The sequence below is a fragment of the Phoca vitulina genome, unplaced genomic scaffold (assembly GCF_004348235.1).
Source record: "Phoca vitulina isolate PV1807 unplaced genomic scaffold, GSC_HSeal_1.0 scaffold3, whole genome shotgun sequence".
Classification (NCBI taxonomy): Eukaryota; Metazoa; Chordata; class Mammalia; order Carnivora; family Phocidae; genus Phoca; species Phoca vitulina.
In genome coordinates this window covers 49,608,568-49,680,656 of record NW_022589706.1, presented here as the reverse complement: position 1 = coordinate 49,680,656, position 72,089 = coordinate 49,608,568, and the positions used below count along the sequence as shown (strand labels likewise).

The 72,089-nt window shown below is 37.1% G+C and overlaps 2 protein-coding genes across 2 annotated transcripts in view; both read left to right on the top strand.

Annotated features, from left to right (window-relative positions):
• The window catches only part of LOC116629143 (transmembrane protease serine 11A-like), a 34,396-nt gene extending 29,862 nt beyond the window's left edge, over nt 1-4,534 (top strand). The window contains 3 exon segments of the mRNA XM_032399444.1: nt 840-1,099; nt 2,482-2,624; nt 4,373-4,534. Coding sequence (XP_032255335.1) covers nt 840-1,099; nt 2,482-2,624; nt 4,373-4,534 — 565 coding nt within the window.
• Nucleotides 4,535-22,403: 17,869 nt separating this feature from the next.
• Nucleotides 22,404-71,510, top strand: LOC116628026 (transmembrane protease serine 11D-like). Its single transcript, XM_032398068.1, has 10 exons — nt 22,404-22,688; nt 41,184-41,305; nt 43,200-43,318; nt 51,827-51,894; nt 56,964-57,121; nt 59,890-59,928; nt 63,297-63,474; nt 66,859-67,118; nt 68,235-68,377; nt 71,320-71,510. Exons 1-10 carry the CDS (start codon nt 22,681-22,683, stop codon nt 71,479-71,481), a joined length of 1,257 nt encoding a protein of 418 aa, XP_032253959.1. The 5' UTR covers nt 22,404-22,680; the 3' UTR covers nt 71,482-71,510.
• Nucleotides 71,511-72,089: the final 579 nt, after the last annotated feature.

The following is a 72,089-nucleotide window of genomic DNA, read 5'->3' as shown; positions in this document are numbered from 1 at the left end:
TCATCTTTCACAAGACTTCTGACAACTTTTACCTTGTTAATTCTTGCCCTCCAGGAATCTATTCTCCGGAAAGAACCTATGTGATTTTTTCAAATGTACGTGAGACTACATTACTCATGGCTTAAAATTATCCAAGGAATTCCCATATCACTTGAACAAAATCTAAACACTTTATTCATGACCTATAAGACACTCTAAAATCTGGTTCCTGCCTACCTCGTCAGCTTCATGCCCCACCGCTCTTCCCTTGTGTCTCAAACTGTAGTAAGACCTTGGGAAGTTGGTCTGGAAACTTGTCTACCTGTCTTCTCACAGCTGGCTCCTCATCAATCATGTCTCAGTCTAAACACCATATTCTCAAAAGAGAATTATCTACCTACCCACCCATCCCATACTCTATTCAATTGCTCTATTTTATTTTATTCATAACCATTATTACTGCTTGGATTTATTTATCTGTTAATTTGTTTTGCTCTTTTTCCTTCACTGGAATTGAATACAGCCAGCAGCAGGCACTTTTTCTGTCTGGTTCATAACTTTAACCCCAACACTTCAAATAAGACTCACCATATATAATTTCAATAAATATTTGTTGGAGAGATAAATGAATGATAGTTTATATGCTTTACAGTTCTAGAATTCAATAATTCTTTTTTGGATTTCAGCTCTAAGATACTGTTTGTACACAGTTTATCTTTCAAAATAGCAATAGACTATATTTAAAGGTCAAAGGAAACTATCATTACAGCCAAATATTTTTAAGATGGAGTTTTTTATTAGCCTTTATGCAATTATTATAGTGCAGTTTATATATTCTGTTCATTTCTAACCTTTTCCAGTAATGCAAATCCACATCAATGGACTGTTAGCTTTGGGACAACAATCAACCCTCCACTAATGAAAAGAAATGTCAGAAGAATTATTGTCCATGAAAGATAGCACTCCCCAGCAAGAGAAAACGACATTGCCGTCGTGCAGTTCTCTCCCATGGTCACCTTTACTGATGACATCCGCCGGGTTTGTCTGCCAGAAGCCTCTACATCCTTCCAACCAAATTCCACTGTCTATATCACAGGATTTGGAGCACTCTTCCATGGTGGTAGGTATTTCAAAAAGGACCACAGAGCACTATGTCCAATTTAGGACAGTGTGATTTAATCTCCATCAATATTATCCTGCCAGCCATTTCCACACAGCTTGGTTGGATTAGTTAGAGCTCTTATTGTGTAAGTGACAGAAACTCAACTCTTACTGAAGCAAAAATAATAATAAAATGGCAAATTTGGCCCTTGTAATTTAGAAGTCAAGAAAGATGAGAAGAGTCTGGTTTCAGACATAGCTGGATTCAGGAGTATGGAGTATGATGTCATTTGATTCTGAATCTCTGAATCTTCCCATTTCTGGCTCTGTTTTCCCTGAGGTTGCCTTCATATGGAGGGATTCTATCTCCACATAGTGTCAAAGGTGACCAACAACATCAGGGTTTACATCATCTTCCCCTAGTAGCTGCAGAGGGAAGAACCTGTCCTCTTTGCCAGAATCTACGTTAATCCCTGAAAAGGTCTTTTTTGGTCCTGTTTGTGTCCAGGGGTACTTGGATTGACTGGCGAACTCAAACCCTCATTCCTGTGTCTATACCGAGAAAGGCAGGTGTGTGATAGACAGGCTGGTCAGAATCACATGGAATAAGGGAGAGGCAGTTCCAAAAGGTTGGGCTTCAAGGAAGACATGAGAGAAGCAATGTTCCCTCAGCAACACTAGAGTCTTATGTGCTCTTCTCTATGCAATGCCAGGTGTTCATCAGGTGTGCTGTCATCCTCATGCCCACCTTCACTCCGAGACTCCCTCCCTCTATGCCCCATCTTTGTGAGCCTCCCTTGACTCTTTTCATCTCCTCCTCCCCTTGGTTTGCTCCACTACTCATTTTCACCTTCCTCAGTCACCTTACAAGTTTTCCTATTGCTCCGCTACAATGTCCAGTTGCAGCAAAATCTGCTTCAGAACTACAGAGGTTAACTTAAAAGGGATCAAGAATAAGAATAGTGTGTAGAGATAGTCTCTGATAACAAAGCTTCCATGGCCCTCTCTAAAATGATTTAACTTGATATATTAACTTAAACTTCTAATAAATAAAAATGATTTTGTTTTTGAATATTTTTGGGCATACTTAGATACACTCTGGATCATAAAATCTGGTGTAGGTACATACATATAACAACAGCAAGAGAGTTTACTTAACTCTGGGAAATGTTTTTCTTCCTAGTATAGGTATTTATAAAATGTGATAAGGATAATAATTATCATTTAAATGTGCCAGATTTTAAAGGGGAATTTATTCTCTAGAAACTGCTTACATTAACCTCATTCTGTATTGACAATTTTAGTATGAAATAGATTAGATCGGGAAAAAAAATTCCACTCACTTCATTCTAGCTAAGGATGTTGATTGTAAACACTAAAATGACTTTGTTTTCCCTGAAGGGGAATCCCAAAATAATCTTCAAGAAGCCAAACTGAAAATCATAAGTAATGATGTGTGCAAGCAACCACATGTATATGGCCATGATATAAAATCTGGAATGTTTTGTGCTGGATATCTGGAAGGAATATATGATGCCTGCAGGGTAGGTGGAGAGGGATTATTTTAATATCATTAACCCAAAACATTTTTATCTCTTTCAAGAAATATTCTATGTTCTTTATGTTAGTACTAATACAGATATCTTGTCAGTTCAATAATTTCTAAATGCAGATTTCACAACACAAACATTTTTAGGTGTTTCATTAAGCAAAATGTTATAAACAGAGTTTCTTTGATGCTATCAAACAAACCAACAAATTAAATTTTCTTAATACCAGAAGTCCAAAGTTTCATAAAGCAGAGTCCCTTTTCTTAAAGTGCTCTCATCTAGAAAGTAAATAATCATGAGCAATGAACTATGATGAGATTTTTAAATGATATAAGGGATAACAAATATTTTTAGCATGAAGGGAACATTTTTGCAGCAAGTATCAGAGAGATCATACTGAAGGATATGAGACCTGAGGATAAATGGCTCTTACCCAGTTATAGAATAAGAGAACAGTATTATTTTTCTATATATAGAAAGAGCATAGCAAAAATTATGAAGGTGTGAAATTATAATTCATATTTGAGGGAATCCCAAGTAATCTGTTGGGTCTCAGCCTAAGGAGGAGGAGAGGCCGTTACACTAGGTGAGAAGGTGGATCAGGCCATGTTGGGACTACCTGGTGCCCTTCCCAGTGCCTTCCTCTGCTGTCCAATAGCTATCCTGCAGGTATGTTTTCTGATGAAGGTAGAAAGTGTATTTCTTCCTGGACGTTCTTGCTTTATAACATGAGATTCTTGAAAACTCCAAGAAGGTGACTACATGGTGAAATATCAAAATTGTTTTGATATTGGGTGACAGAAAACTCTGCCCAGTCTCACAAATTACACACGTAAACTTCTGTCAGAAAAGAGCAGGGAGTTTTGTAGCCTATAGGCTGGGCAAGAGCGGAATCTGGTACATATCCAGCGTCAGTTGCTGAGAATGTGGAAGGAGGCAGCTAGAATTCAGAGAATGTACAGAGAGGTCCAAGCCATGATGGACAAGGGGAAAGTAGTGACAGGAGTCCATTTGCAGACAGCACATGGGAATCTAGGCAAATGGTGAGATTAGTGATATGCCTCAGGAAGGAGGTGGTCATAAAGAGATTTCACTGAATTGGGGAACAGAGGTAAGATTCCTGCTCCATGACTGTGCAAGTGAGTGGTAAGACAAAGGTCTAGCCATAGAAAAATTGGGGAGAATATCGAGAAAGTGACTCAGGGACAGGGTCCAAGACAGGAATACAGTGATTATAACTGAGGCTCATGGTGAGGGGTTTAGTCTGTCCAATAAAACCGAGGTCCAAGCACCCTGCTTGGAGTCAGAAAAAAATCAACACCAGCTAGACTTTCTGTTTGTGTACTTGAAATTTGCCAGTAGACCTTAGTCATTCTTCACACACACACACACACACACACACACACACACACACACACACACAGAGTAACTGTTTGAGGTGATAGATGTGTTAATTAACTGATTGTTGTAATCATTTCACGAAGTATATGTATGTTAAATATCATGTTTGTACACTTTAAATATACACAATTTTATTTGTCAATTATATGTCTATAAAGCTGAAAAAATTAAAATGTGGAAATTGAAATTTAAAGCTCTTATAACTTTTGAAATCTATGTTTCAATTAATTATTCTATAATTGGTAATCAATACATATGCTATAGAATAAAATATGTGGTTCATCAGAATATTTTAAGTAATAAGCTTTATATTTAGCTAATTTTCTTTCTTTTATTTTCAGGGTGATTCTGGGGGACCTTTAGTTGTAAAGGATCTTAAAGACACCTGGTATCTCATTGGAATTGTGAGCTGGGGAGATAACTGTGGTCAAAAGAACAAACCTGGAGTCTACACAAATGTGGTTTATTACCGAAAGTGGATCACTTCAAAAACAGGCCTCTAATTCACTGTAAAAGTTAAATATTGATATCAGTAAGGAGGCAATACATGTATGAGAATTTAAATATTCAGTGGATGTAGTACAATAAAGTGAGATTAAATGACATTATTTATTTTAGAATCACTTCTATCAAGCAATAACCCACAGCCAATTTAAAAGGAATTTAAATCCTTATAAATTTGTAAAGTAGTGGGTCAATTTAACCTGGCAGGAAGAATACAGCCAAGACACTCAGTTCTTTACATCATGCAAGTTGGAGTATAAAAGAGGTGTAATGCAAATTTTGAAAATAATCCATGATCTTTAGAATGTCTTTGTCAAGAAGATCCCCTTAAGTGAGAAAGTTTTTAATCTCTTAAAGAGTTCAGGAAAACCTTATAGAATTCCTTATCGTTTCTCCTGAGCTCACCAATACTTTTTTTTTTAATTTTTCCTTATTATTCCAAGTTTTCCAAAGAGATTTTTCACCATAATACATTTTCTACTTATAAACCCTTTGGAAGGATCCTTGAAAAAAAAGTTATATCTAGGAAACAAACTATGGTGATAAATCAAGCCAGAGATCTTCTAACCTTTCTCTGTTGTGAAATCTCCCTAATTTTTTGGTGATTTTTTTAAACACAGACACATAGAGAAAGAGAAATACTGATTTATATATCCAGAGAAATCCTGATTAATAAATGAATATACATAATAATTAGCTAATCAAAAATGTATCCTTGTTTACAAAAACTGGGGGAAGGTGATGGTAACTTCATGAGTCATTACAAAACAATGGCACAAAAATTTGACATTTCATAGATGCATTTACATGTTTGAACCACCAGGAGGTGGCTCTGTACCTTTCTATAAGGTTAAATGCCTTGAAAAAAATTGAGAATTTGCTAATATGTTGAATAATCAATGAGCTTTGTCTTTCTACATAGAAAGAAACATTCATACCTTTGAATTGCTGCAGCTAATTATCTCTTAAGGCTTGTGGCATTAGCCTAACTATTGCAACCATGAAACACTAGTTTAAAAAAATTTTAATAAATATAAATTTTAAGGACCTACCATACAGAACACATGAACAAAGTGATCTGAAAAACCAAATGTACCCCCAAAGTAAAGTGTCTCCTGAAGATATTAGGAGAGTCAGGCTTGTGTATTCCATGATACAATTAAAGGAAGGCTTTGTAGAAACAGTTACTCCGTGACAATGTCAGCTAAACATCAGGCTTATGGGCAGGTCCAAGTATAAGCCAAACCACTGAAAAAATTGAGTTACTTTATAACAATGTCTCCCTATGCGCTATTGATAAGCCATGAAAATAATCCTACAATAATCTAAAAGACACTAACAATTTATTTACACTCACAAAAAAATATCCATAACCTGGACCCACAGAATTTTAAAGCTTAGGAAAGACTGCAAGTCATGCAGGCCAACACACCTATGGTTCAGCTAGCTGAAGCCAGGAAATGTAAATGACTTGGTGAACCTATAGGTAGTTTGTATCCCCAGTGGGCCTAGAACCCAGGTACCAATTTCACATGCCCTTTCCCTCACAAAGTCCCTTTCTGATCACCTATATTTATTAAATAATCAGATCTATAAGAATTCCAGTGACTTCTATTGAATCTATTTTAAATTAGAAAACAAGATCTTAAGAATTTTCAGTGATGTGATTCACTTGGGCAGCTGGCTGCCAATTCTCTGAACTCATTTTAAGATAAAGTTGCTTCTTCACATATAAAAATATACATAGGCTTATAAATTAGTTGATATTATGGTAGTAAGATGTAATTCTGACTTTTAATGTTAAGATTCAAGAAATGATCCTAGAGTTATAAACTTTGTATTGCTAAACTGTTCCATGCACCATTTCATTCTTGTTCACATATAAGCAAGTACTGATATATCATTTTAAATCTAATAATAAAGTTGATGATCAGAGCATTCTACAAATAATATCACTGAATCTGTGTTAGGCCAAATCTTAGCATGAATCTTACAACTGCTGTTAGGGATTGCATTTCTTTTAAATAACTATTTTGGGTCATTTTGGTTATTGTGATAACCAAAAATATCTCCACATGTTGACAAATGTCCCCTGTTGAGAACTATTGCTCTGAAAGCATTTGATCATTTTTAGAAATGCAAGAGATGGGAAATGCAAGCCAACTGGGTGGCTCAGTTGGTTAAGCATCCTACTCTTGGTCTGCTTAAGATTCTCTCTCTCTCTCCCTTCCCCCATTCTCTCTCTCTCCCTCTCTCTAAAATAAATGAATAAATAAAATCTCAAAAAAAAGATAAGCAAGAGATATCTCAAAATTATGACACTGAGTATTCAAAAATTATGGTCTCCTGATCAAACTGAACATTCACTATCATGTTTCTAAAAGAAGTAGCAGAATAAGACAGTGGCTATTTCAAATACAGACTGATCTCCTTGTACACAATGTGCTTGAAGGATTTCTCTCATACCCTTGCCTAAACTAGGTAGAGTATATTCATGGAGTGCCATTAACCATAACCTTGAAGGTAGGCTTTTATAAATACATCCTCTAGTAGAGTTTCTCTATCTTGACCACAATCACAGTAGAAAATATATTTCACAACACAGCTCCATAAAAACATAACAAAATACATATATGTTAAAATATTAAAAACTGAACCAGAAGTTTCATCAAACAATACTTATCTTACTCAGTGCAATAAAATCCAATATTTTCTATTCTATTCTATTTCAGTTTTTTATAATGCTTGCCCCACCAAGTAAATTAATTTCAAAACCTAGTGGGCCATGACCTGCAGTGCCTATCGAACATTCTAGAATAATAACCCACAATTATGAACACCATATTGTTATTATCTCACCTAGTCCTACTGCTCTCTCCACCTTCAGCCTCTCCCCACTCTATCCATTTAGCAAACTGCAGCTCAGTTATGACGCTATTCAATAATATTGTTCCCACGCACTCAAATCTTCACTGGTTTCCCCTTTGCCCAACAAATAGTCTAAATCCATGTCTCCATAGCTTTTAAGTCCCTGTACAATCTGCCAACAACCAACAGACTTTTTGTTTTGCTTGTGCTCAGTGCTCCTGTAACACTGAATGTTACGCTTCATTCCCTGAATACATTCTCCCCGCTGGTCATGCAATATTCTCTTCACTCTACAAGATCTAGTCCAAATTCACCTCTACCAAGAATACTTTTATTGTCCCAGATAAATTACCTCTCCATTCAAAACCTTTTTGAATTTCTTTGTTCCTCCTCTAAAGCATTTCTCATATTTTGCATTGTAGTTTTAAAGTACATGTATTATCTCTAAAATATACTTTAAGTTCCATAAGGCTAAACACTGCTTTACTCATTTTTGTATTGCACACAGTATTATAATATTCTGTATATATTATGTTTAGTGAAAGAATAAATTCACAGAGGCAAATTATGATTCCTATGAATCATAATGAATCTTCCTTCATAGGAAGGTAAGACACCTCAGTTCTCAGTTATTAACTGTTTCTCCCATGTCACGTTCCTTTCCAACCTGTGCTCATCCTCCTTTGCATATTCCTGAATGTTTCTAAAGACCTCCTGCTCCCCACCTGAACCAGAAGTGATCAACATACAGTAAGGTATGCATGATAGTGGCCCTTCAGGAGACCCTCTAATTTTTTTTTTTTAAAGATTTTATTTATTTATTTGAGAGAGAGAGAATGAGAGAGAGAGCACATGAGAGTGGGGAGGGTCAGAGGGAGGAGCAGACTCCCTGCCGAGCAGGGAGCCCGATGCGGGACTCGATCCCGGGACTCCAGGATCATGACCTGAGCCGAAGGCAGTCGCTTAACCAACTGAGCCACCCAGGCGCCCGAGACCCTCTAATTTGAAAACTGTTCCCCATAATCCCTTAAATGAGCGCATCCCAAACACAGGGATATGTGGAAGTAAGGTTATAAATCTCCCTTTCCCTTTCATCATTTTTATTTGATCTGCTAGGACTGTCCTTTCTTCCTCTTTCTTTCATGGACCTCACAAATCTGAATACTTCCAAATGGCCATGTTAGATGATTCTACTGATTGAGGCCCTTTTCTGTTGAATTTGCCTAATAGGAGACAATGGAGATAAAACTAAAACATATGCAGTACATCTACTTTTTAAAAGTTCACAGAAATAAAGGAATTTGAATTTCAAAAAAGATCATATTTGACTTATTGATTTTAGTTATTTATATAAGACTGTCCTTTTCATTTCCATTAGTAATCAAGATTTAACTGATTAACTTTTTAAAACTGTTTTTGCTGTTTTCCAAGTTCGGGAGACTCCTTCCACACCAGAAGTCACTAAATGAAATTCAGGGCAAAAACCCAAAACAACAGTTCCTCAGATTACAATAATCTGTCCCTAGTCTTAAAATAGGTTTTATTGGTTTAGACATAGTAGATGATGTTATGTGGTATGCAGTCACTGAAAATCCCTGCATAACCTGTTGAATATTTTGCTTGGGCTATAATGATCACTTAGGGTAATATCGTGGTACAGAAAAAGCACTAGGTTGAGCACCTCCCTGACTGTTACATGGTCACTTCCTTCATAGAGTGGACTACATCCACACTCTGGGTCTCTCAGGGCCATCCCAGAAGGTTCTGGCATTCAGTTATGCACTATCATCCACTATCATCCGTAAGAATTCTCCTGCTATCCTTTGAAGGATCATCTGTGTTAGCTGGAACCTGACAGTTAGAGGACTTCAAAATTCTCAAAATCCTCTTCTACTTCAGCAAAAGCAACACACTCAAAGAAACGGCGGCAGTAACCATGGGTAGTAGAGGCCACGAAAGTCTAGACACATGGCTCCATGACACCAGTTCCCTTCAAAGGAATATTATGCTTAATGTTGAAGAAATAATATTTCTTCAAGGTATTTGATCCTTGTGGGAATGCTTTCCTGAAGAACTGGATATGAATGAAGACCCCTGAGAAAAGATAATTCCAGTTTCAGTGATAAAAGCCAGGGTTAGTTTACGGGAGGAGATGGGAGGAATCCCTGCCATTATCTATAGATACTACACAGTTACCTCTGGGGTTCCAGATAAACCTCCCTCCCATGGTAAAGTTTGTTTTACTTTGTTTGAGTGGCCAAGGCATTAAAATATGAAATGAATCACTGTGGAACCTTAACTGTTTGTTACTAACCTTGAAAATTCCCACATATTGATTCATCTTGCGGGGATCATGTCTAGACGGAGAAAGCATTCGAGGTTTCTCTCAGTGCTCTTCTTGAAACTATACTAAAGGTGGTAACAGTCTGGCTCCATCACGTATACATGGTGGGGGTCTAGCACAAGCCTGAGGCTGAGCCTCCAACTCTCAAAGCTCCTCCTGCTTTCCCGGCAGTCTGGATGGACATCGAGGAGCCTCTTCTAGGTCATGAGTCCAGCCCACAGCTGAACACAGCTCTGTCTCCTTTCTCCCACTATGTCTGAGGCAATGAATACTACCCCTGCTACAAAAGCACAAACATTACTCCTGGTTTTTCATGAAAACCACTCTAAAGGGGCACCTGGGTGGCTCAGTTGGTTAAGTGTCTGCCTTCAGCTCAGGTCATGATCTCAGGGTCCTGGAATCAAGCCCTGAGTTGTGCTCTCTGCTCAGCGGGGAGCCTGCTTCTCCATCTCCCTCTACTGCTCTTTCTGCTGCTCCCCCTGCTCATGCTCGCTCTCTCTCTATCTCAAATAAATAAATAAAATCTTTTTTTAAAAAAAAGGAAGAAGAAGGAAAGAAAAACCACTCTAAAAACAGCCTTGCCCTCACATTACCTTTCACTGGGCCATTTTTTTTTTAAAGATTTTATTTATTTATTTGAGAGAGAGAGACAGATAGTGACAGAGATAGCGAGAGAGAGCACAAGCGGGGAGGAGAGGGAGAAGCAGGCTTCAGCTGAGCAGGGAGCCCAACGTGGGGCTCGATCCCAGGACCCTGGGATCATGACCTGAGCCGAAGGCAGACGCTTAACCAACTGAGCCACCCATGCGCCCCTTCCCTGGGCCATTTTTAAAAAGAACTTAACATACTCTGATTACACCATCTCCTACGTCTCCTATTTGATCCAAAGACCATATTTCCTTCTCATTAGGTATCTCTGAAAAGATCAGATCAACAGATTAGAGCATAGGACAAAAAATACACAGACACAAAAACACAGACTGGATTCTAAGGTCAGCTGGATAGCTTCTCTCTGTTCCTTAACTACGGACTATTTCTAATCCCAGACAGCTATTATAGTATTAAAAGTATTAATCATGGTATTAAATGTTCAAAAGCCTTGGAAAACAAATCAGGATGAATCAGTGGAAATGCACCAGTATTACTGAAAACAAAAACAAAAACAAAAAGGGACTCAAGTATGTGATCTTCCAACAGTTAAGTGAGAATTGTTATCTTTGCGTCAGAAGGATTTATGCTGCACGTTCATGGTTCCAAATGGCCTCAAGCCCTGTTAAGTACCTCTCTACAGTCTTGTATTTCACAGTTCGGTGGAAGAGTGAGACATCAATACAAAATCTGGCCATTGATACTCATTTGAATCAACTGGACAATCGAATAGAGGTTCAAATACTCTTTTAAGGTATTTGTAAAAGATTACACTATCAAATCACACATTTGCTGAATGGTGGATAGTGTAACACAGAAGTAAACAATACGAAGTTCAGTGGAATGTATTTGAATCCCAGTCTCACAACCTACCAGCTGAGTGACAATGGGTTTGTTATTTGTATTTCATGAAGTTTACATACTTTTATATGTCATCTTGACTGGGCCATGGTACTTAGTTAGATGTGTGGTCAAACATTATTTTGGACGTTTCTGTGAGGTTGTTTTGGATGATGTTAACATTTTTTCCAGGTTTAAGATATAACTGACACATAAAATTATATATATTTAAACTATAGAACATGATAATTCAATAATACACATACATTGTGAAATGATTAGCACATTAAGTTGATTAACACATCCATCACCTCACAGTTATTATTATTATTTTTTTTGTAGTAAGGACACTTAAGATTTGCTCTCTTAAGAGAATTTCAAGTATACAATACAGTGTTATTAACCGTAGTCACCACCGTGTATATTAGGTTGTCAGGGGCTTAATGGGGAGATGTTGGTTAAATGGTGCAAACTTTCAGTTATAAGATGAATAAGTTCCAGGATCTATGGTACAGCATGGTGACAACAGTTAGTAAAACTGGATTGTATACTTGAAAGTTGCTTTAAGAGTAGAGCTTTAATATTCTCATGACAACAGCAACAATAATAAAATGGTAATTGAGGTGAAGGACAACATTTTGCAATATATATGTGCATCACATCATCACATTACACACGTTAAACTGACACAATATTATGTGTCAATTATATCTCAGTTAAGCTAGAGGAAAACCAGTAGATTACCTTGAATTCAGCCCTAAATACCTATAAAAATAAATGGGAAAATTAACCTATTCAAAATAACAATCACAAATCCAACAAAACACAATCAAGAAATTTCCTTGTTTGACAATACCCAGGGCTAAGGCAGAAAAAAATCCAAGTTCAATGAAAGGTCTATGTGACTAAAGATCTACTAGGACATGTTAGGTATATTATAAATAAAACTAAAAAACAGAGTTTTCAAATCCCAACCGCAAAGTGAAGATCATGAGGGAAAACACTTTAAATTACCAGAGTTTGATTTGTAATCTATATAGACGATCTTATGTAGCTTTTTCTAGAAAAGACAGACCCAGGGATTTATCTATTTGAATAAAGTTAATAATTCCTGAGAATGAGATTGGTATACTTCTTAATGTTCTATCAAGATTTCAATTAACCAAGAGAATGTCAACAGTATAGAATTCTCTGAAAAGCCTTCAGCATGTTCCATAGAGTCAAGGGCACAGTTAAGACAGCATAGAAAAGAACTGTTTCCTGAAACATTAGCAGTCCAGACATTTTTAGTAAAAAAATGTTTATATGTTTTTCATTCCTTCCGCAGTTGTTTCCTGTCCAAGTCTCCTAGTTCTTGAATCAATTTCAGTAATTTTCTTTTTTTTATAAATCTATTTTCTGAGCACTAAATATTTTTTATTATAGTTTCAAATTATCTTTTCTTATCTCTTCTACATCTGTTGTTATTATTGTTCTCAACTTTTTGATTGTTTTAGGTTTGTGTAATTTTTTTTATCAATACAAAGTACCCTCTTTACCCTGTTAATGTTGTTGCTTTGGACCCCCACCCTTACCTTGTCTGCATGTTCGCTTGCTTTTCTTCTTCTTCTCTTTCTTCTTGATTTAGTTGTGTATCTGATAATGTATAGGTTTCTGACAACTGGATTTTCCTTTTTTTTAAGATTTTATTTATTTATTTATTTGTCAGAGAGAGAGAGAGGGATGGCACACAAGCAGGGGGAGCGGCAGGCAGGGAGAGAAGCAGGCTCCCCACAGAGCAGGGAGCCCGATGTGGGGCTCGATCCCAGGATCCCGGGATCATGACCCGAGCCGAAGGCAGACGCTTAACTGAGCCACTGGATTTTCCTTTTGAAACCATTAGAACTTCGCTTTTTACTACATCTTTTGAAACCGTTCATATATATTGGCATAATTTTTATGTTTTTTATAACCTCTGTCGCCTTTATTTCTGCCGTGTTTTTCTTATCTTGCCTGGCTAATTTCTTAATTATCTACATTGTATTCCCCAAATAACATGCCCATCCCCAGAGTAATAAAGACCTTACGAAATATTTCTATGTACTTCCCTCCCTTGGGGGAAGCTTTTGTATTCATAATGGTCTAGTAACCATTTTAAACATATATAAATTGTTTTCTTTAAAGCATCTAAAAACAAAAATGAAAAAAAAAGTTTTTATGCCAATACTTAATGTAATGTCATCTTCCATAACATTTCCTCTCTTCCCTTCTCTCCAGTGAAGTCCCTCCTTTGCTAGAGGCCTGGTTTGTACTCTTGCAGGACGTCATGGTGGTCCCCAACAGGGTATTCAGAAGAATACTCACCATGGGAATCCATACCCATAACTTAATAGGTTCTAAGGTCCTTAAATTACAACACTGCACAGCTATAGTTATATTTTTCAAAAGTAACTACTTTAAAAATACTACTATATATTTAAGTCAGTATGTGATGAGGCATTGTCTCTGACTTTAAGGGTACAATTAAATTCCTTCCATTTTTTCATCATCTTTGCTATCTTTCATATAATTAATGACATTAGAAAAAAAAACTTCTAAATAATACTTTCTTAACACTGAACAAGAACTATGTCCAAATGCTTGTGGGATTTTTATACTGTCTTTGATATAATTTTAATATAAATTTTAAATACCAATGCATGGTGTTATGATACTCAAGAATCCTTCTAAAATGAAAAGACAGATACAAAAGATATGACAGTGGAAAAAGTAAGTCTACCCACATCACACCTCAAATACACTTAGTCATAACCTGAAGAGAACATATTTCATAGCAAAAAACCTGTGACTTCTCTGCGTTTTTTTCCCTACATGTCAAAAAAGTGAAAGTAAATAGCAGGTGGTATTTTTAGACATTCTCATCTCACTTCTGAATCCACAGGACAATATACAGTACTTTTAGTGACTTGAACAATCACAATGAAATCAGTTATTAAAGAAGTATCTCCAGGGAAAACAAAAACAAAAGCTCTACTCTTGATTATAAGGAATTTACCCAGTTAGAATGTTCCCAACACCCCAAAAGTGCTGCTGGGTAAGGCCCTCTGGGTAGGCAAGACAAACCCGTATCCAGAATAGATGTCTAGTCCTATAAGGAAGAAATGGCTGGTACTTTCAGGATGTCAGGGGTCCAATGCAGTAAATATGCTATCAGGTAGCCAGTTGGTCTCCTTAAAGAACAGTGCCATCTTGTGGAATCAGTGCGTCTTTGTTGATGATAGGTTGGACATACTAAGGAGACTAGACTGGTGCTGGTAAGTGGGAACACAAGCTGTTGGACCCACATGGTCTCCATCTCTCCCACTGTGGCCATCTCATTTATGCACCCATCATGCCAACACTTAGTGATATTGTGCTAGAGTGACCAACTATGCCAGTGTACCTAAGATTGAGTTTCCAGAATGCTAGACTTTGAGTTTTAAAGCCTGACAGTTCCAGACAAAATGGAACAAGTTGATCCCCTACCAGCACATTCCTGATGGCCTTGGTGAATGGCGTATTATCTGGGCTCTCCCATGACACCTAATTTTCTGATGAGTCTTTATATATATATATATATATATATATCCATTCCACCATGCCTACTTCTCTGAGCCTTTTGATCCCTTGGCCTCTACTGTCTCCCACCAAAATTCTGGAATTTCAACCTTGTTTAACATGGGCCATTGTTTTTTTCAGACTTCTAGGAGCAACTCCAGCAGCAAATTGACACCATTCCCTGAGTACCTTGGCAGGTGTTATGTCCTATATACTGGGAGACTGCCCCAAGTCAATCAGCCCCTCCTTATCCAGCCTTAAGTTCCAGACCCCTTGATCAAGCACCCTTTAATCCAATCAAACAGAAAGTGCTCCCATAGCCCCTGCCGGCACCTGCTGCTAATTTTTGCAGCTCCTTTGTAATATAGATTCTTTCCTCTCTCTTTAGGCCTGACACATTCCCAGATGGTTATGCTGTGACTTACCCTTGGTAAGAGGACTGGCAGCCAGGAGAGGAAATGCATGCAGCTCCTGAAGAGGACAGCTATCACCTCATAGGCAAGAGGCCTCTGCAGTGTCTCTGCAGAATGCTAACTCTCAAAGGACACAGGAGACCTACTTTTGCAGATTCAGAAGGCTCAAAACAAGTCTACAGAGTCAAAATCTTCAGGGACTTCTAGCCAGATTATCTACATTCCATGTATCAGGTTCCAGGTCTTCTCAAGTAGGGTTCTGACTTTGGAATAAAAGACCTGTCTCTGTTGAGCATTCAACAATCATGGGAGTTGAGCCACTCTATCCAATCCTGTGCTTGGTATTCAGTTTTCCTGATCACCTACTGCATGAGATGAGGGCTTCTAAATAATTGACCAAAGAGAACCTCTGGATCTCATACTAGGCTTTTAATTATGTTAATTTCCCTCAACTTTTCATTATCATTATTACTGCATTATGGAGCATACACACACCCTAGCAGCAACCATGCAATTCCACTGTCCTTAGGTCTGCCACCCCCCCACACACAGACACACATTTCACACATGAATCAGGGCACTGGCCTGTGCATTCACCTCTACTATCATGCTGGCCTAGCTCACTAGGGGTGAGAGTTTTAATATCATACCACCATGTGTGCTAGAGGCTGTTGACATGCCACCTACCACCAAGTCCTCATTACCAGCTGGGAGGTGAGTGATCCAGTCCCCAAATTTCATCTTAATGTCTGTTTTCTTGGAGCTCTCTCAGTACTATTACAAGTTGGATTTTCTGGATAAGGAATACTGAGACAAAGTAAAAGCATAAAGGTTTATTGAGAAGTAACACCTGTTAAAGGAAAAGGGAGGAAGTGGGATTGGGCCAGGGCGTTAGCAGACAGCAATACCTATCTGACAAAATCTCTGCCTATCAACTGGGAACTCTGGAGTAAATATTATCTGTTAGAGAAATCCATATTATGTGGCAATAGCTGTACTCTTATATTACCACCTTACTCAGTCATTGGCTGAGACCACCAAAAGAAGAAAATGCCCTTGGCTTTAAAACTGAGGCAAACCTTGACAAAGGTAGCAGCTAGAGGCTGTCAGGTTGTATTAAGCATATCTTTTTATTCCGATGCTTTAATATCTGGGACTTTGCTAACCCTAGAGGGACCGCTGCTCGCAGGGCTAGCTAATACCCAGAGACAGCAAATAACTCCACCCGTGAGTGAATCCTTCATAGACAAACCAGCCAAGCCAGGGCTCATATCCCAAATACCTCCTTTTTTAAGCTCTTACACTCTGAGCCATTACTGCCATGCCATAGAAAAATGCGCCCACTATTATACTGCATGTACCCAGGGCTGTGTACCAGACAACTTAGGGACAGTTCCTATACCACAGAGCCCACTGAAATTATTCAAACTCTCCATCCTATAGCTGCTTACCCTGTCTCACTTGCTTCTTCCTATAGAAATCACAACCAAGGCTTTCGTCCATAGTTCCTCATTTTTCTCTCTGCCTCCTGACTAACTCTGGTGCTTCCCCATGTGGCCCTGCCTAGTGTGGCATGCTCCTTCCTCTTGGGAACAGTAAATAACAATCTTTTCAATGGCCATCATCTCCTGAGCTGCTGGCCTTACCATATTTAAGCAAACATAAAATCTATATTTTAAAACACAGTACTCACATACTTTGCAGCTGAGCACTCTGTCTTGAAAAATGATCTGAAGGATATCTCCATGTGTCCTACAAGAACAATTTTTTAAAAGCTCAAACATAGCTATGATACTTCTCATCCACATGAATGAATACTTAACCACATACCAGGCAAGGATGACAGGCTCTGAAAACATAGCAGTCCTTTCCCCCATAGGCCTATGGTCTACTGTGGAATAATTTCAGAAAGTGTGCTGAGTTCTGAAATGAGTATAAAAGAAGAAGCAAACAGATGTGGGTCACACTGAAGAGGAACCAAACTATCCTAGGAATTAAGAAGCTCTGGTAGAGAAAGAAGCATATAAGCATACCTTAAAGATTAATCAGATTTGGGAATTTAAAAGAAATTTATTGAAAAAGGTAGAAAAAGATGATACAAGCTGAGGGAACAGACCCAGAGGAGACAGAGAGGGCAGTATATTCAAGCATCTAAAGTAAACTCAATGGATAGAATATAGTGTAGGAAATGAGGTAGGAAGGAGAGGAGGGTAAAAAGGTAGACAAGGTCCAGATGCTGTGGAGCTTTGCCACCCATGTTAAGGAGAATGAACTGTATCTTAAGTGCAAAAAAGCTACTGAAGAGTTTTTATAAGAATGGTGACATAACTCAATTTGCAAATGGTCATTCTTGTAGGTATGAAGAATGTACTAGAGTGGGAAAAGACTAGAGGCAGGAAGCTAATCAGAAGAGTGGCAGTAATCCAGCTCAGGGATTATAGTGGCCTGGAGTCATGTGGGGCAATGGGGCTGAAGACAGAAAAGAAACAGGTTCAATAAATACTTATGCACATAAGACTGAGAAAAGAGATGGAGTCAAGAATGATACCCAGATTTCTAGTGTAAGAAACTGAGTGAATGGGAGGAGACTTGTAGAGACGGGGAATACCGGAGAAGCAGGTTTCAGATGAGGAAGGATGAAGATGTGAATACAAAGCACAAATGAAAAGATTAGCCTCCCAAAGGAAGACAAAAACCTCTTCCACTATAATAGGAAGGATATAGGCAGATGCGTAAGATATATAGATATGATAACAAGTAGTTGAAGGAGTGGCCATCTGAAACCGTCTATATTTTTCTCCAACAGTAGAACTATAAGTCATCTGTTAAAAGCAAGGGCAGGGAATAAAAAATAGAAAATAAACATTTGGGGAAGAGTAGAGAAGATCTGAAATGGTTTTTATAAAGACTAAACTAGAAACTGACCAGAGAAACCTAGTTATGTTGCTGGGCAGTAATGAAGAACCAGGTAAGGCCAACGGTCATCAATTGATAATTCGATCAATCTGAAAATAGATACTACTCTAACAGCTGCATGTATTCATACTGTTACCTTGTTATTAACCAAATAAGAAATCACTTAAGAGCCTTTTGTGGATATACTGGATAATTTTAATTGGGTTTATCAGCCAGAACCTTCAGTTTATAAGATCACTTACATTGTGTATTAACATGTATTATATTAATTTGCCCTGATTGCTTTTCTGAATGTAGAGAAAAAATGCAAGAATCAAATTTGTGTATATGTGCAGGAAATTACCCTCCATAGGAGAAAATGATTCTATGCAGCCCAAGGGAGATCAATGTGGAGACCTTAGGAGAGAGGTAAATGATACATACTTCTTCCTTTAACAAGATAAAAAGGAACCCATGACCAAGATGTGTCTTTAATCTCTTACTATTATTAGAAACTGGTTTAAAAAATGTACATGAGGAATGCACAAAAAAAAAATCACTGGCTGCCAACATGAAAGCCATCACAGGTTGTAGTAAGCTTTGGATTACTTAAACCATGTTTGAACAAACTCTTTAGGAATAAGATTGGTTTGGAGAAGCAAGATCACATGCGTGAATCTAGGTGGGTGGGGATTTTAGAAACACCCAGGGCAATTTTCGAACTACATGCCCTCCATGTCTCAAGCAATTGTGACCCCTACACACATACATATACATACTCCCCTGAACATCGGAGGTGAGGGAATGACTACATTACATGTTGAACATGCCAGGTGCTTTACATTTGTTCATTCCTTTGATTTGATTTGACTGAATATAATGTTTACAACTCTATGAGAATGGTACTTTAACTCCATTTGTACACATAAGAAAACTGAGGCTCATAAACAACTTTTCTGAACCCTGCTGGGTAGGAAGCAGAAGAACTTCAATTTGACTCTAGGTGTATTCTAACTCCAGAGTGTACTGTTTCCACTACAACGTGCCTTCTGAATAGACAAAAGCCTTTGAAACATGGTGGGACATACTTATTCCCTAATTTCTAACTACCTACAAGTGGTAATATGTAAAATTAAACTTGGCCACACAAACAAAATCCAATTATTACCTGATTTTAAAATTGACATTTGGGTGCCTGGGTGGCCCAGTCATTAAGCGTCTGCCTTCGGCTCAGGTCATGGTCCCAGGGTCCTGGGATCGAGCCCCGCATCAGGCTCCCTCCTCGGCGGGAAGCCTGCTTCTCCCTCTCCCACTCCCTCTGCTTGTGTTCCTGCTCTTGCTGTCTCTCTCTCTGTCAAATAAATAAATAAATAATTTTTTAAAATGAATAAATAAAATAAAATTGACATTTACAATAAACGTAAATGTGTCTATTTAAATAACATTTTACAACTCTCAAATGGTGGGCACATCCATTATCTTTCTTTTTCTAACCATATAATAATTCTGTGAGGGAGCTCATGACACATTCATTACCAACCATAGCCATATGACTGTGCTACCCTGAACCTGATGACTAAACATTTAAGCTCCAAATTCAAAGAAGACACCACTGGCTCACACCTTCTTAGATCATCTGCTTTTTGGTTGTTTTCTCTGCTTATATTGTTATGACGGGCTCCAATGAATGATTCATACTTCTGTCAAAGCAAGGCTTTATTAACATACATTTGCATATTTGGAGATAGTCTCTTTACCATGATCTCTCCCCCCTCGGCCTAGGCAGGCAAAAGAACCAATCTTGATGGCTCATACACTGCATGATTTATCCTCCACTAAAATAAATGATTTCTTCTATTTCCCTGAAGCCTGTTCATGTCAGTCCTCCTAAGTTGGGTTGTCTTGGTTTTGTGAGTGCACAACTGGAGGAATAAAATCAAGCATATGACAAGGAAAAAGAAGATTCTGATATTTTTGGTATAATGTCATCCTATACTCCTTATTCTTACAATGGCTTCCCCTTAAGAACAGAAAAGTCAAGACCTATCCTGCCACTCCCTGAGGATCTGAAGGTTAAGACTCAACATCTTTCGAACTAGGCCCTGTAAGAGCAATTCCTTTGCCTCACAAACCATAATTTCATTCCCCACCTCTCTTTCTGTGTTGAGATCATCATCACAGGCAAGTAGGAAGTCGCTTTCGGACTGAATGCAGTTTTTTTTTCCCATGCCACTCCTCTGACTCACTCCCAAGTTCTGTTGTGAATAGTGATAGGGCACTAAGGTCTGCATTAATACACTCAATTACTGGACATTTAAATAATATGTGTTGACTAAGCACCTACTCACTAAAAAAGGCCTTTGCTAAGTGCTCCAGGAAATACAAAGATGGAGGAGAAAGAGCATGCATCATTGGGGGAAAGTGCTGTCAACACACACCAGAAGACAATACTTCACATCTTTGAAAAAAATTATTTTTTTAAAAAGTAAATTTTTAAAAGCCATTAAAATATTTATATAATTTGGCCCAATAAATTATTTTTCCTTTCCACTTATTTCAAGGGAAAATTTAGCAGTGGAGTGAAAAATAAAAAGTATATTGGTGAAGATGGTCCTTGAAAGAATCACCTACTCCAGGCACCTGGGTGGCTCAGTCGGCTAAGAGTCTGCCTTCGGCTCAGGTCATAATACCAGGGTCCTGGGATCGAGTCCCGCATTGGGCTCCTTGCTCAGCGGGGTGTCCGCTTCTGCCTCTCCCCCTGCCTATACCCCTGTTCGTGCTCTCTCTCTCTCATTCTCTCTCTCAAATAAATAAATAAAATCTTAAAAAAAAAGAAAGAATCACCTGCAGTTTAAAAAAAGAAAATATCTAAATACATTAGGAGATGCTTTCAGTGTTTTATGATAAATCTATTCAGTATAAGATGATTCATCCTTTAAAATGCAGCCACTGAAATTGTTAATAATTGATGAATCTATGTACTGTATCTGCAAGTTTTCTTTAAGTTTGAAGTGACATCAAAATAAAAAGTTATAATGCACATTTTATACAATAATTAGGTACGTATACAGCTACTAAAATAATATATACAGCTCCTAGAAATAAAAATTTAATAGCACAGGGGTATGCTTATAAAAATTACATTAGGAATAAAAAGCATAATACAAAGTTATACACTATGATATAACTGTATGAAAAAAGCTTGTATATGTTAAAAGTACTTAAAGGTTAACATGCAAAATGAAAATGGTTTGTTTAGGTAATTTTTTCAAAAGTTTTAAAAATATTTTTTCATTGTTTTTACTAAAAAAAAAAAACCATCAGAATATCAGGCATGAGATATTAGGATCTAATGAAAATATGTAAGGGAAGGGTGGAGAGGAGCCCACTCCTTCCAGTGCCTCTTGTCTGATGTGCACATTATATAAAAAATGTGTAAGAAATTGAACACTTGCCTAATTGCAGTCCTAGAGTGAATTCATTAGCCATTAGCTATCAGTGATTTACAAGATAAAGGCATAGAATTTGAGTATAAAAGAGTCCTCTAAAACCACCTGATTCAGTTTTCTTTCTCAGTAGGTTAGTCAGATTCATAAAGCAGTGAGTGATTTTTTTTCTTAGGCTACACAGTTAGTTGGTGAGTAAACTAAGACTAAAATTTAAGTTTTAGTACCCAATCTCATTACACATTCCAGTTCTTTAGTAGGCAGTATATCTCACAAAGTCACCTCAGCACGACGTTCCAGATATAGTTCCTCCTCCTTCCCGACACACGAGACAGAGATGTCTTTTCTCACTTCTGCGCTATTCTCGCCTCTGTGTTTTCACGGGGTGTGTCCTGGCCTGCAAACACTGCCGACGTCCCCCCCTTAGCCTCACCCCGCACGTGCTCTTACCACACTCCACCGTCCACTCATCTGCCAGCAGTAGCGAGTTAGAATACTTTTTTCAAAGGACATATTTGGAAAAAGACAAAGTCAATTTTAGTTCCAACTGTTTTGCTTGCTTTTGCCACAACTTGTACACTTATTCAATTACTTCTCTGAATCTCTGTTTCATATTCTACCAGAAGAACAGTATTTTATCACAGAGAAGGGGGAATTCAGAGATAGTAGTACCCATTAGTGCTTAGAAAGTATTTTCTGATCACCCTCAGCTTGCTGTGGCAAAAAAGGAGGTGTGTGACAACATAACACAGGCAAGTGTCACATCCTCCTGAATTAAAAATAATGACTCCAGAGCACGTGGAGTAGTTGCAAGCTTTCATGAAATAGCCATCATCTGTTATCATGTTTAGTCACAATTTACCACAATAAATAAAATTCTTACTCAGTTGTGAAATTCCCTGTTTCTGATTTCATTCCACAGGTCATGCTATTGGTTCAAGTTGGTTCCTTCAGACTTGTTTAGCAAGTTAGATTTTAATCATGTGGGATTTCCTCCTTTGTCTTCAGCTCCTTCATAGGATCACACATAATGCATGATAGTCATTCATTTGTGTAGAAATCTCAAAGAAGTTGGATAGGCAGAAGAGAGGATCTCTTCATTGTTCAGGATCAAAATGTATAGGTAAGTCCTGTTTTCGTCTCTGTAGTTTTAGAAATTTTACTGTATCTTAGAGCATGTGAAAAATATACAGAAGCTGAAGAAATTTTGACTGTGTCTAGCAATCTTTTAGTTACTTTTCCAGAAACTTCACTGAAACTTATATTGTTTAGATAACATGTTTGATATTGTTTAAATAAGGTGCTTACCGCATGACTGATTTTTTTTACAAAATGAGTAAATGTAAAGAGACAGCTTAGGATTATGAAAACATACCTATAAATAAGGAAGTGTTTTTGTTCTCTCATGCTTTACTTTTCAAAAAGTGATGTGTGGATTTTAAAAATATAATCAGTAAAAAATTCCTCTGTTGCTTTAGAATTTTTCCAGGATTCTGTATTGTGACTTCTGTATCATTACTGGGTATGAAATACACAATGAAATCTAAAGTCCTCTTTAAGAAAATAAGATAGTGGGGCGCCTGGGTGGCTCAGTCGTTAAGCGTCTGCCTTTGGCTCAGGTCATGATCCCAGGGTCCTGGGATCGAGCCCCACATCGGGCTCCCTGCTCTGCGGGGAGGCCTGCTTCTCCCTCTCCCACTCCCCTTGCTTGTGTTCCCTCTCTCACTGTCTCTCTCTGTTAAATAAATAAATAAAATCTTAAAAAAAAAAAAGAAAGAAAATAAGATAGTATTTGTCTACTTTTCATATACTTACCACATCATTATTTTCAAGTAAATTCTTATTGATACTTAAGAAAAAGTAGTATTTGTTTAGTTTTCTTTTTAGTTAATGAATACTGATTTTCATGCACATTCACATAAAAAAAGCAACAAATTGTGGTATCATCTACAGTCAGATGGTACAATCTCAAAATCACTACATAATTTGATGTGTTTGTATGTGCATCTATGAACGAACATATTGTTCATTTTGTTTTTCCATTAACACAGAAAAATGTGATATTAAGTCATTTTAAAAAGGTGGTAAAAGCATAAGTAATGTGTTGGCTATGTTAAGTGTAGCTGAGTTTACTCTAAGTCTACCAAACTTTAGAAAACTCAATCAAAATTTAAATTATTTTAGTAAAATATATGTACAACTATGCGCATTTGAATATATATATATATATATAGACACAAGTGAAAAATGGGTAGCCATCTAAGTTTCTAACAATAAATAATTAAGAATTAACAATAATATAAATAAAATAATTTCATATTACACAATGGATATGATGAATTCATTAAAAGAGTTAAAAACCTATGAATTTATATATTGTATCTGTCCTTACTTTATGCAAAAAAAAATCACAGAATTGTATTTACTCATTGACTATCACTTCACAAAGTATACATGTGAGAAAGTCTAATGAGGTACATAAAACACTAATCATATTTGTTGTATTAAAGTGGTAAGCTTGGGGCACCCGGGTGGCTTAGTCTGTTGAGGGGCCAGCTCTTGATTTTGGCTCAGGTCATGATCTCAGAGACCTGGAATCGGGCCCCCACGACAAGCCCCGTGTCATGTCCCCTGAGGAGCCCCATGTTGGGCTCCCCACTCAGCAGGGAGTCTGATTCAGGATTCTCTCTCTCCCTCTGCCCCTTCCCCCGCTCTCTATCTCTCTCTAAAATAAATATGTAAATCTTTAAAAGATAAGTGGTAAGCTTATGAATTATATTTTTCCATTATTTTTTAAATTTCTATAACAATGTAATATTGTTTTGGTAATCACTATACAGTTTGAAATGCATTTTGCTGAAACATTTGTATTTTCATTTTGTAAAGAAATTTCTCTGATTTTTCAAAAATTGACCCTTATAAGCAGCTAGATGTACATCAAAATATCATTCGAAGGAAAATAAAGAAAGATAGATAGATAATGCAAATAGTGAAAGAGATGTACAATTTTGGAATGCCTTGAATCAATCTAATTCCTAAGTTGATTCATCCTTACATGAAATATGACACTCAATCAGAACCAAATTTCCAATTACAAAAGACTCTTCTTTGAAACCTTGATTTTTACAGATCACAGTCTGAAATATTTTCTTTCTTAATAGTCTGCATCTATTAAAAATCAATTTGTTTTTCCTTTTTTAACCTAAAATTTATATCATTCCCAATTGATTTTGTTCATGGATTGGTTGGTTTTATCAGAATGAGATCATCAGGGTTACCAAGCCAAATTGATGAAATTTTGAAAATAACTTACGGATCCGCATCCAACATTTTGAGGATCCGTGATTAGAAAACTATGCCTTCTGTCAACCTGAATAAAGAGCAGACTTTTCAGTGGAAAGGGGAAGGCATACTTAAATGGATGAGGGAGTTAAAATCAGAAATATTTTCATTCTGACAATTTTACTTTGAAGCCAGGACATCTGCCTGAGTCTAATATTACAAGGAATGAATTAAAACATACAGTTTCCTTCTCAGCTGGAATATTCCTGTCAGCATAAAAGCATGCCATGCTATCTTCAATTTAAATCTCAAACTCCATGATTTTTCCAATTCCTCCATATGCTCTGAGAAAGCAGGGTATCCAAATTGGGAAAGGGAAAGGAAATAAAAGTGTGTAAAATATTTTTTATGTAATTCTAGGTAATTCTTAGGTAATTTTTGGTAGATCTCCAGGTAAATTCTGTGATACTTTTGGTTGAAAATGGGCTCTCTTGGAAAGTTTGCTTACTTTTATATATAAATTAAACCCCCAGATCCCTCCAGGTTGTCCTTTCCTAAAGGTTACAAAATGGTGTGTTTATTTCTTTACCCACCCTGCTCACTCCTCTCCGAAGAAGGAAATCGTACCACAGGGCCCAGGAACCTGGACAGCTACGTTATCATAATATAATCATTATTCATTTCAAATCCCTGGGTACTCCAGATTTTTTGTCAAGTCTACATAGGGAGTGTCTATGACTACTACATTACATAAAAAGTATGAAATGAGGTTTGAAAAACAGGATAAAGATTTATAAGCTGGAATTCAGAATGCAGTTTAAGGAGAGACTCAAGGTAAGGGAGTATATCTGAACTCAGGAAGAGACAAGTCTTAGCAGAATGCCTCAGACCATAACAAATCTGATTTACATTTTCTTCCCTTTTTGTCTGTGCTTGTGATATGATTAACTGACTAAACGGACATGCCAAAGCCCATCAGGTAGCCTGCCTTCTTCCAGCCCAAAACAACATGAGACAAAAGTAGAGAAAAAAGCCAAGACTGTCAGAAATACATTTCAAACTCTGCCTGTTGCTTCAATCCTGCTTTATGAATTGCTATGTTAACTTTCAAAAACCATGCTTAAAATTGTCAATCATTAGGCAAAGTCTGTATCTCTTAATAGAAATTAGACAAGTGAGTGTCAGCTTATCTTTACAGTCATAAAGCCCCAAAAATGTGAATTTAAAGTTCAAGTTTTGCTCACAAAAACCTCAGCTTGCATGCTGAAACAGTCGCCACATTTAGCCAGAATGTTTTTCTAAAGGTGGTCCAGGCTGGGAGGGGTTGTCCTCTGGAAGACACTCCCAACTTATTTCCTCAGAAATTTGTTACTTACCTGACTTTTATGCTGCTTCAGCCCCCAACACGGCTATGGTTGATACCCCTAAAATAAATCATGAGGACAAAACTCAACATCGACTATTGTAAGGGAACTTAAAGATATTCAATCCAATTCCTTAAAACGTATTGCTCCAACTTGAAGGATCCCATTCTCTTGAGCAAAGAAAACTTGCCATAACGGCACAATTTTTCAGAGTATGCTTTAAGTCTAAACACAGCACATGCTTATGATATGTAAAATAGAATCACCATCCTAATAAAACCATTCATTGGGTAACTATCTAAAACGATTGAAAATAAAATTGACTTTGGAAAAGTTTACACACTAATGACTAACTCAGCAGAAAGAAAATGGCAGATTTGTTGAATATTTACAGTATCCATTTGCCAGAGATATGAACAAGTGCCTCAGTGATTAATAAACAGATATATGAGCTCAAACTTCAAGCAAGTATATTAAAAAGAGCCATTGAATGTATTTTTTCTAACCTAGACAAATTTTTATTCTGACGATCTTACTTCTTAGCCAGGATATCTGCCTGAGTTTAAAACGGCAAAGAATGAATTAAAACATACAGTTTGCTTCTCTGTTGGAATATTCCCATCATCATAAAGACACACCATACTATCTCCAGTTAAACAATAAAACAAAACAAAACATCCTTCTTTGACCTACATCCCTCCTCCAGCTATTGCCTTATTTCTCATTTCCTCCCCTCAACAGCAAAACTCTTCCAAAGATTTGTCTAGATGCGTTGCCTCCATTTCAATTTTCTTCTCCTATTCACTCCCTTTACTTTTTAAATTTTTTATTGTGAAATGTATCACACAAAGACTAATATTAAAACAAACCCCAAAGTAGTCATCATTTATTAAGAAAAATAGCATCACCAGGTAATATCCTGTCCATTAACTGCCCTCTCAACGACCTTGCCCAATCTAACTGTTATCTGGCATGTTATCTAAATGTCCTTGATTTTCTTTATGGTTTTACTCTTCAAAGACAGATCCCCAAATAACATATCATTTAGTTCTACCTATATTTGAAATTAATATAAATGGGATCAAAATTATGTTTTATAAAGTATGTATAGTAATAATTTATTCATTCACACAGCTATATGATGTTCCATTGTAAGAGTATACTCTAACTTACGTATCTGCTCTTCTGGTTTTTTGCCATTACAAATACTGCAGCTCTGAACATTCTCAAATGGATCTCGTGGCACAAAAGTGCCAGAGTTTATCCGGAAAATGGATTTTCTGGGTCATAGAGTGTGGTGCATGTTTATCTTTAACCTATTCCCTCTTATCCCACTGCAAAAATGTTCTCAGCCCTACAGCTGTGAAATAGCTCATAAATAAATCTTTTTAAAAAATGAAGGTTTCTGAGTAGCAAGACCATACCTACTGAAACAGTCTATCTGGATGTTGGATGCAAGAATCTTTCTTTTTCCAAGCTTCTCAATTGATTCGTATGCACGCAAAAAATTGAGAGCAGGGGCGCCTGGGCGGCTCAGATGGTTAAGCGTCTGCCTTCGGCTCAGGTCATGATCCCAGGGTTCTGGGATCGAGCCCCGCATCGGGCTCCCTGCTTGGCGGGGGACCTGCTTCTCCCTCTCCCTCTACTGTTCCCCCTGCTTGTGCTCTCTCGCCCTCTCTATCAAATAAATAAATAAAATCTTTAAAAAAAAAAAACAAAAAACTTGAGAGCAGTTGGTTTAGATGGTAATTGAAGCTGATTGAATAAGATCAGCTAGAGAAAAAAGAGAACACCCAGACAGAGCATGGAGCAACATCAGACATTTAAGGGTAAGTAGAGGAGAAGCAACAGCAAAAGACATTAAAAGGGGGAACCAGAAGGATACAAAGAGTGTGGAATCATAGAAATTAAGAAAAAAAAAAGTGTTTCAATAAAAAAAGAATGAGTCAACTGTGGGAAATGTTGCTAACAAACAGATGTCTTATACTCCCTCAGAAAGACAGGAGTGCCTTAAGGCAAGGACAACTTTTTGACTATTTTCAAGATGTCCCCAGTGCTTAGCAGAATGGTATTATAAGTACTCAATTGTTATTGATCTTTGTAACATTTATTTAATAAACACTGTTAATAGAGTGCCCACCATGTCCTGGGTTGCAAAAAAAACCAATAAAATATCAGAGGAGGAGCATAGACAAAAAAGTCAAGAGGCCTCTCCATAGCACCACTTAATCTCTCTGCAGATCAGTTTCTTCTTCTGCATAATGGGAAGTCAGAGTGGTTATTCCTGAAGCTCTCTTTCATTGCTAACATTCTGTGATTCTATAGAATGTTATCACTCTTGAGAAATGCCATTTATAAAAAATTACATTATTTACAGCTAAAGCTGGGTTCTACCTAAAAGAAGAATGTAGAATTTATCACTTACTGAACACGGGCCAGAGTTCTAAGTACTTTACAAACAGCATCCCGTTTAATCTCACAACCCTCTGACGCATGTGATTATCCTCATTTTATAAATTAGGAAACTAAGGCTCAGAGGGGTTTTGTCATTTACCAACAGTCATTTAGGTCTGTCTAATTACAAAAGTCATGATTATCACCATTGTACTATATTATCTTTCTGTATTACTTGTGTAGTAGTTAAAAATACAGGCTTCTGGACAGGGCTGGTGTTTCATAGAATATTTATATAAAAATAGAAGAAACCCAGTAAATGGATGCATTGGTTCAGGAGACAGAACCCCTATGTGTGCGGCTCTTCATGCCCGTGGTAAGGAGCCATGTTTACCGTGTAGACAGGGCCTCACTTCCATCATCGAACCCAGCCTTACCCTGTACAGCTCCTTTTAAAGAACAGACCATTAAAAACTTTGGGAGATACAGTGGAGAACTAATCACCAGCAGTGCTTGCCCTCGTTTATTTGATTGACCGCGCACCAACACAGGGCCATGCACCAGACAGAATTCTAGTTCTGTTAACAAATGTTTAACTCGTTTGTCCTCACAAAAATCTGGAAGTAGGTACTATTGGTACCTTCATTTTGCAGGTAAGGAAACCTAGAAGTTCGGTGACTTCCCAGGTTCACACAGTAAGTTAAGTGGCAGATGCGGACTTTGAACCCAGTTAGTAGAGTTTCAGAGTCAGCTGTGGCTCGTGGAGCTTACAGTCTACTAGGGAGGAGGGGTGTGGGGATAGGAGACAGATAAGGACTTTGGCAAGCAGACAGGCTTTCTTAAGAAATACAGTGTTTTGCAAAAATAGAGTGTGCAGTAAAAGTGAGAAAACCTACCAATAGGAGTGGTCATGGAAATGAGAAGGTGCCGTCCTTTTAAAGGAGGAAAGAATAGTATGAAGGTGACAAGTAAACTCACTGATTCTTTGTTTAAGAACAAAGGAGAACACTGGAGTCCAAAGAAGTGATTTGCCTCACGTCAAGCAGTTTTTCTAACCACTTCAACAGTGTTTTACCCCTGCTATACATACTGCTTCCCAAGATAAGTGACATGTCTGCGTTTTTCCTAAGCTCTGAGGAACATATTTTATTGTGTAGCCCTCAAAAATATTAGTATCACTGTTCATTTCCTTATGACACAAAACCATCCTGGGAAAATAATACTGAGAATCTCAATTCTTTCCTCTGCTTCTGTAGACAATCTGGGCAAGGAGCCACTAGAATTAAATTCAGAAGGGGTTGAGTTCTAGATGTTTTTAAAAATATATTGATGTAACTAAGTATTACTCAAGAGCATTTGCAAGAGCTAATCTTGGCTTTTATCCATGATTCCTTAGAAGCCACCTTTTTTTCTATGAGAACAATTATCATGTACAGATATAGTTAAATATAACTAACTATGATGAATACATGTGGGGTTCTGATTCCATTCTCTACTCATCCTAGAACCATTCTAGGAAATTTCTAGATTCTATCATGCCCATTAACCTATGCCACCCCAATTGTGCTTAAATGTCTTTCTTGCTTTAGATCCTTCACTGGTAGATTTTTACTTCCTTAACTTATGCATTTAAAGATATATATTTTTCTTTCTTCTACCCCACCATTCATAGCACCCCCTTCCCTGCCTCTCTGCTCCCCTCCCCAAGCAAATAACATAAAAAACATGGCATACAGCCTTCCATACAAATTAAGCAGGATTGTTTCCTGGCAATTGTTAGAATTTTTTTTTTTTTAAAGATTTTATTTATTTATTTGACAGAGAGAGACACAGCAAGAGAGGGAACACAAGCAGGGGGAGTGGGAGAGGGAGAAGCAGACTCCCTGCCGAGCAGGGAGCCCGATGCGGGCTCGATCCCAGGACTCTGGGATCATGACCTGAGCCAAAGGCAGACGCTTAACGACTGAGCCACCCAGGCGCCCCGTTAGAATTTTTTTTATATTTGGGCCTATATATAATAATCAGATCAAACATTGGAGGATGAACATATTCGGGGCCAAAAATGCTGCTTTGTGCTCCTTTGGAGTGTGGTGTACCAAATTCTTCACCTTGGTGGGACTCACTTTGTAGAAGCAATGAAATATCCTGACACTTTCAATTTAATATTAAAAATCAAGTCACATTGAACTGGAAGTAAAGGCCCTTAAATCCTTTACTCATTTATTTTCTGTAGAAAGAAATATGTATCTAGTTCCACGTTAGGGTCAGTATATTTTGACAAAGAGATAAGGTTTTGAACATTTCGTAATGACCTTATAATAGAAGAGACCTGTTTATATACTTGAACTTTAGGAAACCCAGAAGGAACTAGTATGCTTTCAGTAAAGTCACACTTCTATTCTGGAGCTACTCTGATCTAATTATATGCAAAACCTTTGTTATATATAGTCCGTAGACCAATAGCATCAACCTCACCTGGGAGCTTATTGGAAATGCAGAGTCTTGGGCCCAACCCCAGATTTGCTAAAGTGTGCATTTTAACAGGCAATTCACATATACATTAAAATGTAAGAAGCACTAAACAACTACAATTAAACTTAACAGCTACACGGTAGTCTCTCAAGTATCCAAAATGGAGAGAGAGGTAAGCAAGAAGCCGCCTTGCGTATTTAAATATGAATAAGAATGTCCTCTGAGCTGAGTGTGCAATAGTTCCCTAGTCTCTCCTGCAGAAACAATAAGTGCTTTTGGCTAGTTAGAACTCACAGAGCAGCATTTTCTTAACTGAGTTCTGGGAACATTGTGTTCCTCAAAATGTTAGGTATTTCAGGAATAAATACTTCTGTGCTCAAATAAGCTTGGGAAGCATTGCTGTCTAGTCAGATCAGAGCGCATATGGGAAGGAAGAAACAGGAGAATAGGAGAATGTGCAAAGAACAAATGGGTTTTGCCATTTTGCAGCTTGAATTTAAATATAAGCTTTTCTCGGGGCTTTCTTCTCCACCCTGACACATAACAGTAATATGTGTGACACATTCCCCATGGATCTAACCAGGCTCATAAGCAATTCCTCCATGCACTACTTGTAACTTCACCCCCAAAATATAAGAAAATGCAAGTCAGTAAGAGTGATGTTATGCTAGAATTATCTGCTCTGAATTGTGTAAGAAGTAAGTCATTTCAAAACTCTGATGCTTTAACAATTATTTGTAACCAATCGCTTGCTGTCAACAGTAATACACCACTGTATCCCCATAGCTCACCGAGAATTGCACGGCCCTGGCACCGGAACTTGAACTGAACACCCATTCAGTTGAGTCCTTTCCTGCTTCTGTGAGCTCAAGCCCACCCTCACTGTCTCTCCGACAGCTTAATAATTTTGTTATTGTAGTAAGTTAACAATCACTAAAAAAATGAATTTAATTTTTAACAGCTTTTGGGATGTAACTCCATACCATAAAGCTCACCTGTTTAAGGGTACAATTCAGTGGTTACTAGCATATTTATGCTAGTTGTGCAACCATCACCAAAATCATCCCAACAGATACATTTAAGTTTAAAAATTTCAAGTACTCATTTCCCAAAGAGCATTTTGACAATAAAATCTGACATATTTATACTGTCATGAATATTTCCTTATAATTTTCAGAAAGTTGGCAAAATCATGTTGGTGCTAATAAAGGTTACAGATCATCTTCAGTCAAAAATAAAGAAAAAAAGGACAGGAAAAGAAGGGAAAGAATAAAGAAAAACTAGGGAGGAAAAACACCTAGTTTCTTGAAAACTAAATCCAGGTAGGACAAAAATGTTGTATGGAGGAAAATAGACACAGAAGCAAATCGTCAACTAAATAATTGTTTATTGCTTAGAACCTGCTCTAGGTTAAATGGCTCTGCCGATCGCTACACTTTCTAGAGCTCAGAAGGAATACTAACATTGAATGAACAGCAGTGCCCTGTAGAGTACATGCTAAGCTCTCCCTAATATTAATTAGCAAGGAGATAGGTAACCTGTCTCAGGAATTTCTCTGTCATGACGGTTGGTTTTGAAACACAAGGCATACGTTCTTTGACAATGATAAAATCAACAAAATATTGCTCCCATAACTTTGTGGATTGATGACTTGTAGAGAAATACATTTAAAGTATCAGCATCATGGGTGGCGCCTGGGTGGCTCAGTCGTTAAGCGTCTGCCTTCGGCTCAGGTCGTGATCCCAGGGTCCTGGGATCGAGCCCCGCATCGGGCTTCCTGCTCTGCGGGAGGCCTGCTTCTCCCTCTCCCACTTCCCCTGCTTGTGTTCTCTCTCTCGCTGTGTATCTTGCTCTGTCAAATAAATAAAATCTTTAAAAAAAAAAAAAAAAGTATCAGCATCATGAAGTTTGAGAAGAAATATTTCCATCTGCTCTGCTGTTTTCAAATCACCTAGGTAGGCTCATCTTTGTAGACCATGCCATCGTCTACCATAATGCCACAGTGCCCATTTGCACACTGAGAAGAATCCATAATCTCAATTATGGAAGCAAGAACCCATGGGCCCTTTGATCAGCTGTAGAGTTCCAGCAAAGATGGCCTTCCTTATAAAAGCATATGTATATTAAGTGTAGCAGAGCAGTTACCAGAATATGCCTCCAAGTCCTTATCTGACTCTATTAATCAGTAGTCTTCAGACATCTTCTATTAATAATTACACAAGACTGACTCTACAGTGTAAATCTCCTAACTCCAGGTCTTTATATACATCCCCCTTAGAAATCTTTTACAATGCAAGAATGAAATAAGATGCTCAGAAGTTTAAAAAAAGAAGATTAAAAGAATCTTTTATTTCAAAAACACGACTGATATTAGAACAAAGAAAATCTCAATAAAAAAGGCGCCTGGGTGGCTCAGTCATTAAGCGTCTGCCTTCGGCTCAAGTCATGATCCCGGGGTCCTGGGATTGAGCCCCACTTCGGGCTCCCTGCTCGGCAGGAGGCCTGCTTCTCCCTGTCCCACTTCCCCTGCTGTGTTCCTGCTCTCGCTATCTCTCTCTGTCAAATAAATAAATAATAATAAAAATCTTAAAAAAAAATCATTTTCAATTGCAAAAATTTCAACATCTGCCTTATTTATTGCAGAAACATAAAGTGAACATTATTAACAGAGAAAATATTACAAAACTAAAACTATTTTTCAACTTATCAGGGTCCAAATAAATTAAGATTTGATACACTATGATGGAGCATGATCTATAATATATTCTTTCTCTACTAGTTGTTTAATGCAGCCTCAATCGCTAGGACCCAGTGAAATTTTTCTACATCAGGTAATAATTGTGGTAAATTATCTTGAAATACATTTCAATACTATAATGAAATAAGATGGAGAAAGAATGCCCATGGACTTCCAGTACATGAAAATGATTCCTTCAAGTTTAAGACCAATTAGACACATGTGAACAGAGCATCATCAGCAGTAAAGGTAGATTTGCCCTATTGTGGCCACACTTTCTCATGGGGTTCATTCTATGACGTCGATTTATTGAAAAGAGCCTGATGGGGCGCCTGGGTGGCTCAGTCACTTAAGCATCTGCCTTGGGCTCAGGTCATGATCCTGGGGTCCTGGGATTGAGCCCCACGTCAGGCTCCCTGCTCAGCGGGGAGCCTGCTTCTCCCTCTCCTCCCCACTCATGCTCTCTGTTGCTATCTCTGTCTCTCTCAACTAAATAAATAAAATCTTAAAAAAAAAAAAAAAAAAGAAAAGAGCCTGAGTTCCAGAGTATATCCTGAGTCCTAGGAAAGAAAATCCTTAACTAGCCTGTGAAGCAATTGAGCCCACACCTCTTAACTTCATTGGCAGCAGGGTCTCATAAAACATCATCAACTCCCAACTCCACTACTACATACTTACATGGACACACACACACACACACACACACACACACACACACACCTATTAGTCATTTGTTCATATCAATTTGCAAACTTTGTGAGAAGAATTTGGATTCTGGATTGGCTTTCCCTGTAAGTAGCAGATTCCAGAACTTTCACACATCATTTCAGGTCCGCTATATACAGTTGTGAAGTTTGTGCAATGCACAAAATTGCAAGGCTTAGGGGAAGATTGGAAGCTGAGATGGAGCCTATGCTCCCTGACAAGCTATCTGTCCCAGAGCGTAGCTACATGCAGCCCACGGAGCACCCTTTTATAATTGTCTCTGTCTCACAGAAAAGCGGCCTTTTCCTAATTCTCACCAAAGTATTACATAAGTTAGCTCAGGTCCCTCACCACCTGCCCAGCCTCTGTATCCTCAGGAAGTATAAAGAGATTTATATATAAACTTCTTTAAATGTTACCCAAGATAAAAATAAATTGGCAAGTAAATCATTGAATTTAAAGAAAGTCACATAGTGCATTCCAAAAGTACACACACATAAAGTGGTGTGGGTTTGTGATTCAAGGATACGTTCTTATCTTCCATATGAACCTAGAGTTTTCAGGATGCACCATGCTTTAATAAAATAAATATATTCAACAAGTCTTAAAACTGTGGCACCGACTCTGCCACTATCCACTCTGCCACTATTGCAATCAGAATAATCCTCTTGTGTCTCTCTTTCCTTTTACACTGCACCTGAGTTTATCAAGAACAACAACAACAACAAAAACTTAAGAAAGAAAGAAAAATGGTGGACAAGATCAGTGAAAATTTGCTGGAAATAGGAGGAGGGGGTCCTTTTCTCCCATCCCAAATTCAAACAGAAAAGCTATTCCATTTAATCTGTTTTCCATCTTTGAGCTTCCAAGCAAGACCTTGTTTGAACACAGTGTTTATCAACTGAAAAAAAATTAAAACATTGAATTAGATAGTCCCTACTGCCTGTCTAGTGGTAAACATCTAGTGTTAAGGAAATGGACTAAAATAAAGAAGTCCCTTTACTTTGGAACCATTTCTCATAATCTTCATAACCCCAATATATAATGTAAACACACACACGTATTCAAATATATGCATTTGTATATCCTATAACACAGGTCTATAGCAATACTTTTGAACTTTCCATTTCTTAGCATCAACAACAAGGTAGAGTGATAGAAATGAATAACAACATGATAATTAACAGAAAAATCCCCTCCCATCTGATGTGGATGTTTGCAGTTTGAGCTTGACAGACCTGGATTCACATTCCAGCTCCATCGCTTACTAGCTGAGTAAATAAGCTTCTATTTCATCATCTGTAAACTAGGCTTATTTACAAGGATTAAATTAAATGATGTAGAAAAACTCAACACAGTGCCAGGTACATGGCAAGCACTCATTAGATGGCAGAGATTATTCTCCAATCTATATTTTATTTGTCAGTATTTAAAACAAAAATGCATATCATGTAATCCTACATAAAGTCCCTCCAAACTATAGTTAAATTATTTTTAAACCCTTCTTTGCAGTGTCATTCATCAATTTTTTCATAAATAATGCTTGATGTGGACTCTGTAATGGGTGTTGTGCTAAGGATGGGACACGTCTTGACAGACACAATGCATGTGTACTTTTCAGGAGTTACAGCCTAGAGGTGGGTGCAGGCAAGAAAATTGTTGTTTCCCACAAGAAGGGATAATGACTAGAATAGAGAAATTCACTGGGAATTATGAGATCAGATGAGGGGAAACTAGGGGCGAAGAAAGTATCTACCTGGAGGGAAAGAAAGTTGGTTGAAATCCCTTAAGAACAAAATGGGAATCTATGGAGCAGTTGAGGTATGAGGTTTTGTAGGCAAAGTGTCATCACACACAGAAGTCGCTGTCCCATTCGGGCTGGCTGGGGTTAAGTGGGCAGATGAGGATATGGCAGAAGCTGAAGATGCAGAGGTGACTATGAAGGCTTTCAGTGCCATGTGGAAGGTTTGGATGCCATCCTGAGGATCTTGACAAGCTATAGATAAATTTCAAATGAGGCAGGGGAAGGGCAGAGTGTCAGAACCTAAGACTTATATTCAAAAAACTCCCTGGAAGGATTTGAAAGGGTTGATTTGAATGAAACAAAATCTTGCTCATTCCACCCCCATCTCGCTGCGCCCCTTGCTGTTTCTCAAATTTACCAGGTGAGCTCCTGGCTCAGGGCCTGCTCTTACCTCTGCTGAAATCATTCTTTTCCTGGAACTTTCATAGCTTGCTCACTCACCTGCTCTGGTCTTTATTCAAATGTAACCTTTTCAGCATGGCCTTTCTTGGCCACTCTACCTAAATTTCCAGCACCACATACACACTTCCTTTCCCACCTCTCTGCCCTTTTCCCTTATTTTACTTACTCATTTCTGTCTCCCTTCACCATTAGGACTGCTGTTTGTCTGTTTCTTTTCATTGCATTACAGCACCTAGAACACTGAAGTCACTCACTAAATGTGTCTTGCATTAACTAATTAATGACTGCATAGTTAATGAAAGGGAGACAAGTTAAGAGGCCTTGCAAGTAATACAAGTCAGTTGATAACAGTCAAAATTAAGAACAAAATAGAGGGTACAGAAAAGAAAAGATTTAGGTGTAAGATAAGGACTGTGTGGTGACCTCTTGAATGTGAGAAAGACCAGGAGAGAGCAGGTGCAGCTAATTTCTAGGTCTCCAACTTAGGGTACCAGATAGATAGAAGTGAATCAATTCACCAATTTTAGAAATAGTTGAGAGTGTAGTACTGGGGGAAAAGTTCAGTTTCAAGGAGGGTTTCTTTTTTTCTTCTTCTTCTTAGATTCTACTTTATTTGGTAAAACTCAGAAACTAACAACCAATTCACAGCCCCCCACCTCCTTCCCTCTGAAGAAAGCAGTTCCCCAAAGACAAAAAGGCTGTGGCTTGGGTATCACCCACCATTTCCAGGTTTCATACTTGGGCAACTCATGGCCTGATGGTCAGGCCTCCAGACCCAAAGCTCTCAGGCAATAGAGAAAGCTAAAGGAAACTCTCACTTCAGAGACAATGAACCCATCTCGCCTCTCTTCCCCCTACTCACGGCCTCCCCGCACCCCCAACCTAAATAAAAAGATAGCAGAAGACAATGCATGAGTGTCATACAAACACACACACACACACACAACTTCCTTTCAGTCCAAGGGTTACAAAATCCCTCCCTGGAAGGACAACTGGCAACACTAATCAAGGCTTCATGGTGCAAAGTGATGGTTGGAATCCTCTGAGACTGGTAAACATCCAGGGAGAAAATATTCCACCTTCACCCCATTCCCAGACCTCCCACATTTAAGAAGGCTGTAAAGCATCCAGAAGATGTCTGGAGATAACTGGCAATGGCGGGATGAAGCTCAAAGACAGGGCTGGGCTGAGAAATGTTACCCTATAGCATGCTTGCTGAAACTATGGCATAAAGTGGGATTATCAAGGAAGAATGCTTCGCAGGAGAAGACAACTGTGGACCAAATCTTTGTTATCATGATACCTGAAATCTAATTTAAAAGGATACAAAATTGTCTAAAAGTCCTTAATATGCATATGCATCTGAATTTGCAATTCCCCTGTCACTGTTTTCCTCCATTCTTGCAGGTGATGGACATTGTTGCCAATGGCTCTATTAATCCACAGCCCTATATTGGTTGTAACTATGTGTCAGTGGCAAAGATTAATTAATATTCCTAAATAATTTTGATATATTAATGTAAGATTTACTTCCAAATTATAATTAAATCAACAATTATTTTATTGCACACTTACTATGTGTAAGACATAGTCCTAGCACTCAATGGGTGTTGATCCCATTTGCTTCCCCCAAATGAAGTCAGAAGAGATAGGAGTCTCGAAACTTTCCTGTCTCCTGTAGTATGAGGGAGGAAGTGTATGTGAAAGGAAGAGCATGTGCTTTGATTCAAAACAACCTAGTTTCAATTTTCAGCTGTCACTCTTGAGTAATTTTGAGTTATTTACTCTCTGAGCCTCAGTTTCCCTATGTTCAAAACAGGGATCCTAATACCTGCTTTACAGTTTTGAATCCTGGCACTACACATGTACAATGCCTGACACTTAGACTCTCAAAACTATAGAATAAGTTTTTCAACATTACTGTAACTTTTCCAAGTTAATAAAAGAGAGCAAACGAAAGGGGGAAGCCGGTTAAACATGTTACGACTGAATGATTTGTTTTGCTTTGTTCAAATGCAAGCACTAAAAATCTCAGTGGTCAGGAACCGGCTTTAAAAGCAAAGTATTTTCTTGCACAGATTTCCATTGCATTGAGTCAGAATTCAGTGTTTGCAAACATGTTATCTCTAATAGTTTACAAAGTAAATATTGTGCACAATTTAGTTTGTGTTGGCATAAGCTTTGTAATCAACCACATACAGAGGTTCAATGACAAGTTGCGTTACCAACAAGAGAGTAGATATTTCTTCAGCTGTTTCTACAGGGTGGAGCAACCCATTCTTAGGCAATTAATTATGGCTTGTGAGATTAAGGTGATTTGAGCTCCACACCCTTTGTTTATTGAGTCATATGTTTCATGGTGCTTTTTAGTCATTGAGTTTAAGCTGTTTTCCATGAACTGAAGCGAAGTTGGCGCTAAAGTCATTCCCATGGGAGCCTCATCCAAGCTAAAGCAGCACATGCTGACTCTAGCCTTTGGTTTTTGTTTCTCGGCCTCCAACTTACTTCCTGTTTCTCAGTACTTCTCTCTCCACACTCATAAGTCTTGACACATTAGTTCATCTCTGGTTGAGGAGAAGGATCAATCAGTTTGGAAATTATTCAGGCTTTTGGGTTCACCCTGGACTCCCAACTCTGTCTCCCCTTGGCTCTGCCATTACTCAGGAGCCACTGACATTTACTGACGTCACAAATGCCAAACACCGTGCACTTGTGATTGCATGTCACCGGCACAGAGACCACATAAGATGACACGTGAGTAAACTGAGTCTCAAAAATCAGCAAACATCAAAGTGCCAATTTCCTCCAATTTGAAGTTTACCGCAGTAGTGGTTTCCAAATGTTGGACTCTGGACCAGTGCCAGTGAAAGTCAGTTTTCACCAGTATAGCAAAATGAACAAAGAAGAGCAATGTAGTAAAAAGATATCATAAAGCTAAAGCTACGTCATTCATTTTTTGTTAGCCTGAGACAATCCTTCCTACTTCTAGCCTCTTAAATGCCCCTTCATTAAATGATAATGTTTGAGCATGGTCGGTTTTTGTATGATTAATGTGTTTATTCGACAAAATTGAAAGTTGGCAAGTCTCGGTCTGCCTCCAACAATCTCTTGATATGTTACTGGTCCCAGAACCACAGAAAACGATGTGCAGGTGGCACACTGCAAAATACCAGGAAGTGCCCTTCTATGAGTCTCTGAGTTGTGGAGAGCCCAAATAACATCAGGCAGCCCTGCCATGAAACCTAAATGTCTGCGAATCACTAACCCTCAGAGCATTCTCTTCACACTTACACCAGAAGGTTGGCAAAACAAATAGGAAAAATGAGAGACTATATTCTTGCTAAATGTAACTGTTTTTCAGCTATATTAAGGCCTTAAATCTGAAACATGCTCAGAAGTTAACACATGCGACAAATATTTATAAATATAAATATTTATGAACCACCTATTTATGGCAGGCACCCTGGGAAGTGTCTGAAACATAAGCATGCATGCATGCTTTCCCCTCCAGAGGCACACAGCCTAGGAGATAACCTATTTAACTAGAAATATATTTCCTAACATAACCTCATTGATATTCAAGACAGCCTGTGTGGCAGGTATTATTAATCCCATTTGTCAGACTAAGAAAGTCTCAGATGAATGACAATATGACCTCCACACAAACAAGGGAGAAAACAGAAATTCACACTTAGCTCTTCTGGTTACCTCCGCAGTGCAAGGTATGTGGTTGTGGGGAGGGAGGCACTGAAGAAGACAGTACCTGGGCCACGTGCCTAATAGTTACCAGATACTGTATTAGTACAAATCTATTGGCTTACACTGCAGCTGATAAATTCATGGAGGAAAAACAGTAAGTCACACAAATCATCTGCTGTTGGGACAGTTCTGATTCATTTCAGGGGCTTGCTACTCTCCTGGGCCTGAGCACTCAACCTCTGGTCACACCCCCAGTTTTAATAATATAGAGAATATGACAGGGAGGAATGCTACTGTTCTGACTCCCTCCACCCCTCTCCCCACCCAGAATGACTCCTCTTCTGTACACCACTGGGGATGGTACCCAGTTAAGGGAGCTTTACCATAGTAAGTGTCCAACATAGGGTCTTGGAAAGACAACAAAACAGTACAATTAGTTGTTACTGTTGAGAACCTCATCAACTGGCAGAAGAAGGGAAAATAATTGCAAGGCATAGGTTCGATTTACTTATTCTTCTATCAAACTACCAAAATGTCAGCATTTTTGTGCTGAAAAAAAATTGAAAGTCATTAAGGAGAATGTTGTTAGTTCAGGTTCATTTCCAGGATTATATTCTGATCAAGAATCATGTTGTTTCCTATAAATAGAGCTATGTTCAGGCTGAAACACATAGGAAGGCAGAAAATGTTCACGAGCACTGAAATAATGGCTTCTCTGAGTGAAAGGATTAGTCTTTGACCATTTTCTCCTGTTTTAAGGCCAGCACGGATGCCATCAACCTCAAGATTCCTGAATCCATATGTAGTGTGTTTCACTGTTGTGGTGGGGGTGGTAATCTTGGCGGTAACCATAGCTCTACTCATCTACTTTTTAGCTTTTGGTAAGTACTAGAAGACTAAAAGGACCACTTTTCAAACCAAATAACTAAATACACCTTCAAATGAAAAGTTTGGCATTCTCTCTTTTATTACCACTTTTATTTTTTAATAATTGTATGTCTTATATATCCCTAAATATATGTTTGTGTCTATATTTTCCCTCAATCAGTACTTTTTTCTATTCTCTTTTTTTTTAGCATAATAAACCCTTATTACTTAGGCAAGAATTATTCTAGCCAAAGGGAAAAAAAAATCTCTTGATTCTTTTCTGACACTAGAATTTGTCTATTTTGTTTTCTCATTTAATATCATGATTTCCTTCTTCATATATTAACCTGATGAAATTGTAAAAGTGAAATATTGCAAAGAATTTTAAGTTTCAACATTAAAAATTTGAAAGTATTTGTTAATTCATGATCTTTCTCCTGATAAAACAGTCTTGGGAGAAAGATGAGGAGTAAAAACAAATTTTAAAAAGGATCTGTTATTTTATTATTTCTCTTAGTATTATTATATCACAAAAATATAGGACACATGGAGAACAAACAATATAAAGAACACATGATACCCTGCTTACTCATAAACAACATTCCTTAATATCTCAGTGAACATTCTTTCAGTTGCTTTCATGTAGATAAATAAAATGTGTCAAATTCACTAGATAATATATGCTATAATCTGCTTTTTTCACTTAAAAATGCACTTTGGTATTATTTTATTTCAGCTATAATTCTGTTAAATCATTTAAATCCTACATGTGGGTGTGTGTTTAGGTATATGGGTATGTATGGGTGTAGAGAGACAGAGAGAACATAATTTATTATATGTTCTATTGTAAATAGGCAAAAATGCTTATTTATGTGAAAGTTAAAAAACTCTCAATGGCACAATAAAATTACCAACATTAAGAAAACCAGTAATAATGAATAATCTTTTCAGCCAAGCTAATTATAAAATTGTGGCTACATTTTGCTATCAAATCACCTGGAATCAACTACATCTAAAGTGATTACAGAGGCAAGAAACCTCAAGTTTACGATTAAATTAGTGAATTTTCACTCTTAATGGCACTGTATCGTCACACAAGTTGAGGAGTCTAGGTTCATCCTCTGCACCATTTATGGCCCTTGAAAGACTTATTCCTCCACCACAAAGGACTATACTACCCTTCCACCAGGATCTCTAACTCTTTCCTCTGATGGAGATACTTCTCTGCATAAATTATGCTTACGAGTGATCAAAAGAAAGCAGGGATTTTTCCTAAGACAGGTTAGGTTATTATGTCCATGTTCATAACGTTTCTAAGATGTGTACAGTGTGTTTTAGAAATATTTACTTTCTTCACCCCGCTGAATATGTCCTCTGGCAGACATTCTTTGGTAGAAACAATTCACACTGGACAACCAATTAGTTATCTTGTTCAAAGGCTTATTTTCTAGCTTATTCTAAAAAACTAACAAGTCACTGAGTTCTCTAAAATGATTATTATTTGAAACCATTCTTAAAACTATTCAGAATTACTCTGGGTTATTCTTTAGTGTTAAACGAATAATAGCATATTATAGACATTCATTAATACTTCTTGAATGAATAAATCTGCAATCATAAATCTCCCTAAAATATAGGAAAAATGAAAATTATGATACTTCTGAGCAGTTTAATTTCACAAATAATGCTGCTCTGATTTTCCTACATCCTTAACAATTTCAGATCTGTCATTTTTTTAAAAAACTGAAAGCAAAATAATTTTATTATAGTTACATTTATAGTAAGTGTGGGGTTTTCTTTAAGAGAAGCAATTTTTTTAATTGTGTAATATAGCATCCTAAATCCTGAATAAATTAAGGTTTAAAGTACTTAGTAGTGCGACTGATTCTCCTTTTCTTTGTTTTACAGATCAAAAGTCATACTTTTACCATAGCAGCTTTCAAATCCTAAATGTCAAATATAGTAATCAGTTAAACTCACCAGGTACACAGGAATATAGGACTTTGAGTGGAAGAATTGAATCTATGGTAAGTTAATATTTGTATTTGCTCTTTATTCCATCATAAAACAAATTTGATAATAAGTCTAATATTTTGTGATCTATTTGTAACTGCTAAATGTTCTGCATATTTTTCCTCCTTGAATATTGAAAGGTGTGTTTCTTTGTGCTTTTTCCAAGTTAATTTGTTAGTATACTGGTTCTTCTTTACATTTTTTAAGTCATGAGTGTAAAGTGCTAGAAGACTCTTGAGTAAATTCATATTTTATATGATTATGACTTCAAAGGCTGGAAGTCTACTGTTTGTGCAAGTTGAGCATTTACTACTGCTCCCCTTGAGATTGCCTTGTTAAATCCTTTCCATTTTGCCTTCTTTCCTTTTTCTTACCCAACTAAACACACAGGTAGCAGGTGTTAAATGACATGTTTGCATGTCAATAATGACATAGTTTAGACAACATCCTACTCTGGTTCAATGATAGACAGAGAAAATAAGCAAAACAAGGTCAGGCTTTCACTTGAAGAGGCCCACCAGGAAACCTCACAAGTGGACCCTTTTGTATTCATTTATGACCATGGACCAGAGTCTGGCCTTTAGTCCGCACAGTCAGAGCTGACCAGTCTCAAGGTTGCTTACTTACCTTTTTAAAGAGTCCTAAGAATATAAATTAATCCAATGTCTCTAAAACGTCAGCATGTAACAGAATCACTTGACAGGCTTGTCAAAACACAGATTCCTGGGCCCTGATGTCAGAGTCTCTGATTCAATAGGTCTGGGCTGGGCCCAAGAATTTGCATTTCTAAGTTCCCAGGTGATGCTGATGCTAATGGTCCAAGACCACACTTTGGGAACCACTAAGTTAATCTATAATGAGAGCTCTTATGGCTGGGAGACTAAATCATTGGCTCATCTAACACATTTTTCCCTAGAGGCAAACTTCGCTAGAAGCCAAATTATGAAACAACTGCTTAGTTTAATGGGATTAGAGCAAGGGAAGTTAGGTATATTTAAATGTTTAATGAGATCAGAATAAACAGCTGAATTAGTGATTTGGGAAGAGAATCTATGAGAGTTCCTATGATTTTCCTTGTTTTTGAGAACCTTGACAGTTTTGCAAAGTACTAGCCAGTCATTTTATAAAATCCCACAACTGGGCCTTTTTTGTTTGTTTGTTTTCTCTTGCTTAGAGTGGAGTTACAGGTTTTGGGGAGGGAGGAAGATCAAAGAGGAAAAGTATCATTTTCATTCCATCACATGAAGGGGGTTCATTACACTGTCAGTATGACTTAGTACTGTCGACTTGATCACCCAGCTGAAGCAGCGTTTGTCAGGTTTCTACATCGTACAGTCATTCCCTCCCTTTTCCATACCATACTCTTTGGAAAAAAGATACTATGTCTAAGCCACACATAAGGAGTAGAGGAGTGGGGAGCTATGCCTTGAATATTTGAAGAATATTTAAAATTCTTCTATTTGTCTATTCTCCCCATGTATTTATTCAATCACTTGCTTGTATCAATATAGTGGTCTTTGCATTTTTAAGATTAATTTTTAGGCTGCACTCCAGAAGTGCTCCAGTTTACATTCTCACCAGCAGTACATAAGTCCACATAGGTATGCTTATTTCCCCACAGCATTAACACACAGCATCGTAAATCATTTTAATTGTTGCTAATTCAGTAGGTAAGAAGTGACATCTCAATCTTATTTTGGTTTACATTTCCTTAATTACTAAGATTTAATCTGCCTTCTTATATTAATAGGTCATTTTTATAACTTCATTTGTGAATTGCCTGATCACAACCTTACCCATTTTCTTACTGGAGCATTGTCTATTTTATATGGATTCAAAACAAACAAACAAACAAACAAACAAACAGTTGTCCTTATTAGAATATTAAAGTCTGCCTGTCATTCACATTGCATATATTTCTCTGATAATGTGATTTGACTGTCAATCTTGTTTATAATGTAGGGGTTTTTTAATGTTAAACATTTAATTTTTCATATAGCCAAATTATCAATCCTTTTTATGATTTCTCACTTTTGTGTCAGGTTAAAAATGGCTTTCTCCACTCTAAATACTCTTTAAAATATTCACCTTCATTTTCTTTTTATAATTTTATTATTTCAGTTTTTATAATTTTATCTTTTATTTGTCTATAATTTACTTTGCAGTAAGGTAGAGATCCAGGTTTATCCCCAAAATAGCTAGGTGGTGGTACCAAAAGAGTATGTTCAATAGTGCAATGGATTTATATGTCATGCCACCTTTATTATACACTAAATTCCTCCTTTTCTTTATTCTGTACTCTCCTTGTCCTCACTGATTAACCTTCACCTGTACCAGTACCAAGCTATTTAGAGTACTGTGGTTTTACAATATATTTACACATCTGGCAGAGAAAGATTTCCCTTGAAATTCTCCTGATGTATGATTTCCACACTCTCATTTATTTATCCTTCTGTGAAAACACTTTGAACATTTAAAACACTGTATGAATAATACTCTAATGCAGTGCTAATTTATGGTTTACAAGGCACTTTCTAACCCTCATTTCACAACAGCCACATGAATTAACAAATCATTTTTATAGATGGGTAAAGTAAAGGTTGTGAGATTAGGAGACATGTCAAACATCAGTCAAGTGGAGAGTGGTAGAACCAGCATTCAAACTAAGGGCTCGTAACTCCAAATCCAAGGATCATGCCATTTCCCAACGGTAACATGAGTACCATCATTATCCTTGTCCCATAGACAACGTGTTATACTTAATGAGCAGAAGAATAGTCCCAGAACCTTCTGTTCTATTAGGCAATTCACGTCTCTTTTCTAGCTCTCAGTTTACTCATCAGTGAAATAAAATCATGGGACCAGATGATTTTTATACTACATTCTAAATCAAAAAGTCTATGATTTTGTGACTTTCGAGCATGATATTCATCCATCTGTTTCTCCTATCCTGACCCCCTGGCCACTTCTCTGTGTCCTTACAGGATCACCCTCCTCTACACTGACATTCAATGTTGAAATTCCCCGAGGCTTTGACTTCCCTCTCCATGAGCATTACTTCAACCAATACTTATCTAATGACTCACTTGGTCTCGAGCCCAGACTTTTCTTCTGTACTTTGGAGCTTTTCACCCAACTGCCAGCTTAATATCTCTACTTGGCTGGGTTTTTTTTTTTTTTAATCTCAAATTTATCATGTCCCAAAATCAAACTCATGATCTCCCCACACCATAGTAGACTTCTTCCAATAATCCTGTCCCCATTAACGTCAATGTCACTGACTCAGTTTTCCAAGCCAAAAACCTAGAATTCATCTTTGATCTACTGCCCTCTATCATTCCAAATATCCAGTCCATTACCAACTCCTGTAGGTTTTATCCCCTCTATTTCCCTCATCTCCATTCAATTCTCTTCATACCTAACACCATGCCCTTCCAAAGCCATCACCTCTACTCTGAAGTACTAAAATAGTACAAATAATTTGCATTATTTCTTCCCTAAAATTGAATATATCCATATGCAGCAAAAGAAATTATTCTCAGGGTGCCTGGATGGCATAGTCAGTTAAGTGTCTGACTCTGGTTTTGGCTCAGGTCATGATCTCAGGTTCTTGAGTTCAGGCACTAAATCATGCTCCGCACTCAGCAAGGACTCTGCTTGAGATTCTCTCTTCTTCTCCCTCTCACCCTCTCCACTGTGCTCTCGCTCTCTCTAAAATAAATAAATCTTTTTTTAAAAAAGAAATTATTCTCAAATTACAAATCTGACTATATTATCCCTTTGTCTGAAACACTTCAGTGACTTCCCATTATTTATGATAAAGACCAAATTCTTTACACACTAACATGGTCTGGCCTTTCTCTCACCCTAGCCTCCTTGTTCTCCATGCTACAGTTGCACTGGCCTCCTTCCATTCCTGAAACACAGCCTGTGTGTTCCCACCTTGGGACTTTGCACGCACCATTCACTTCATCTGTGAGGCTTTTTCCTTCCTCTTCAACTAGCTAACTCTGATTCTTCCTAACAATCTCAACTTCATAAGCATTTCCTCTGAGAAACCTCTCTAATCTCATTGGTTGGATCAAATTCCTCTACATATTTCCATACTTATCAGTTATAATTTTACTCCAATGTGGATAATAACTTGATTAGTGCTTGTCTGCCACCCTTAAATGTAAGCTCCTAAATGGCAAGGACTGTTTACTTTCTCTCACCATTGGACCCCAGTGCTTGATAGAAGGTGTGTGCAGTGCAAAAGGTGCTCAAAAACTGTTGTTGAATGAGTGACAAAAAAGAACAAGGTCATCTAGAAATAATGAAAGCACCTGTTTGCAAAATACATGGATCAAAACTATGAGTGCATTCTGATTGAATGGGTCTTTCTAAATAAAAGACTTCAGTCAGTATTCATACCTGGGATCAGCTGAAACTTCCCTTTGGTATCAGGGGTGATATTGCAACAAATTCTGCAAACAATTGCCACTCTTTCCAAAATATACCTAGTTATAGTCCCACAAACAAAGTAGGACATAGGAAGAAAAAAAAAACCAGTATCAATTTGAGATTAATCTTATCACATCAATTTATACCATCAGGGCTTCTGGGTAAAATTCATTTCAGATGCATCCATTCAACAAGCATTGATTGTTCCTTAATGCCTAAAAAAGAATTTGGTACACACTTGACATTCAAATATTTTTTGAATGAATAAATAAATGATGCATTCTGTCTGTTGGTTCCCGTGTCAAGTCTTAGGGAGACAAAATGAAGACATCACTGCAGTCAGGAGCTCACAGTGGTCTCCAAATGGGGTTGTGCATTCCAGGAAGGGGTTCACAATAATTAATTGTGAATACTCAAATGCTCAGATATCACTCCACATGTGTTTTTCCCATAAGGAATACTTTTTAGAACTTTGTTACTATTTAACAAGGGAATTGACACTGGACCTCTTGTTAGGTTTTAAGTCAGCTGGTCCCACGCAATGTGTGAGAAATCTTGAGGGAAGAGGGGAGGGGCAGTAACACAGCAGAACTGACTAGGTTTTAGGGTATTTACCTGCTCTGAGTAGATTTCAGTGACGTGCAGTTTCAACTGGATTTAAAGATTGTATTATCTAGTTTTCAAAGTAAACTGAATCAATAAGGGAAACAGAAAATCATGCAAAACACAAATTTTAAAACCCGCACTTTGGAGATAACTCTAATATGCAAGGACAGTAATGAGCAAGTAAAAGAACAGTAACATAGTGTCAGAACTGACACTTTCCTGCTCCTGACTAGAGCCAAATTACCAGATGAAGCAATACGTTTCTCAGAAGACACATACACACATGTACACACCCTTCTCTTCAAGATGTAAGTGAAAGAAATTAGCCACATTTTAAATAAAACTCACAGCACGGAGAGGAGACTGAAAACCTATGTTTAGCAATGGGTCCATCATTAGGTGTTTGGATTTTCTTCTGTTTTACTAAAAATGAGGCATGTTATCTATAAAAGTGCTTAGACATGCACACATAAAAATTGGGGGAAAGGATTATCATGTTTGGTTGGTTTTGAACACATTTCCTTAAAAACATATAAAATGAAACACATTTCATTTGGTTTGCAAGGATAATCAATTGACATCAGGGAAGATGGAAAGTCACTTGCTAAATTTCAACAAACCTTTGCACAATGGGTGGGAGGGACTGACAACTTCGTGTCATGATTTATTAAGTTCTGTCAGTGATGTACTTTATGCATTTGAGCCACATAATTGTGTGGAAACTTCTTCAGCACTTCAAACCAAGTATTTAAATTAAACTTAGAATCATAACTTTGAGTCATTTTATCACAAAGTGTTTCAAAAATTAAAAATTCTATCCAGTAACATTAACAGTGAAAATATTATTATTAAATATAAATGGAATAAAATTCCTAAATGTTTGTTCTGTAACTCAACCTTTTTAATTTCTAATTTTGTCAATGTTTTATAATATATATTGCTAGCAGTACAGTATTATTACATGTATGTAATTTATAAATAAATATATATGTTTTGGCTACTCATGCACAAAATGCTTTACCCATAGGAGTGCATAATCAAAAATATTTGGAGACCATTGTGGTAACAGATCATATTGCCACATATTTTCTTTTTCTTGAAAACTGAGCTTTCCAGATCTTCTGGTTAAACAGAAAAGAAAGTGGTAACTGGAGGGTGGTTGAAATCACAAAACAACATTATTTCTATTATTCAGCTCATAAATAATATGAACAGAACGATAGCTACCAAGGAAGAAGACACTGAAAATAAGGTGCTTTGTTTTCATGATTAGCTAATAAGATCTTTTCTCTCTAAGGATGAAAATGTGTGATAATTACAAAAATTCTATATATAATTTTACCTTTTAATGACTGGTCTACTAACAAATTCAATGATTCATTTTGTTGGAATTTTAAAAATCCACATCTCACTTCAATTCTTATTAACGATGAATATTACTGAGGTATGAGGATTCTAGTCTATACTAGAATACTGAGATAGTATTGTTACCCTCAATGAGGAGGGAAATATAAAATAGTTCTCTTTTATCATTGTTTACTTGATTTTTGTCCAAGGTAATGAAAAGGTCAATAGTGCAGATGACAAAATCAATTGAGTGTGAAAGTTAACTTGTTTGACCCTTTGAACGGTAATAATTTTGAAGAAAGGGAAAAGGCCAAAAGGTTGACTGTAAAGCTCACTGAAAGTAGATGCATAGTCTTTGGGAGTTGCAGTAGTCGACTGTATACAGATAATTTTTTTAATACACTTCTGACTATGTAATTATAGATGGAAAAACTGAGAGGAAGAAAGGTTACAAGGCTCATTCAAGTTCTCATAGCAAGCTGACTTATCTCTCTGTTCGTCAACTTCCCTTTCCACTAACCTACTGGAATTCTCTACAATCATCTGCTCACTGATTTTCTACCCAACATTTGATAAGTTCTAAAGACAGGGCCAATAACATTCCACTCTGGGAAATATGGAATCTTATCCATGGTCCTCTTCTTTTATCCTTGTATAAATATGGAATCTTATCCATGGTCCTCTTCTTTTATCCTTGTATCTTGATATCAACCAATTAATCAGTTTACTTTCTTTATGTTGCTAATTATCTTAGTCTTCACTAAAGTTTTCCACATAGCAAAAATGTCATAATTCAGGTGGATTTTTTTTACTTTGGTCCAGTCTAGCCTGTGCTGGTATAATGCCAAACCATGAATTAAAATATAATCACAGGAAACATTTATCCAAATTCTAGCAATTCCTTCAGCTTTAGGTCAGTTCCTTTTACTTCTGTTAAAATCAAGTAAAATTAAAGTTAAATCATTTTATTAAAATACTTCCTATAATATACTATATTAAGAAGCATATTAAAATCGATCCTTCTTTGTAGTTCACTGGAATATAGTTCACCAAATGACAGCAATCATTAATTCTAGATCATAGAATTTGAGATTTTTTTTTGTTTTCTTCTTAACACTAATATTTCCTAAATTTTTAAAAAAGGAACATGAACTATTTCCATAAAACCAATAGTCTCATTATTCTTTAAAATATTCAAAGCCTCTCTGAAAAGAAAGAAAATTATCATTTCGTCAAACAACTGGTTGGTCTGATACCAGCCTAAGGGAAAGGAGATTTTAAAAGATACAATGTGGTATAAAAGAGATTGCATAAACTTTACAGTCTCAAGAAAGATTGGTTTCAAATCCTAGCTTAATATAATATTCAGCACACTACTTAATTTCCATGTCCACGTCTCCCTTATTGCTGCCTCACAGTACAAGCCAATGGAATCCACTCCTGCATTAGGAAACCTTGGTACCTCTGACTGACCCTGCATCGTGGGAGAACCACTGCAGTCACAGAACCACCCCTAGTTCACCATGAAGCTGAGCTTTATAACTCAAGAACACCATCCTTGTTGGGACTGAAAAATGATTCAGGGAGACACTTAAGGTTAGGTCAGGAAATTACCAACTGATGTTAAAAATAACGTCAGATGCTTAGGTATTAGTCATAATTAACAAGGAAAAAACTGCCCTTTGCCTCTTTTCCCCCTTTTCATCACTCAATTTAATCTGGTGTTACCCATTTAAAAACAGTGGTTGAGGAATCACACAAATATAAGTTGTATCATGGACTCCCCTAGTGTTGGCTTGGCGTTGGCCCCAAACCCCTTGGGAATAGCCACCAAATCACACTGAGTAAAACATCTAATGTTGAGATGACTTCTAGTGAAGATGCATCCTGTCCATTATCATCTTTGTATCATAGATGAAGAAATAAGCCCTGCCTCAGAAGGCTGTATCACCGGCCTAAAACAATCTCATGTGTTCTGAGAGGGAGTTGAACTAAACTGAACCGAACTGAAAACTCCAGTCCCTATTCCTCATTAACTTAAGTTCTATGTTGCAAGGTTGGGAGGAAGAAGGGAGGGGAAGAACAACTGGAACTACAAAGAGGTTTTTTTTCCTTTCTTTCTACAGATCACTAAAACGTTCAAAGAATCAAATTTAAGAAATCAGTTCATCAGAGCTCATGTTGTCAAACTGAGGTGAGTGGAACTCTATAAAAAATATATAAGCTTAGATTCAATTTGGCCCATTTGACTTTTGTTCACAGCATGGATAATGAATGAGGCACTCACACAATTTGTTGCAATATTATGAAAGAAGTATCACGGGCAGCTTAAAAAACAACGCCAAAACAAAAACAAAACATGCTACATATGACCTATTTACTAATGTAAATAAATATATCACTTCAATTCTTGATAGGAAAGGAAGAAAGTTTAAAGAGAGTGGGGTGAAGGTATGGTAATAAAGCCATCCAACTGTATAAATCCAGTGGATCCCATTCACAATCCAGCATATGTAAACAGTGCCTCTGGAGTTGTGCAATGTTGTGGTCCTGGGCATATTCATCCAAGATCAGAACACTATGACCAACATCAAGCTTTTTGGTCTGTATCTGCCTGGAATGCTCTAATATAAAGGATGCTGTGGCCAAATCCAGGCATGTCTGGCATGAATTAATAATAAGGGGAGTAACAGTATGCATTCCAGTTATTTGACAGTCCTGCCTTAGTTAAATGTGTACTATCTGTGTGATGTGATGAGAAAGGCCCTCCCAACCAAAACACTAACCCTACCACAAATGCTTCAGATGCGCACATTACCCGATCCTTCAAATAATAAGCAAAAGTCCTTTGAAAGGGAGGTATTTCTCAAATACCACCACCACAAGAAAACTAATATTTCTTATTTTTTGAAGAATCAGTAAGTCCCAGGAGCATGAACATCTGGTCAGATAAATTTTGTTAAGAAATGAGAGGAGTAGGAAGAATCCAAGGGAAGAATATTTACCAAAATGAACTTCAGTCAGTTCAGTGCACATTCCCCTTAGCATTTTCCTGTAAAAATCTCTGTATTAGCCACTAGCTCTCAAAATCCATAGGACTGGATGAACCATCTGCATTTTCTCCCCTTTTGTTCCCTTCCCACCTACTGCTCAATCCCCTACAATCTCGCTTCTAATGCCACCACAAAATGCTAATTACCCTTGCCAAGTTCAACAATGACATCCAAGTCACAAGCTCCAAACAAACTCTATCAGTCTTCCGTTACCTCTCAGTGGTATTTTGTGCTGTTTTATTTTCAATCCTCCTTGAAATAGTACCATCCTGTAGTTTCTATGACCTAAACACCTTTATTTTCCGCATATCTCTCCCTTCACTCCTCAGTTTTCTTCAGCAGCTCTTATTCCTTCTCTGCACATCCTTCAAATGTTGGACTTCAGCCTGTGTTATCAGCCTCTCATCTTCTCAGCTCACATTCTCTCCTTTCAGTGGCTTCCTTGCCCCCTGTATGTTCATTATTCTCAAAGTTGTATCTCTGGGCCAGTCCACTCCTCTCATCTCTAGACATGAAAGTACACAGCCATCTACTTGATGTCATCATACACGTATCTCACAGACAACTCCACTTGACTGTGTCCGGACCTGAACCTGTCATCTCTCCCCCACCAGAGGTTACTCTCCTACTGTTGCCCACCTCTATCAATGGCATCACTTTCAACCTGTTGCTCAAGAAAGAAATATGCAAGTCACCTTTAATTTCTCCTCTCCCTCAACCCACACATTCAACCATCTAATCTTTCAGTTCTATTTCCTAAATATCTCTAAGATCCATAACTTTTCTTCAAATAGTGCCCTCAACCATTTCTCTCCTGGACTATGAACAGTTTCCCGAATGAGTCTCCTTTCCTCCAGTCTTGCTCCACTCATTCTACACGGCAACCAGAAAGACTTTTTAAAACAAAATTCTAAACATATTATTCCCCTAGTTAAAATCCTTCTATTGGCCACTCATTACCTTTGCAATATGCCAAATATTATATATAAATATATGCATATCAAAGGTACATGTATTCTTGATATATGTATAATGTGTGTATGTATGTATGTGCATATACATGTACATATACATACATACATATAGACACATATATGTGTGTGTCTTTATAGATATATATACGTATATATCTATATATATACATATATATCTATAAAGAGAGAGAGAGAGGGAGGGAGGGAGAGAGAGACATTTTTATACACATACATATAACAAAGTTTATCCAACTGTCCTTTATCTGACTTCCTCTTACCATCTCCACCTCTGGGCTTATCTTTCACTACCCTCCACCTAGACTAGTCTCAGTCCCACTAGACTTCTCTCAGTTCTTTACTATCCTTAACCTCACGAGGGGTTTTCAATATTTTATTTTCAATATTTACATATCCTTATAGGTTAGACATTTCTCCTAAAACAGAAAGACAGCTAGTAATATTTTCTAATGCATTCTGATCATCTTTGCTTTATTTTAGTGATTATCCTTAAAATTTAAATAAGGAGAGCTGGCTTAATTCACCACCCTTCTTTCAAATAATATAAGGAACTTGAAACTCTTGTTCATGTTATTATAAATGATGTTTTAGTTCCACCCTATTTTAAATGACTCCAAATTAGTCATTGTTATGATAGATTACCGGTTTGCCATTTTCTTTGTTCCTTATTTACCGTACCCTAACCCTCCTGGGTTCAATCCCCTTCTTACTGAAGTACTTCCTTTATAAATTTTCACAAGAGTCCATGAGCTATAAAGTATCCTTTTTGTTTTGCTTTCATCTAAAAAATGTCCTATTTATCTTCATTCTTGAATAATACTTTAGTGTGGATATGAAATTCTAAGTTAATAGCTATTGCCTCTCAGCAATTTGAAGATACAATTATATACTGCCTTCTTTGTTGCTATTAAGAAATTGTCCTTCAGTCAAATGTTCCTTGGCAGCTAATCTCTTCTCTATTGTTTGAAAATCTTCCATTTGTCTTTGGAGTTCAGTTTTTTTAATGATGTATTTGCATGTGGGGGGCGTTTCTTTTATTTAGTATGCCTCAGACTCTTGTGATCTAAGGCTTCATATCTTCATCAGTTCTGGATAGTTCTCATTATCTCTTGTAATATTGCTGCTCCTTTATTTTTTGGTGCTCTTCTTTCGTTTTGCATTAGGTAAACATTGAACCTTCTCTAGTCTCTTATCCTCTGTTTGATCTGTTTCATCTCTTTATCTGTGTTACATTTTGTGTGATTTCTTTATTTTTATCTTTCAGTTAACTAATTTCTCTTCAGCTTTGTCTGATATTTTGTGTAACCCATCCATTGAGTTTTCAATTTTGATTAAAAATTATGACTATGTTTTCCTGTCTGCAAGCTCTAGTTGTTTCTTTTGTGAACCTGTCTGGTCTGTTTTGATAATGTCCTATACTTTTCTCATATTTATGATTCTCCCTTTTATGTTGTTAGTCATTTCAAATAAAGTTACCTATCTGTTAATTTTATTATGTGACATTTTTGAGGTTGCTGTCCTCATTCTGCTCATTCTAGCTCATGATAAATTGTTTGCCACTGGAACTGTATGCTTACCTTTAATCCCACTTCATAAGTAGGATACTATGCAGCCTGGATTTCACATTCAATCTACAGAGCATTTGCTTCTATCAGACACTCTAGGAGGATCAGCAGCACATGGACCTTTTTTTTTTTTCTTTTTTTTTGGTTAATTTCTTAAAGTTTCTGGAACCATGCAGGTGGTAGTAATGCAAATCCAAAACTTTCATGTAGGTAGGCTCATGATCATGAATTATCAGGACAGTCTCCTTTTTTCTGTCTAGACCTGGAACTCTGAGACACATAAACTTCTTTATTTTTTTTTTATGACATGATGAGCACATTTTTTTTTTTCTTTCTGATCCATGCTTTCACTGAGGGTTTAGTTCTTTGAGAATCCTGGTCTTATTTAGAAACCTCATGTTCATCTCCCTAATTAGCACTAGCCCAAAGCCTCCTCTCCAGTATCCATGTAAATGCTACAACTCAAGCTTGTTGGATATTCTAGAGCTTACTACATAATATTCATGTTCTTTATTTTTGGTCTTCCAAGATTTTCCTTACTTTAATGTGAGTTTAGCTTTGCATTTCAAATGAAATTTATTATATTTCATCAAGTATTTCTGGCTATTTTATATGGAGAATTTTTTAAAATTATTTAGACTTTCATGTTGCTAGAAATGGAAGCTATAATTATTTCTTCAGTGTCTGCTCCTCTATCTAAACTGCAAAATCCATGAGAATGGCAGGTGTGAATCTTGGGTCATTGTTAATTTCTGAAACTAAGAACAGTGCCTAGCACAAGAAGGTAGCTATTTAACATTTGCTAAGTAAATATTAAATTGATATCTGGAATGAATATTATGGCAGAACTGACAATTGAGAGGAGAGGAAGAGGCCTAGAATGAATATGAGAGACAAATTTGTCTATTGCACATTTTCAGAAAAGAAGATGGCCAATGTTAGGTGGATGAAATGATTTACATGGTAATTTACACATAAGGAAGTGGAAATTATATAGATTTTTGATCATTGCAGCCTTTAGTCAAATTATTAAGGTTCATTGTGGAGAATATCTGTGGCTAACTGATACATAGATAAAATTTTAACATATGACTTTTAGCCACATTAATGCATTTAGGTACTAGAAAATTAACCCGAGCCTTTAAGTCACATAAATTTAAAACGTCTTCTCCTTATAGGTTTGTTTAATGGGGTAAGGGATTTTTTTTTAAGATTTTTGTGAAGTCTAATAATAGCTAATACTTACAGTGCACTTACTGTATGCTGTGTACTCTTCCCAACAGTTTTGCATGTATTAATTCACATAATCTTCATAACAACCCACTTTAATGTGAGGAGACTTCAATACAGAAAGTTTAAGAAACAAATAACTTACTAAAGTCAAACAGTAAATGGCAGAGCTGATATCAAACTCTGGCATTCTGACTTCAGAGCCAGCTATACCGAATGGTAGATACAGTGTACCATGATTTGAAATCAAGTATTTGTGGAATGGCATTGTGATATATCCTTAAGTATGCAAACACTGTTATGTGAATCTGTTCTAAAGTTAAATTCCCCAAGTGACTTTTTTAATGTTTAATCAATAAGAGTATATAAACAGAACAGCATAAAATTATAATTTTTTATTTTTAATATATTTATGACTTTCAGGCAAGAAGGTAATGGTGTGACAGTAGATGTTGTCATGAAATTTAAATTCACTAGAAATAACAATGGAGCATCAATGAAAAGCAGAATTGAGTCTGTTTTACACCAAATGCTGAATAACTCTGGAAACTTGGAAATAGACCCTTCAACTGAGATAACATGCGAGTACCATTATTTTCTTTTTTTTACCATTTTATCCAAATATATCAACTTAACCAGTTATAATTCATGTTTTAATTTAATGAGATTGACTTTTCTTTCCTTAGAATTAAACTTTATGAAAACAATATACTATAAAGGTAGACATAATGCATAGTTCATTCTAACATTTAAAAAATCATTTAGCATTCATATAGTAAATTTTATTAGCTAGAAATTCTTTCATTAATTTTCCCTCTCAACACTCCTTATGAGAGATGTTGTTGTCAGGTATTCAATCTGTAGTATGCTATAGAAATGGTAAATAGCTGCTCAAGGTCAGAGAACAATTTAATTAACACTCCACCTCACCCAGAACACAGCATGCAATTGGAAGGTATCTGATAAACTTGTAGAATAAAGGAGAAAATTAGAAGATTTAGCAACATCCCTAACTCCTCTCTGAAAATATCTGTACCTCTGACTGTCTTGAATCTATTTCCATTTTTTTCCATCCCTTTCCATTATTATCCATGCCTAAGGGACCCACTCTGGTCCCTTTCTTACATGAGGTGTGCCTGTGTGGCTCAGCAGTTGGGCTCAGGTCATGATCCCAGGGTTCTAGGACGGAACCCCACTGTTGGGCTCCCTGCTCAGCAGAGAGCCTGCTTCTCCCTCTCCCTCTGCTGCTCCCCCTGCTTGTGCTGTTTGTCTCTCTCTCTGTCAAATAAATAAAACCTTAAAAATATATATTTCTTGCATGACTAAAAAAAGACTTAATATATGTGCATAGAATTTAAGGACCCTCCTCCAACTTTGTCATGCACTGCTACCTTAATAAACCATGATTCCCTCATAATAAGCTCAACATTAAAGGGATTTGGTTGCCCCCACACTGGACTGGTATTAAATCAGTATATACCCGTTACAGCTGTACTAGTTGTTAAGCTATTGAAATGCTTTCCTATGTGTTGGTAAACCACCACTGCACCAGGCCCACAAAGGTGTCTTCCCAGCCTCTTCAAATCCTCCCATCCCTACCCTGGACTCCCGGCACGTCCCCCTGTAACTGAAGAGTTAATGCTTAGCACGGCAAGGACTTCCAAGACACTGCTCTAGCTCCATGGTTTGTTGTGTCCTTTCTGACTGGCTGATGCTCCTCCATTACAGTTTGCTTAATCCTCACAACAACCATATCTTATACTTTTATTGTTCCCACTCAGAAAAGATAGAGAATTACCCAGGGTCCTACAATCAGCATGTAGGGGAGTCAGGATTTGAACTCAAGTCTCTCTTGTTCAAAAAATGAAAAGGAGTGGTCAGTTCTTTTTCTTTCCTGCCTCCAAAAAGATGTTTGGGCTCCTCTGACACTTACAAAGCAGATGTGATTCCCAAACCCTGTGAAACTTCTGGCAGCAAGGAAGTTTGGATAAACTGATTGTAGAAAGCATGAAAACCTGTCTGAGAAGTTTAGATTTATTTTATAGGAAATAAGCTGATTTCTCATTAAAAGTTTTCAAGCAAGGAAAGATATGATCTGACATACATTTTTAGAAAAAAACAACCTGGTAGAGATAGACATCTTGAAAAGTGCAAAGGTGGTGTCAGGGAATCCAGATTGAAGGTTATTGTAATAGTATAGATGTCAAATGATGAAAGCACGAACTAAAGTAGTAGCCAAAGGGAGAGGGAGGGTGGGCGTAATGCAAAGCATTGTTAGAGGCTAGAAGGTATAAACTCTGAAAACCAATAAGATGTGAAAATGACAGGAAGGGAAAAATTAGAGACTTGTTTCAGATTTCTAGCCACTGGTAGAAGTGGGATCATTTCCTAAAGGAGGAAATGTAAGTAGCAAATTTGGGGTAAATTTGGTCACATTGAGTTTGAGACAGCTGTAGGATGTGCTGAGAAAATGGTTCTGTAAGCAGACCTGAAACTACAACAGACAGACCTTCACTATCTGCTATCAACATATTTTCTGTCTGGGCGCTCCCACCATCTCCCTTCATGCTGTACTTGCACTACGAGCTTTACGGACGTGATCATTCCACAAACATCGTGCATCTCCATGCACTTGTACTCACTACACTTTCACCTGGAATACCTTTTTACTGCTTGTCTGTCTGGAAAGTTCCTTTTAGGTCTTCAAAATACAGCTCAAATGTTTTTCTCACCATGATAACTCAGTGAATATCTCAGGTAGCATGATCACCCTCTCCTGTCTCCTCTCCACTTCGCACTTATACTTATTTGAATGATTCCTTGATTAATTTCTAGCTGTAAATTATGTGAAGGCAGACCTCCTGTGTTTTGCTCACTGTTATACCTGCCCTACTAAGAATAGTATCAGTAGAGTAATACATATATATCTATATATACCTACATATATATTCAAGTAAATTAAATTTAACTTCTCTTATACTATTTATCGCATCATATCTCAACAACTTGCTTATGTTTCTGTCTTTCCAACTAAACTGAGTGACTTGAGAGCAGGAATATCTTTTAAATATCTTTTAAGTATCTTCTAGTGTTTGATGAGAAATTAAAGCACAAACTTTAATATAAATAACAATAAATGGGAAGAAGATTGTAAACCCAGAGATTTCTGGGACTTATGACTCAGAGATTCTTTCAGCAGGTCTAAAATGAAGCCTAGAAATCTGTATCTCATCAGCCCTCTGAGTGATTCTGATGATGGTTGTCTGAGAACGACATTTAAGAAATTAAGGTGAAATAATATACATTCCTTATTGTATTGATCTTACTTTCACTTTTTTTTTAATACCAGCAATTACTGACCAGGACACAGTACATATTTTCACTGAAGGTAAGTTTCAATATTATCTTATACAAACAGTTTGCCAAAAATAAATAGTAAACGTTCAAGTATTTGCGCTCTTTGCCAAGGTAGTTTCTTTTTTTTTAATTTAATTTTATTATGTTATGTTAGTCACCATACAGTACATCATTAGTTTTTGATGTAGTGTTCCATGATTCATTGTTCTTGTATAACACCCAGTGCTCCGTGCAGTACATGCCCTCCTTAATACCCATCACTGGGCTAACCCATCCCCTCACCCCCCTCCCCTTGAAAACTCTCAGTTTGTTTCTCAGAGTCCATAGTCTCTCATGGTTTGTCTCCCCCTCCACATTACCCCCCTTCCTTTTTCCCTTCCTTCTCCTAATGTCCTCCATGCTATTCCTTATGTTCCACAAATAAGTGAAACCATATGATAATTGACTTTCTCTGCTTGACTTATTTCACTCAGCATAATCTCCTCCAGTCCCATGCATGTTGATGTAAAAGTTGGGTATTCATCCTTTCTGATGGCTGAGTAATATTCCATTGTATATATGGACCACATTCCTTATCCATTCATCTGTTGAGGGGCATCTCAGCTCTTTCCACAGTTTGGCTATTCCGGACATTGCTGCTATGAACATTGGGGTGCATGTGGCCCTTCTTTTCACTACATCTGTGTCTTTGGGGTAAAATAGCCAAGGTAGTTTCTATTGAGGTGTTATCTTAATTCTTAGTTCACTCGTGTGGGTCGCTGTTGAGAGAAGACGTTGCTGATTCCACTGGCCCATGGAGTGATGTTTAGAAGAAGGAGGTGGCAGCAGTGGCATTCGGTGTCGAGTTTGACCTCAGGAAAATTTACTTGGCAGCTTCGGGAAGCTTTTCCTACCCCGAGTCTACGGTGGCACTTCTGTAAACTTGTAAATTATGTTTAGTGACACCTTTTATATGGCTCCTCCTGACCACCAGAATAGCCTGCTTTGCTGTGGATTTAAGTTAATCAAAAAGTATAATTTAAAAAAATTATAAACGTGTTGTCAGTTTTATGTCTCTAATCTGAAGGAAAAGACACGACTTCCCAGTGTCATTCTGTATACTCTCAGGCTAGTACAGCAGAAATATAATCCCTAGAAAACTGCTGTTTCCTTCTCTGGTGATGAAATGTAGTTAGAAATTAGTTCAGTGTACCTCAACAGCTGGCCTATCTCAAATACTTAAGTGACGTTACAAGGTAATGCTACCTTTATGGGTATTTCTCAACTTCATTATATATTTAATTCATGCTTCTTTTTAATGAAAATGTGCTTAAGTGATTTACTAAGGAATTTGGTTGAAGGATGCAACAAAGGAACTTATGTTCTGTGTATATTCTTAATGGAAGACTAGCCCTCCTCTATCTGGAAAGTCTGTTAGGAAAAAATGTCTTTGGATGGATGTCCTATTGAAGCAGTGTCACGACTTTAGAGCAACAGAAATTGTTGTTGGTAATTTACTTCTAATTTCTTAGTAATAGACTGAAAAAAAGCAAATAAACATGGGAATGGGAATTGAGAGGACTTGAATGATCATTTCAGATTAAGCCATTGGAATGTCCATGGGCTTTCTTTCTTAAGATGTTTAAATCTCATTTAGGTACTTAGAAACCCTCAGTTACCCTCAGGAATATCCTGTGGAGGGGCGCCTGAGTGGTCAGTCGTTAAGTGTCTGCCTTCAGCTCAGGTCCTGATCCCGGCATCCTGGGATCGAACCCCACATTGGGCTCCCTGCTCAGGGGAAAGCCTGCTTCTCCCTCTCCCACTCCCCCCTGCTTGTGTTCCCCCTCTTGCTGTCTCTCTCTCCGTCAAATAAATAAAAAAAATCTTAAAAAAAAAAAAAAGAATATCCTGTGGACCTGAAGTAACTCTTTTCCAAGGGCACATTTGGTAATATAGAATTGGTTATGGAGGTCTGGAACTTCCATGATGAGCTGGATTACCACTATGGAGATTTCTTGATAAGAACAGTTTTCCTCCAACTTCAATGTACACAAGAATCACCTATTAGAATGTAGCTTCTAATAAGTTCTGAGGATTTAACATAGGGTGACTAAGATTAATAATACAGTATCGTATGCTTGAAAGTTGCTGAGAGTAGATCTTAAGTATTCTCGCCACACACACACAAGAAAGAGTTAACTATGTGAGCTGATGGAGGTGTTGGTTGTCTTGATCTTGGTAATCAACAATGTACATGTACATCAACTCATTGCACTATACATTTTAAATATACAGAATTATATTTGTCAATTATTCCACAATAAAGTCGGGGAGGAGGAGAATGCAGCTTCTGATTTGTTCCCTGGTGTGGGTCTTTGAGTTAATTTTTTTTCAGCTTTGAGGTATAATTGACAAAATTGTAAGATATTTAAAGTACACATCTTGATTTGTTATACATATACATTATGAAAATATTCCATCTAGTTAACATATTCATCACCTCACATATTTAGCCCCCCCTTTTTTGTAAGAACATTTAAGTTCTATATTCCTGCAAGTTTCGATTATACAATACAGTGTTATCAACTGTAGTCACCCTGTTACACACTAGATCCTCAGACCTTATTCACCTTATAGCTGAAATCTTTTACACTTTCACCAAATTCTCCCCATTTCCCCCACCCTCCAGCCCTTGGCAACTACTTTCTACTCTTTCTTCCTAGGAATTTGACTTTTTTTTTTTTTTTTTTTTTAAGATTCCACAACGTATAAGTGGTACCATGCAGTATTTGTCTGGCTTATTTTACTTAGAACGATACCTTCCAGTTTATCCATGTTGTTGCAAACAACAGGATTTCCTTCTTTTTTAAGGCTGAATAATATGCCTGTGTGTGTGTGTGTGTGTGCATGCGTGCACATACGTGTGTGTAAATATATATATAAACATTCTCTTGACCCATTCATCCATTGATAGACCCTTAGGTTATTTTCACTCAGTGGCAACACCTCTAATAAACTTCCATACTGCAGGTCCACAGACCACACTTTTGAATAGCAAAGCTAGAGAGAGGATGGAAATTTCCTAGTGAACTTGTGGCCCAGGCTGTTACAACCAGCACTGACCTATCTTAACTTCTATTCATGAGAAACTCCAGAGAACTCTGAAGGCGCTCCAGAATTTGAAGACTCCATGTAATTAAGTTCAGAAATATTCTCTAAAATGCAGTCTCTAGTCAACAGTAGTCACATAAGTACTCTAAAAAATAACACACTGATCATGCTTTTGGAAAGGCTAGCATGTTCTGGGGAAGAATACATAAAAGACAGAAAAGTTGTAAAAGATAGAGAGACTCTGGCAGCATCTCCCAAATGTAAATGAATCATGATCTTCCCAGCTCATTAATGCCCTTGTCTCATTAGGCTGTGGGGCCCATCCAGACCTAATAACTTTGTCTGAGGAGAGGATCCTTGGAGGCACTAAGGCTGAAGAAGGGGACTGGCCGTGGCAAGTCAGTCTACAGACGGGTAATGTTCACCATTGTGGAGGCATCCTGATCAGTAGCATGTGGATCCTGACAGCAGCTCACTGCTTCAGAAGGTGAGGTCACAGCTTACCTACTTACCTGGGAACAACTAGAAGAGACATATACAGAAGAACTCCACCCATACCCCAAGGACTGAACATAATTGGATTTTGCTAAAAATAATTGAATGCAAAAAAATAATGAGTCTTTTCTTCTTATTCATGATAGCAAAAATATTTTTTTTCTCCTTCAGCTTGCTAATTTAATCCTATTTTTCTGTTTCAGGTAATAGTATGCTATCACAATGATTTATATGTCAGAATGTTTAATTTAAATCCTAGCTATGAAAGCTTGGGAAATTTATTGAACCTTTATAAGACTCTTTTTTTTTTTTTTTCCCCAAATTAGGGACATACTATTATCTATGTCTTAGTGTTTTTGACAGAATCAAATACATTAATGTAAACATATGTTAAATGTTAGCAAAATGAATCGCTACAGGAAATTTTCATATAATATTATGTAAGCTGATCAGCAGGCTGATGGCTGATCCAAGACTGTCATATGCCATTAACTAATTCTTTCCAAAACAATTATTGAATATCTACTATGAGCACAGTGTTATCATAGAAGCTAATTAAACATTGCCTGTACTTTAAAGGAGCCTAATTCTAATGTTAGAGATAGACATGCACAAAAATAATGATCAATAATGGTGAGTAGCATAAATAAAATGAATTTAAACAACTTACAGAAAATTCTTCATTGATGTGACTAAAGGCTATTGCTAACATAAGGGTAATAATCTGCCAGTGGAGAGTAGGATGCATAAACTTACTCAGAATAGGACTTTAGACTTAGATGACTAAAACCTGTTAGGGACAGACACACTTTATTATTGGAGCATGCTAGACCCCTATAGTTGCTGGGAACTAAACTCAAAATGTTCACTCAGAAAAGTAAAGACGATCTAAATCAAATGTGCCTCTGACCATAACTATTCTCTTCTCAGACTCACTGAGTATCCACAGTCTAAAATCCAACTTACCACAAAGCCTCCTATCCAATCGATCAAGACTTATTTCTCAAAGCATGAACCTTGAGCTCCAGCCAGATTGAATTATTCTCTTCCCTTGAACTCTACCTACTTTTTCAGGTTTAAGAGCATTGTGCACTAGTCCTGTAAAACTTTACTCCCTCTTAATAGTTTTCTAGCAGGTATTATTATGCAGCAGTACCCTCAAATCTGCAAAGGACTTCTTAGAAATAGTGAAGATTTTTCAGAATTTCAATGGGAAGAAATGGAGGAAGGGATATTAACATTTTAGGGAGGAGAAGCAGATTGAGCAAATGCTCTTAAACCTGAAAAAGTAGGCAGAATCCAGGGAAAGGGAATAATGCAATCTGGCTGGAGCTCAAGGCTCAATCTTTATTGCCACCTGAAAGGCCAAAGAACAATGGCACTAATTGATTTTAATCACCTCTGAATGTGGAAACCAGGAATGCAAATACTTGCATTAGGAGGCACTTAGCATAATCAAGGATGTAATATAAATTGTACTGGATTCTAAGCCCTACACAGACCCAACCACCAAAAGCTAAGTAAAGGATATCACTATAATGAAAGCCACAGTTACAAATATCACCAATGATTACCAAAGGAATTCATGATTTTAAATGCTTGGAACATCTTCTTTCCTGCTTTGTTGAAGATTAATTAACCATATAATTGTGGGTTCATTTCTGGGTTTTCTGTTCTGTTCTATTGATCTCTGTATCTATTTTTGTGCCAGTACCATGCTGTTTTGATTACTACAGCTTTGTAATATAACTTGAAGTCCAGAATTGAGATGACTCCAACTTTTCTTTTTCAAGATTGCTTTGGCTATTGGGGGTCTTTTGTGGTTCCATACAAATTTTAGGATTGTTTGTTGTAGTTCTGTGAAAAATGCTGTTGATCTTTTGATAGGGATTGTGTTAAATGCGTAGATTGCTTTGGGTATATAGACATTTTAACAATATTTGCTCTTCCAATCCATGAGCACGGAATGTCTTTCCATTTCTTTGTGTCATCTTCAATTTCTTTCATCAGTGTTTTATAATTTTCAGAGTACAGGTCTTTCACTTCTTTGGTTGGGTTTATTCCTAGGTATCTTCCTGTTCTTGGTGTAATTGTAAATGGGATTCCCTAATTTCTCTTTCTGCTGCTTCATTACTGGTGTATAGAAATACAATACATTTCTGTATGTTGATTTTGTATCCTGCACCTTTACTGAATTTGTTTATCAGTTCTAGCAGTTTTTTTGGTGGAGTCTTTCAGGTTTTCTAGATATAATATCATGTCATCTGCATTAGTGAAAGTTGTACTTCTTCCTTGCTGATTCAGATGTCTTTCATTTTTTTTTTTGTCTGATTGCTGTAGCATACTTATTTATATTTTTATTCCCGACACTCCCACTGTTTCTTATACAAAGTAGACACTTAGTAATGACTTGTTCAACTCTAACTAATGAAAATAATAGTTACCTTCATTGAGAGCTTACTTTGTGCACCAAACACTGTGCTTGACACACCTGTCTCAATACTTACAAACTGTGAGAGCATATCATCAATCACATTTTATGCAAAAATAAAATAAGAATTAGAGATAGGAAATAAGTTGCCCTAAATAACACTGTTAATGTATGGCATGGCTAAGATTTAAATCTAAATGAAACTTTTTCCAAAATCATGCTCTTATTCACTTTCTGGATAAAAAAAAAAAAAAAGGAGGGAAGAAAGAGATGAAGAATATCTTCAGAATCTTCTCTATAAAGACCCTGAGCAAAAGAAGTTCAATATGAAAAATTTGTGTAATTTGCTTGCAAACTACTTTTTTCTTTAGAATTTTTAACAAGCATTCACTCTTTTTTTTTTTTTTTAAGATTTTATTTATTTATTTGACAGAGAGAGACACAGCAAGAGAGGGAACACAAGCAGGGGGAGTGGGAGAGGGAGAAGCAGGCTTCCCGCGGAGCAGGGAGCCCAATGCGGGGCTGAATCCCAGGACCCTGGGATCATGACCCGAGCCGAAGTCAGACGCCTAATGACTGAGCCACCCAGGCGCGCCTAGCATTCACTCTTATATAAGCTATTGTACCTTATAAAATTATTTCCTGGATATATAATTTTTAGTTCTGTATCAGCTCTATCTAAACTCCATAAAACTCTTACGTTATTATGTAGTTACATTTTATTTTTATTCAACCATAGTAGCAACATTGAGTTAATCAACCCCCAATTCACAGATCCTTTAGATAAATGATGATTCATTTACTAGCTATGTAACCCAGAAATATATACCAAAGAGAAATTGGTCAAATAGTTGCTAGCTGGTGACAAGGATGATAAACACAAAATTCAAATATTTGAAACGCTCACAAATTTCCTATTCAAAGTATATTTTCCTATTTTTTTAGCCAATCTAATCCTCGTCAATGGACTGCCAACTTTGGTGTTTCAATAACATTTCCTAAACAGAGAAGAAGAATACGGACTATTTTAATCCATAACAATTATAATCCTGCAACTCATGAAAATGATATTGCAGCTATACAACTTGATGGAGGCGTAAACTTTACCAAAAATATCCATAGGGTGTGTCTCCCAGAGGCTACCCAGAATATTCCACCTGGTTCTTCTGCTTACGTAACAGGATGGGGATCTCGAGAATTTGGTGGTAAGTGTCTCAGGAAAAATAAAACAGCAATAACAACAAAAAGTCTCCTGGTACTTGCTGTTATGTAATTTTTTTTTTAATTAGGGAACACCTGAAGGACATATTCTATGGAAAGAAACATCTTATAATCTGATGAACCCAACCTCTAGTTATTACTGAGTTTCCTCAGCAAAGCAAAGCAATGTCCCTACAAACTATGGGGAATTCTCAAACATAGTAATAGGGACATGTAAGAGAAAGTGATAAAGAAACATGAGTTTTTCAGTGATCCAGAGACTCTATAGGTCTCAAATGTCTCCCCAATAAAGAAAATTTTTAAAAAAATGAAAAGAAGATTTGGATAGATATTCTCTAAGGGTTTTAACACCCTCTAAGGTATTAACAACCATTAAGGTATTCTGAGATGAAATGAATCCTACCTCTAGAGCAAGAAACTCTACATGTACATAAGCATTGCTCACTCTTGTTTATTGAATGAATAAAATAGGCACAAAAATGAGGGCAATGTGAAAGAACAAATAGGGCCATGGTGAAAATAAGAATATCAGCCAGGGTGTGGAAGGATAGCATTAACAATTTCTACATGCTTCAGGTCATGTTGTAGATTGTGTCTCCAAGGAATAATATGAAAGCTTAATTGTCATTGTGTTTTCATGACCCAAAGTAATTTGGTAAAATAGATAAAATTTGTACCAATCACAAAAATGGCAGTGCCACTTTGAAGGAACATTAGTGTAAAATAAATTAGTTCTTTAGCCTTGAAACCAGACTGGTTTCTCTTTCATTGCTAGATTAAAGGTTAACTCAATATGTTATTTTTCCAATTCAAAGTCAGTCAGTAAATAACTTAAATGCTACTAATCAATAGCAGATTTGTTTTGTTCTCAAGGTCTTAGGGGCACTGCATCACAAAGCTAAAGCAAAAAGAAATAAAATAAAATTGATCTGTGTAAAGGGGTTATTCTACTCTACTATAGGAATCTTTGCTGAGAAGAAACTCCTATTTACATCTTCAATAGACTATAAGAAATAGTGTTTGGGATACATTTATTCCTTCCCATGTTTTCCATAGAGTTATTAATTTATCCATTTTATTTCTGCTTTTATACTTCACAGGTAACACAGTTTCAGATCTACAGCAAGCACGGGTCAGAATAATAAGTAATGATGTATGTAATGCACCAACTAGTTATAATGGAGCTGTATTGCCTGGAATGCTATGTGCTGGTCTACCTCAAGGTGGAGTGGATGCATGCCGGGTAAGTTCATGACAATGTTATCACATCATTATCCAAGTTTATAAGTACTTACTAGCCTGTGACACTGTGATAGTCACAGAGGTAACATAATTATGATACACAGCCCTGATCCTCTAAAAATTTGTTGTCTAGATTTTCGAGTTAAAACTGTTTTATGAAGGTGATCCAACACTAATTTTGAGAAACCAAATTCCAGAGTGTTTAACCATCCAAGCTCAAGAACAATACAGAACTGCATTTTTCAATTCCTTAACCTTTGTAACCAATTCTTTTATCTATAAAATGGGGATAATAGTAAGTACAGAACTTTTTAGGTAACATTAAAGAGTAGATGAAGATTAATAACTATGTCAGGCATGTGCTCAACAACAAAGAAATCTCAGCCATCTCAGCTATTTTTACTGTTGTTAACCTGGACCATGACCACTGATTAATAACTTCAATCTCTGAAAAAAATATATAATTTCACTCTCAAACTTTCAATCACTATAAAGGTTTAAACAAATTAATCACTCATCTAAGAGTCATAGACAATAACTGATTTTAAAATATAAATAACACCTGAATATCAGCACCTTAAAGAGAAAATGTACACCAAAAGCTTAGTTACTTGAGTCACAACAGTTTCCATACCTGTAAAACAGCACAAATGAGGGGGGGAAACTACTTAGCCTGTCATTTTCAACCAAACATAAAAATGCAAATAACTATGAAATCTTAATTAGAATAGGGTTTTAATACTAACATTTCAATTAAATTATCTAAACAATTAATGTGGTTATGTCCTTTAGTAGATTTTAATCCTATGTCTGAAACCCCATATAATAACAACAAATACTATCAGAAATTACATTTCTGGAAATTTAAGAAAAATTAGTCTTTTCTTGAGGAATCTGCTGCTGTTTTCTGGAGCAAATTGTACGCAGAAAAATCAGGTTTATTCTTTCCTCAAACATTAGTGACTTTTATATTTAGTGCTCACATTCTTGAAAAAGCAGATAAGAAGTAGCTCTTCCACAGTTTTTTCCAAGATCCCAATCTATGGGCATTTTCCCAAAATTAAACATTTTTATTGAATGCAAGGTGTGTATAAATAAATGGAGAGGAACTGCTTATCAATTTCCAAAATACCATTAACTACCCATTGGCCTTTACCCTTTAAGTGGAGATGTCTTTGTAGCAGAGGACACTTACTCATGCTTTACTCAAGATGCCCCTTATCTTCTGCATACACAAATTCTGCTCTTCCCCTCAAGCCCAGATCAAGCCTTAACTCATCATGAAACTTCCCCTGTGTGTTCTACTCCAGACCCAGTAATTTTCAACTGAAATGCTACAATACATAGAGTTTGTGCTGCATAAAGTAATAGCACTTTACAAAAGAGCTTGTGAGATCATACTTGTTTCAGTTCATTCATTCATTCAAAGAAAATGTATGAATTACTTTCTGTGCACCAGATATTGTGCTAGCACAGCAATGTGTTCCTTGCTCTCGTCAGAGCTATAGTCTGCAAATGTCTGCACAATCAGACAGTGAAGCCGCCCAGATACAGGCAAAATTACACATCCCTCTTAGTTTAACATCTGTTTGCCCACTCTTGGTAAGACACTATGCAGAGAAATTTCTTCCTAGAAAGAAAAAATTGTAACAAAACACAATGATGAAAAAGCGCTGAGAACTGGTTAACTGGAGCACAAACACACAACCCAAAGGAGGCAGGTGCCAATCAGCTCCATGCAGTGCTTGCCATGCAAGTTGGTGATTCACACACTGACCCTTCTCCCCATCTAGACTGGTAATTTAGTAGGTATGAAGAGCTAGCTACTAGGAGTAGTCAAATGAATAGCAAACTATTCTAAAAGCACCCTTGGTAATAACTGACTTTTATTAGTACAGACCATATGCCAGGCTGTACTGAAAGTGTTGTGTGTAAAACTCATTTAAATACATAGAAACATTATTCACAGATGAGGAAACCAAGGCAGAGAGAGCTAGCATTAAACAGCTTCCTGAAGGTCATATGGCTGATAAATGGAGGCTTCTGTCCCAGGCTATCTAACTCCAGAACCCATAGACTTAACCTATCATGCAGCATGTAAAATGGACTAAATTTGCCTCCCCACCTAGATCACTGCATGTACAAATATTTGTTAGTTGGTTGATTATAATTGGTAAGTATTTCATAAGGAGTGTTTTATTCATTGCCATATAGTTTTTTTGATTATTCACCAAAGAATACTTTTTGATGATACATTATGCATCAGACACCTTGCAGGACTACGAATAGGAAGATAAATGAGACTTCTGAAGACTCATTCATCCAACAAATATGTCCTTAGCTTCTCCTGTGCACTAGAAGCTTAGGATACAACAGTGTCCCGAATAAAGGTCCTTATAGAACAGCCAAGAAAACAGACACTGAACAAACATCCTATGTGCCGTGAGTTTGGCAGCAATGTGTGGCTGCCACCAGGGGAACCGGTACAAGGGATTAAGTTCAAACAGACACACAATGTGCTTGTATAAAATAATACAGAAGCGGTGAAAGAGATACACACAGGACGTGGGAACACAGGCAGTGAAAAACTAATCCAGCCCAAAACCAGAAGGGGTTGGGGGGAGGGGGGGCGGGAGACACAGGCCAAGAAGGCTTCCTGGAGGAGGTAAAGTCTGGGATGGGAAGCAGTCAGCCAGGCAACTGAGCACAGTCTGGGAAACATGCTTCTCATCTTCTCATAACTGCTGAAGGAACAAGTGTTCTTGAAGGATTTTGGTAATTTTCACTTGAAAATTGGTATAGTATTTCAACTTGGTCTAATATTTCAACAGGAAATATCAGACCAAATTTATTTACTGTGGTAATGGATGTGACTTCTGACATAGAAATAAACTCCTTAATACTTGAGGGTTGTCTCATACTTAATCATTGTGTTTCCTTCAGGGTGACTCTGGTGGCCCACTAGTTCAACAGGACTCACGGCGGCTTTGGTTCCTCGTGGGCATAGTAAGCTGGGGAGATCAATGTGGTCTGCCAGATAAGCCAGGAGTGTACACTCGAGTGACAGCCTACCGTGACTGGATAACCAAAAAAACTGGCGTCTAGCGCAATAAATGCATCTCTGGCAAAGTCTGTATGCAGGTGTATGTCTAAAATTCCAAACCTTTCCTTTTCAGGTGCAAGAGAGACTAAAAGTGCCCTATTTTAATTTCCTGTTACATAAATATGGTTTCACAAACACTATCTGTTCTTTATTACTACAGATTCTATGTTTTCTCAAGAAAGCTATATGAATATTGCATAGTATTGTGGCTGTGGGCCAGGGGAAACATGTAAGCTAGTTACAGAGGTAACAATCTTATTACAGTTGTGATAAGAGCTAGTAATGAGAAAACCAGTTACCCTGAGAGTAGACTTCAGAGGAATCTGGACAAGTCTGCAGTGTCAGAGGAGTCTTCTCTGAAAAGTCTCACTGAAACTGGGCAAAGTATAGAAACTCACAAAAGAAGAAGTGGCAGAATAACATTCAAGACAGAAAGAATAGCATGAGGCAAGAAAAATAGTATTTCTGGTTATGCAATATTCTATAGGTGGCAAGAAAAATAAAATTTCTGGTTATGCAATATTCTATAGGTGGTATTAGTCCTAGAATTAAATATGTGAAGTCACTGTACAATCCTACAGCAATCTTAATTATCCTATAAAAACACACT

What these genes read in the sequence shown, in the direction of transcription:
- LOC116628026 (XM_032398068.1), top strand. An exon ending in CCCTTCAACTGAGATAACAT is followed by an intron (nt 57,122 to 59,889) that starts GCGAGTACCATT and finishes TTTTAATACCAG; the next exon opens with CAATTACTGACCAGGACACA. An exon ending in GTGGAGTGGATGCATGCCGG is followed by an intron (nt 68,378 to 71,319) that starts GTAAGTTCATGA and finishes TGTTTCCTTCAG; the next exon opens with GGTGACTCTGGTGGCCCACT.